A 63456-nucleotide genomic window follows, 5' to 3' on the forward strand; every position below is an offset into this window, starting at 1 on the left:
AAGACGGTGGCGTGGAAGAGGTGAACCTCTCAACCACCCTGGAACGTCTGCAGCGGCAACAAATCAAGGAACTGTGCACTAGCTTCGCCCCATTGTTCTCAGCCACCCCAGGACGGACTGAAAGGGCATACCATTCCATTGACACAGGTAATGCTCACCTAATTAGAACCCCACCCTACCGAGTGTCTCCTCAAGCCCAAGCTGCTATAGAACGGGAGATCCAAAACATGCTACAGATGGGTATAATACGCTCATCTACCAGTGCATGGGCATCTCCAGTGGTTCTGGTACCCAAACCAGATGGCGAAATACGCTTTTGCATGGACTACCGTAAGCTAAATGCGGTAACTCGTCCAGACAACTATCCAATGCCACGCACCGATGAGCTATTGGAGAAGTTGGGACGTGCCCAATTCATCTCTACAATAGACTTAACCAAGGGGTACTGGCAAGTACCACTAGATGAACCTGCCAAGGAAAGGTCAGCATTCATCACCCATGCAGGGGTATATGAATTTAATGTACTTCCTTTCGGGCTGCGAAATGCACCTGCCACCTTCCAGAGGCTGGTAGATGGTCTACTAGCAGGACTGGGCGAATATGCAGTTGCCTACCTCGATGATGTGGCCATTTTTTCTGATTCCTGGCCCGAACACCTAGAACACCTGAAAAAAGTCTTTGAGCTCATCAGGCAGGCAGGACTAACTGTTAAGGCCAAAAAGTGTCAAATAGGCCAAAACAGAGTAACTTACCTGGGACACCAGGTGGGTCGAGGAACCATAAACCCCCTACAGGCCAAAGTGGATGCTATCCATAAGTGGCCTGTCCCAAAGTCCAAGAAACAGGTCCAATCCTTCTTAGGTTGGCCGGGTATTACAGGCGATTTGTACCACACTACAGCCAAATCGCTGCCCCACTGACTGATCTGACAAAAAAAACCCAGCCGAATGCAGTTAAGTGGACTGATAAGTGTCAGAAGGCCTTTACCCAGCTTAAGGCCACGCTCATGTCTGACCCTGTGATAAGGGCCCCGGACTTTGACAAACCATTCCTAGTAACCACCGATGCATCTGAGCGTGGTATAGGAGCAGTTTTAATGCAGGAAGGACCGGATCACAACTTCCACCCTGTCGTGTTTCTCAGCAAGAAACTGTCTGAGAGGGAAAGCCACTGGTCAGTCAGTGAAAAGGAATGCTATGCCATTGTGTACGCCCCGGAAAAGCTACACCCATACGTTTGAGGACGGCGGTTCCAGCTACAAACTGACCATGCTGCGCTAAAGTGGATTCATACTGCCAAGGGGAACAACAAAAAACTTCTTTGATGGAGTTTAGCTCTCCAAGATTTTGATTTTGAAATTCAACACATTTCAGGAGCTTCTAACAAAGTAGCTGATGCACTCTCTCATGAAAGTTTCCCAGAATCCACTGGTTATAAATTTGTCCTTGAAATGTAGAAAGTCTTGTTGTTTACATACGTATTAGTATATGTAAAGGTGCATGTGTTGTATTAATCTGTTTATTCTAAAGTTCTAGGAAGAAATCACCGCCAGTGAGGTTCCCCACTGTCTGCGATTTGGGGGGCGTGTCATAAACAGATAGTTAAGGGTTAATGTCTCTTTTACCTGTAAAGGGTTAACAAACAGGGACCCAAACACCTGACCAGAGGACCAATCAGAAAACAAGATACTTTCAAATCTAGGTGGAGGGAAGCCTTTGTTTGTGGGTTTTGGGTTTTGCTTTGTTCTCTCTAGGCTCTGAGAGTGACCACACATACCTACAGGCTCTCTAATCTTCTGTTCCAATTTTGTAAGTACAAAAGTAGAAAGACAGTTTAGTCTTTTTAATTGTTTTTCTGTATTTGCAGCTGTGTATCTGGCTGGTAGAGTTTTACTGTGTGTTTGGGTGAAAGTATTCTAAATTGTATTTCTGCTGGAGAAAGCTTTCTTTCTATTGTCTATAAGCTGAAAAACCCTGTATATTTACCATCTTGATTACAGAGACCAGTTTTATGTTTTTTCTTTTTATTAAAGTTTCCCTTTTTTTTAGAATCTAATTGATTTTTTTGGTTATCTTTTGTAAAACTCCAGGGAAGGGAGTCTGCACTCACCGGGGAATTAGTGGGGGAAAGATCTGAGAGGAAGAAAGGAGAAGGGGGAATCCCTTTGTTTAGATTCAAGGAGCTTGAATCTCTATATTTCTCCAGGAGCCCAGAGAGGGAACACCTGGAGGGGAGGAGGGGGAAGGGAAATGGTTTATTCCCCTTTGTTGTGAGACTCAAGGAATCTGGGTCTTGGGGGTCCCCAGGGAAGGGTTTGGGGAGACCAGAGTCTATCAGGCGCTCTACCTAAGTCCTGATTGGTGGCAGCCTATCAGATCTAAGCTGGTAATTAAGCTTAGGAAAATTCATGCTAGTACCCATATTTTGGACGCTAAGGTTCAATTTGGGAATTATACTATGACATGGTGCAGGCCCCTGCCCCGTGGACCCAATCGGCCCCCTCACCCTTTCACTGCCAGCTGGCTGCACGATCTGCAGCCGGTTCTGTTCCAGGCCACGCCACGGAAACATCTGTACACGCTCGTGCTCCACACCCTTCACTACTTCACCTTCGTGTCCCGCCCCTATACCAAATGGCGGGACCTCCTGCTACCTCTCGAGGGTGAGAAGCCCCGATGGGCCAGCTTGTATTCTACCCTGGTGCCAAGGCCCGCCGGTGATGTCAGTTGACGGCTCCTTCACGGGGCCGTGAGCACGGGCATGTACTTGGCGCGGTTCACCCCTGTCCCTAACACCTGCCCTTTCTGTGGCGAGAAGGAGACCTTGGCACACATTTATTTGGAGTGCGCCAGGTTGCAGCCCCTCTTCCAGCTCCTCTTAGATATATTATTACATTTTTGGTTGCACTTTTCCCCTCACCTGTTCATTTACGCACTGCCCATCTGAGGCCCCATAAAGTCGTGGGACCTCCTTGTCACCCTCCTCTTGCCCCTGGCCAAACTGGCCATCTACAAAACCAGGGAGAGGAGGTTGGCCAACGGGATTTTCTGCAACTGTGGAGCCTATTTCTGCTCCTCAGTCCGTTCACGCATCCGGGCAGAGTTCCTCTGGGCGGTGTCCGCTGGCTCCCGTGACGCCTTCGAGGAGCAGTGGGCGCTGTCTGGGATTCTCTGCTTGGTGTCCCCATTAGGTTCTCTGTGTTTAGCCCTTTGACTTGTCCTGTTCTTGTTATTTAATTTGTTGTCCCCCGGAATTATTTGGTTATCCAGGGCCTGTGGATCCTCCCTTTAGGCTGTGGGGAGGTCCTTTGGCAGGCTATCAATAAGACCAAACTCCTGTACCCCATTAGTATGGGTCTGTCATACTAGGTACAGGCTATTTTGTGGCTTTGGTATTGGACTAAGATTCAGGAAGTCTGGGCTTGCTTTCTGGCTCCCAGGCTTCCCATGTGAACTTAGGCAAATCACTTAGGCTTTGTCTAGACTAGGAAAATGAGTGCCTCAACTAACATCACTTAAACCCCACTGTAGATACTGGTTAAAACTGCATTAACTGGACAGGTTCAACCCTAGGTTTGTCACTACAGTCCCCAGTGATCAGATAGCCTTGTTCTAAAGTGCATCTACATAAGAACTTATAAGAGCAGCCATACTGGGTCAGACCAAAGGTCCATCTGGCCCAGTAACCTGTCTTCTGACAGTGACCAATGCCAGGTGCCCCAAAGGGAATGAACAGAACAGGGAATGGAACAAAACAAGTAATCATCAAGTGATCCCCTGTCGCCCATTCCCAGCTTCTGGCAAACAGTTTGGGGACACCTGGCAAATAGCCATTGATGGACCTGTGCACTAGGCTTTGGTGGCTATCCAAGTGGGTTAGCTAACATGGCATTAACAACAGTTTTTTTCCTAGTCTATACAAGACTTTAATCGTTCTGTGCCTGTTCCCTACCCTGTCTGTAACATGGGGGTAGTGCTCCTTGCCTATCGTGAAAGGGCAGTGGGAGGCTAGATTAGTTAATGACTATGAGGGGCTGAGCCCTGACTGATGGGGCCACACACAGACCGGCCTAACTAGAAGTCCCATTGAAAAGCATTTGCCACTCATGTCCAACAAACAACGGGCCTGCTGCTTGCAGCTCCCAGTGATGTCAGAACTGGATCTTGGCTCAGGTAACTGTGCTTTAGGCATTATTTGTTCCAATCCATTTCCAAGTCAGGAGTCTCCTGTGAACTGTGGTTTCAGAAAACGAGCATGTACCTGGTGGAACAGGCCAAAGGTGCACCACACAGCATGCTTGGCAGGAGCCATGGCTGTGCTGGAGAGACCTAGGAAACGGTTCCCTTTGCTCCTGGATAGTCAGAGCCGAGTGGGAAGCATTCCAAAGTAAAGGATCACAGGTTGCCATCTGGAATGGCACGTCTTGGCTTGCAGATAGGGTGAAGCAACATCAATCCTCCCATAACTAGACACAGCTGTGGGTGTGGCACTCACTGCCTGGAGCATGGCTGCCATCTCTGAGAGTGTCCTAATGGTGCTTCTGGTTCCTGCTCTTGTACTTGCTGTCCTGGGAGGAAGCACCACTCTAGTGACAGTTTGACAATCCCTGCTTCCAGAGGGGCTGGCTGATTTCCAGAGTAGTGAGGGGAGACATGAAGCCTATCAGTGCTAGGGCACTGGTTCATGTGTGCTTTGGCTGCTCATTACCATCTGTATGTTCCACAGCCTGGCAGTCATAGAATACCAGGCTTAAAAGGGACCTCAGGAGGTCATCTAGTCCAACCTGCTGCTTAAAGTAGGACCAATCCCAGACAGATTTTTGCCCCACATCCCTAAATGGTCCCTCAAGGATTGTAGGTTTGGCAAACCAATACTCAAACCTCTGAGCTACCTGTCCCCCCTAAAGGCAAACCTTTTTGATACCAACACTAATCTTAGTTTCAGGTTTTCTTTAGGAAATCAGATTGCAATTGCGGGTGCTGAGCACTTGGGGAAATCTGTCTCAGCGCTCCCCAGGATGGAGCTGTGCCTCCTTCTCATAGAATCATAGAATATCAGGGTTGGAAGGGACCTCAGGAGGTCATCTAGTCCAACCCTCTGCTCAAAGCAGAACCAACACCAATTAAATCGCCCCAGCCAGGGCTTTGTCAAGCCTGACTTTAAAAATCTCTAAGGAAGGAGATTCCACCACTTCCATAGGAAACCCATTCCAGTGCTTCACCACCCTTCTAGTGAAAAAGTTTTTCCTAATATCCAACCTAAACCTCCCCCACAGCAACTTGAGACCATTACTCCTTGTTCTGTCATCTGCTGCCACTGAGAACAGTCTAGATCCACCCTCTTTGGAACCCCCTTTCAGGTAGTTGAAAGCAGCTATCAAATCCCCCTCATTCTTCTCCTTTGCAGACTAAACAATCCCAGTTCCTTCAGGCTCTCTTCATAAGTCATGTGCTCCAGCAGGACTCTTTCCAATTTTTCCACATCCTTCTTGTAGCGTGGGACGCAAAACTGGACACATTACTCCAGATGAGACCTCACCAATGTCAAATAGAGGGGAATGATCACATCCCTCAATCTGCTGGCAATGCCCCTACTTATACAGCCCAAAATGCCGTTAGCCTTCTTGGCAACAAGGACACACTGTTGACTCATAGCCAGCTTCTCGTCCACTGTAACCCCTAGGTCCTTTTCTGCAGAACTGCTGCCTAGCCACTTGGTCCCTAGTCTATAACAATGCATGGGATTCTTCCGTCCTAAGTGCAGGACTCTGCACTTGTCCCTGTTGAACCTCATCAGGTTTCTTTTGGCTCAATTCTCCAATTTGTCTAAGTCCCTCTGTATCCTATCCCTACCCTCCAGCATATCTACCACTCCTCCCAGTTTAGTGTCATCTGCAAACTTGCTGAGGGTGCAGTCTACGCCATCCTCCAGATCATTAATGAAGATATTGAACAAAACTGGCCCCAGGACCGACCCTTGGGCCACTCCGCTTGAAACCGGCTGCCAACTAGATATGGAGCCATTGATCACTACCCGTTGAGCCCAATGATCTAGCCAGCTTTCTATCCACCTTATAGGCCATTCATCCAGCCCATACTTCTTTAACTTGCCGGCAAGAATACTGTGGGAGACCGTATCAAAAGCTTTGCTAAAGTCAACACATCCACTGCTTTCCCCTCATCCACAGACCCAGTTATCTCCTCATTGAAGGCAATTAGGTTAGTCAGGCATGACTTGCCCTTGGTGAATCCATGCTGACTGTTCCTGATCACTTTCCTCTCCTCTAAGTGCTTCAGAATTGATTCCTTGAGGACCTGCTCCATGATTTTTCCAGGGACCAAAGTGAGGCTGACTGGCATGTAGTTCCCCGGATCCTCCTCCTTTCCTTTTTTAAAGATGAGCACTACATTAGCCTTTTTCCAGTCATCCTGGACCTCCCCCGATCGCCATGAATTTTCAAAGATAATGGCCAATGGCTCTGCAATCACATCCGCCAACTCCTTTAGCACCCTCGGTTGCAGCACATCCGGCCCCATGGACTTGTGCTTATCCAGCTTTTCTAAATAGTCCTGAACCACTTCTTTCTCCACAGAGGGCTGGTCAACTTCTCCCCACGCTGTGCTGCCCAGTGCAGCAGTCTGGGAGCTGACCTTGTTCATGAAGCCAGAGGGAAAAAAAGCATTGAGTACATTAGCTTTTTCCACATCCTCTGTCACTAGGTTGCCTCCCTCATTCAGTAAGGGGCTCACACTTTCCTTGACTTTCTTCTTGTTGCTGACATACCTGAAGAAACCCTTCTTGTTACTTTTAACATCTCTTGCTAGCTGCAACTCCAAGTGTGATTTGGCCTTCCTGATTTCACTCCTGCATGCCTGAGCAATATTTTTATATTCCTCCCTGGTCATTTGTCCAATCTTCCACTTCTTGTAAGCTTCTTTTTTGTTTAAGATCAGCAAGGATTTCACTGTTAAGCCAAGCTGGTCTCCTGCCATATTTACTATTCTTTCTACACATCGGGATGGTTTGTTCCTGCAATCTCAAAAAGGATTCTTTAAAATACAGCCATCTCTCCTGGACTCCTTTCCTCCTCATGTTAATCTCCCAGGGGATCCTGCCCATCAGTTCCCTGAGGGAGTCAAAGTCTGCTTTTCTGAAGTCCAAGGTCCATATTCTGCTGCTCTCCTTTCTTCCTTGTGTCAGGATCCTGAACTTGACCATCTCATGGCCACTGCCTCCCAGGTTCCCATCCATTTTGCTTCCCTTACTAATTCTTCCCTGTTTGTGAGCAGCATGTCAAGAAGAGCTCTGCCCCAGTTGCTTCCTCCAGCACCTGCACAAGGAAATTGTCCCCTACACTTTCCAAAAACTTCCTGGATTGTCTGTGTACCGCTGTATTGCTCTCCCAGCAGATATCAGGGTGATTAAAGTCTCCCGTGAGAACCAGGGCCTGTGCTCCAGTAACTTCTGCTAGTTGCCAGAAGAAAGCCTCGTCCAGCTCATCCCCCTGGTCTGGTGGTCTATAGCAGGCTCCCACCACGACATCACCCTTGTTGCTTACACTTCTAAACTTAATCCAGAGACTCTCAGGTTTTTCTGCAGTTTCGTACTGGAGCTCTGAGCAGTCATACTGCTCTCTTACATACAATGCAACTCCCACACCTTTTCTGCCCTGCGTGTCCTTCCTGAACAGTTTATATCCGTCCATGACTGTACTCCAGTCATGTGATTTATCCCACCAAGTCTCTGTTATTCCAATCACATCATAGTTCCTTGACTGTTCCAGGACTTCCACTTCTCCCTGCTTGTTTCCCAGGCTTCTTGCATTTGTGTTGAGGCACTTAAGATAACTCGCTGATCATCCCCCTTTCTCAGAATGAGACAGGAGTCCTCCCCTGTTGCACTCTCCTATTTGTGCTTCCTCCCGGTATCCCATTTCCCCACTTACCTCAGGGCTTTGGTCTCCTTCCCCTGGTGAACCTAGTTTAAAGCCCTCCTCACTAAGTTAGCCAGCCTGCTTGCGAAGATGCTCTTCCCTCTCTTCGTTAGGTGGAGCCCGTCTCTGCCTAGCACTCCCCCTTCTTGGAACACCATCCCATGGTCGAAGAATCCAAAGGCTTCTCTCCGACACCACCTGCGTAGCCATTCGTTGACTTCCAGGATTCAACGGTCTCTACCCAGGCCTTTTCCTTGCACAGGGAGGATGGACGAGGATGGCTCTAGGACCCATTGGCTTAAAAAAAAAATCAGAGTGGGCAGAGACCAAGCCTGGGAAACATCAGCCAGACTGGTGAAAGCTGAGTGAGAGTGAAAACAGGGGTAATCACAGGACCAGGTGGGCAGCCTTAATTACAGCAGCAACAACAAATCAGCTGTAGATAGCTAAGGGCATGTAAGCTCTTGGTCAAGTCTGACAGTGTCTCATCTGGTGAAATCCTGGTCCCACTGAAGGTAATGGGAGTTCTCTCATTACTCATCAGTTTTAAGACTCAAAAGAACCATTATGATTTTACACTGACCTCCTGCATAGCACAAGGCCAGAGGATTTCATGCAACAATTCCTGCATCAAGCTCATAACTTCTGGTTGAGCTACAACACATCTTTTAGACAGAGAATCCCATCTTGTCTCACTTCCTATGGCTAACAGGTCCAGCTCAGTTGTGTCTAGATCTCCACGCGAGGATGCAATATTGTTCTTCCATTGAGCCACACAGTAAGCCTTGCCCTAACGATTTCCCCAAATACAGTCACAATGTGAACCCCTGGATTTTCCCTATCTGAGGAACCTTCCCATTCACAGGCACACCTTCTCCTTCTATACTAGTCACTGACTGCACGGACTAAAAGTGGAGCCATGCTGAAAGCTGTAAAGCTACTGAGGACGGAATAAAATCCCCTTAATCATTCTGCTGGCAGGCATAATCTGATTTGCTGGTCAGCAGAAAAGGTTTATTTATCTGTTTAGTTTCTCTAGACCAGTGGCTCTCAACCTTTCCAGACTACTGAACCCCTTTCAGGAGTCTGATTTGTCTTGTGTACCCCAAGTTTCACCTCACTTAAAAACGACTTGCTCACAAAATCAGATACAGAAATACAAAAGTGTCACAACACACTGTGACTGAAAAATCACGTTATCATTTTTACTCTATAATTATAAGATAAATCAATTGGAATATAAATATCGTACTTGTATATAGTGCGGTATAAACAAGTCATTGTCTGTATGAAATTGTAGTTTGCACTGACTTCGCTAATGCTTTTTATGTAGCCTGATGTAAAACTAGGCAAATATCTAGATGAGTTGATGTACCTTCTGGAAGACCTTTGCATACCCCCAGGGGGACATGTACCCCAGGTTGAGAACCACTGCTCTAGATGTCCAAGTTGATACACAACAGCAAGCCTGCCATTCGTCTTTCTCCTTAACTACTTTTAGGGAACCGCGGAAGACTATGTTACGGCCTAGCTAGGGTATTTTCGCTTTCTCAGCTACCGGTCACTGTAGGACATGGCACGCCAGTTATAACCCACTCCTAACTGGTTAGGACCAGTTTGCATGGCCCTCGGCCAAAGGGCAAACACCGCCTGTGGAAAGTCCCTGGCCTTTGGCCAAGGGGCGGACACAGCCTGTGGAAAGTCCCTATTTGTTTATGTATGAGTTGTGTTTGTGTCCTGTATATATAGCTGCATGGCCCCGGTCCCGCCCTTGGACTTGGGTTCCCCGCCTCCGTAACAGCAACGCCAGGAGTCCCCCATTGCGGGTGTGTCACTTTACCTTCATTAAAGCCAATAACTCACAGTGTGTATGGGCCTCATTCTTGCAGAGCACCCTGGGTAGGCCCGTAGCCTCCCAAGAACCTTACACTTCTGCTCCAGAAAATGAGTTATTTCTGGATCAGTTACAAACATACATTGAGATGCTTTTAGGATTTCATCAGACTGATGTATAGGTATTTAGTACAAAGAACTTAAAAGATACATTACAGAATGTCAGCATATTTTCTTGCTAATTATGCTTGGCATAAAAGTCATTCCTTCAAGACAATAACAGACCCAGCAAGTCTATACACTTCCTCCTGGCAGGACCAATTTGCTTCTCAGTCAGAATAACCTGAAATGTATGTTACAGTCTGAAATCTCACCCTAAAAGAGAAGTCCCATAGAAAATACTGCACAAAACAAACTCCTGCTGGCCTAGGGAGGCTGGGCTAGATAAGATATAGAAAAGCCCCATCGGATTATTTCTGTGTTCCTCTCTTAAATAGACTGTACCCCAAGGCATCAATCTTGTGGGTGAAAAAGCCCTTGCTAATATCTTGTCTGAATCTCCTCTCTAGAAGTTTAGCTTTATCTCCCTGGGTTTTACTCTCCATCCCGAGCAATAAACAGGTTCTTGCTAAGGTCTCAGCTTCATTTTTTAATGTTAACTTCTCAAAGCTTTTTCTTATGCATGTGCTTAGCTGGAGATAATACTTAAGCTAACTAAAGTCTGGACAGCAGTGAGCGATGGTTGAGGAAAGGATCTAATTGTAGTGCTAGATTGAAATTCTTGTTACACTGCGCAGCAGCCATAAAAGTGGCCAATAAGTAAAAGTGGCCAATAGGGTGCTGGTTTGTATCAAGAGGAGTGCATTACAGAGGGCCAAAGACATGTTATCACTGGGTTGTTCAATTATTCCCATGGGACTGGCCTCAGACAGATAGGTCAAACCACATTTTAGTAGGGAGACTCTCTCATGGCCATCCCTCCTCTCCTCCCATTCACAGTTACACAGACCACCTCCTTTCCCATTCATAATCCCATGGCCTCCCTGGGTCAGCTATAAATAATTGCTTAGCGGGGAAGGTAATACTGAGAAAGCATTTAAGGACATATTTTCAAAAGTGCTCAGCACCCATAATCCATGCCCCATGACTCGTTCTTGACAGAGTCAAACCATCTACTCCCAATAGGCTTTTACAGTAGAATTAAGTTAACCATTGCCTACACAGACATGTTAAACATTATTTCGCCCCTCTTATTCTCTGCCACAAGTGTAAAACAATAATAAAACTCTTCCTGAAAGCAGCATTTCAGAGCAAGCAGTCAACTTCAATTTAATTCAGTCACAAGAAGGCTCATAAAAGACATTGCATACTTTCTCCAGGCATAATTGCTTCCACACTGCAGTCCACCATGATACCAAGGTGGATAAATATATATTCAGGTATGTAACTTTTTTCCTTGTTTAACTTTTAAAACCAATATTCAAACACTGAAATGCTTGGGGAGAAAAACCTGCTTTTAAAATCCATTTGTAATCTGGAATAAAAATACTACAGACCCTGCCTTTATTACAAAAATACACAGCTCTGCTGAGAATGACTTCTTATCCTTTGGAGCAAGTATATATTGGGGAAAACCTTCAAAAGTGCCTAAATCTCATTTTCAAAAGTCACTTAGGAGCCTTTGTCTTACTGAACGTCAATGGGACTTAGGTGCTTTTGAACATTTAACCATTCCCATTAAACAACTGTATGGTCTTGATTCTCCTTTTTCTGCTGGGTAATTAATTTTCAAATGTTCAGTGAATGGGGACCAAATTTGGTCACAATCTACAGCCTGCCCACTTGCTGGATAGCAAGTCTTTCCCCTTAGAAGTTGTCATGGTCTAATTCCCCACTCTGAACCTTAGCGTTCAAAAGATGGGGTACCAGCATGAATTCCTCTAAGCTCAATTACCAGCTTAGTACTTGTAGCGCTGCCACCAACCAGGAATTCCAGTGCCTGGTACACTCTGGTCCCCCCAAAACCTTGCCCGGGGACCCCCAAGACCCAGTCCCTCTGGATCTTAACACAAGGAAAGTAAACCCTTTCCCTCACCGTTGCCTCTCCCAGGCTTCCCCTCCCTGGGTTACCCTGAAAAATCACTGTGATTCAAACTCCTTGAATCTTAAAACAGAGAGGAAAATCCACCTTCCCCCCTCCTTCTCTCTCTCCCTCCCAGACTCTCCCTGAGAGAGAAAGTAATCCCAACACAGAGAGAAATTAACCTCTCTCTCCCCCTTCCCTCCTTTCTCCCCACCAATTCCCTGGTGAATCCAGACCCAGTCCCCTGGGGTCTCACATCAGAAAAAAAAAACAATCAGGTTCTTAAACAAGAAAAGCTTTTAATTAAAGAGAGAAAAACAGTAAAAATTCTCTTTGTAAATTTAAGATGGAATATGTTACAGGGTCTTTCAGCAATAGACACTGGGAATACCCTCCCAGCCTAAGTATACAAGTACAAGGTAAAATCCTTTCAGCAAAATACAAATTTGAACTCCTCCCAGCCAAATACACATTTGCAAATAAAGAAAACAAACATAAGCCTAACTCACCTTATCTACCTAGTACTCACTATTCTGAATTTATAAGAATCTGTATCAGGGAGATTGGAGAGAAACCTGGTTGCACGTCTGATCCCTCTCAGAATCCAGAGAGAACAACCACCAAACACTAACAGCACACACAAAAACTTCCCTCCCTCAAGATTTGAAAGTATCATGTCCCCTGATTGGTCCTCTGGTCAGGTGACAGCCAGGCTCACTGATCTTGTTAACCCTTTACAGGCAAAAGAGATATGAAGTACTTCTGTTCTATTAAACCCTATCGTCTGTTTATGACACACCCCCCAAATTGCTGACAGTGTGAGACCACACTGGCAGTGATTTTTCCCTAGAACTTTAGAATAAACAGATCAATAAACACATGCACCCTTACATATGCCACTAATTATGTAAAACTACAAGATTTTTCACATTGTAAGAACAATTTTTAACCAGTTGATTCTGGGAAACTTTCACGGGAGAGTGCATTAACTCCTTGATCTGTTGCCGCTGCAGACGTTCCCGGGTTGTGGAGAGGTTCACCTCTTCCATGCCACCGTCACTTTTTCCTTCATTGTAGACACCGTCAGGCCACTCAGCATCATCTCCTCCCTGGGCTGTAAATTGACAAACCTGTAAGTCTCTGGAATAAAAGGGCTTGAGAGAATTAACGTGGTACACTCTGGGCTTTAGGGGGGAATTGGGAAATGCTATGAGGTAGTTAACAGCTCCCAGGCGCTCTTGGACCATGAATGGCCCTTCCCATGATGCTTCCATTTTATGGGCCTGTTGCACCTTCAAGACCATAACCTGGTCTCCTACCTTGAAGGAACACTCTCTGGTATGTCTATCATACCAGGCCTTTTGCTCTTTTTGAGCATCCTTTAGGTTTTCTTTAGCAAAGGCTAAAGAGTGTCGGAGGGTGCTTTGTAGGTTGTTTACAAAGTCCAAAATGTTAGTTCCTGGAGAGGGTGTAAACCCCTCCCATTGCTGCTTCACCAACTGTAATGGCCCTTAAACCTCGTGGCCATACACAAGCTCAAATGGTGAAAACCCTAAACTGGGATGTGGTACAGCCCTGTAAGCAAAGAGCAACTGCTGCAACACTAGGTCCCAGTCATTGGAGTGTTCATTCACGAATTTACGTATCATGGCCCCCAAAGTTCCATTAAACCTTTCCACCAGGCCATTGGTTTGATGGTGGTACAGGGTGGCAACCAAGTGATTCACCCCATGAGTTTCCCACAGTTCTTTCATGGTCCTGGCCAGGAAATTAGTCCCTGAATCCGTAAGGATGTCGGAGGGCCAACCTACCCTGGCAAAAATGTCTGTTAGGGCCTGGCACACAGTTTTAGCCCTGGTGTTGCTTAGAGCTACTGCTTCCGGCCATCGGGTAGCAAAGTCCACGGAAGTCAGTAAGTACTGCTTTTATCTGGGGGTCTTTTTTGGGAAAGGACCTAGAATATCCACAGCTACTCGCTGAAATGGGACCTCTATTATGGGGAGTGGTTGGAGAGGGGCCTTGACCTGGTCTTGGGGCTTTCCCACTTTTTGGCACACCTCACAAGACCGGACATACTTGGCAACATCCTTGCCCATCCCCTCCCAGTGGAAGGACTTCCCCAACCTGTCTTTGGTTCTGTTCACCCCAGAATGGCCACTGGGATGATCATGGGCTAAGCTTAAGAGCTTCCCCCGGTACCCAGTTGGAACCACCAACTGCTTTTGTGGATGCTAGTCTTCCCGGTGTCCACCAGAAAGAGTCTCCTTACATAAAAGCCCTTGTTCTATAACAAACCAGGATCAGTTAGAAGATCTGAGAGGTGGTGGGGTGCTCCATGCTGCCGCCCAAGCTTTCTGAAGGCTGTCATTTGCTTCCTGCTCAGTCTGGAACTGTTTCCTGGAGGCTGGAGACACCAGTTCTTCCTTAGACTGTGGACTTGGGCTTGGTCCTTTGGGAAGCAATGTAGGTGATGGGGTTGTTTTCGTGGCTGGTGAACTGCTCTCCGCTGGTGCACCAGGTGGTATTTCAGGCTCTGGCTGAGCCTCTTGGATGTGGTTGTCTGCTGCTTCTGCCAGTTCAGGCTCGCTGGCACCCTCTGGCTTTGGTGTTGAAGATGCGTTAGCAAGCGCTGGCGTCAGTTCTGGCAATGGTTCTGGTGCTGGTTGCGTTTCCAGGTCCGGGTCTGGGACTGGAGGTACTGTGGCTGTTGCAGTCATTGGCAGGGAATCCGGGTCCACCACCTCTGTCTGGGTCTCTGCTAACACAGACGGGGCCCCTGTGGACTGCTCAGGAACAGGGATGGGTCTGGAAGCTTGCCTGGCTTGGCTGCGTGTAACCATTCCCACCCTCTTGGCCCACTTTACCTGGTTGGCCAAGTCTTCCCCCAGTAGCATAGGGATGTGATAATTGTCATAGACTGCAAATGTCCACATTCCAGACAGACCTTTGTACTGGACAGGTAGTTTAGCTGTAGGCAAGTTTACAGCTTGTGCCATGAAGGGGTAAATTGTCACTTGGGCCTTTGGGTTGATGAATTTGGGGTCCACTAAGGATTGGTGGATAGCTGACACTTGTGCCGCCGTGTCTCTCCATGCAATAACCTTCTTTCCGCCCACTCTCAAAGTTTCCCTTCGCTCCGAGGGTATTTGAGAGGCATCTGGGCCTGGGGATCTTTGGAGTGATGGAGATATAATGAACTGCACTCGGTTGGGGTTCTTGGGGCAGTTGGCCTTTATATGTCCCAGTTCATTACACTTGAAGCATTGCTCAGCTGACTGGTCACTGGGCCGAGGTGGGTTACTGGAGATTGGGGAGGTGAGAGAATAGAGAGTTGGCAGCTTTTCTTGGGTTGTAGGTGCGGTCTTGGGTTGCCTTCGGGTATAGGGTTTATTGTAGGTGTGACCCCTGTGATATTCGCTCCCCTTGCTAGTAGCTTTTTTCTTTTCTGCCACCTCCACCCATCTGGCTCCAATCTCCCCCCGCCTCGGTTACAGTTTTGGGCTTCCCATCTAGGATGTACCTTTCTATTTCCTCAGGAACACCCTCTAAGAACTGCTTTGATTGTATTAGGAGGTGCATGTCGTCCAGAGATTTAACATTGGCTCCTGATATCCAGGCATTATAATTCTTTCCAATGTGGCAGGCGTGTCGGGTGAATGACACATCTTGTTTCCACCTTAGGGCTCTGAACCTCCGATGGACATGCTCAGTTTCCCAGAATCAACTGGTTAAAAATTGTTCTTACAATGTGAAAAATCTTGTAGTTTTACATAATTAGTGGCATATGTAAGGGTGCATGTGTTTATTGATCTGATTCTGGCCTTGGCTTGAAAAAGTTTATAATCGTTCATGTGTTCCTTAGGCATTTCAGCCGCCACCTCTGCTAGGGGTCCACTGAGCAGTGGCCTCAGCTCTATCATGTACTGGTCTTCAGAGATGCTGTACCCATGGCAGGTCCTTTCAAAATTTTCTAGGAAGGCCTCAGTGTTATCACTTGCCTTGTAGGTGGGAAATTTCTTGGGATGTGGAACAATAACTGGCGAAGGGTTGCTAGGATCAGCTGTGTTCTTCTGCTTAGCCTGTGTTAATTCCAGTTCATGCTTTCTCTCTCTTTCCCACTCTTTTTCTTTTATCTCCAGCTCTCTCCTGTGGGCAGCCTCTCTTTCTCTTTCTCTCAGCTCCATTTCTTTTTCTCTCAGTTCCATCTCTTTTTGTTTTATTTCTAGTTCTTTTTGTTTCTTTTCCATGTCTCGTTTGTGGTCTGCATCTTTGATTTGTTCCTCTGCCTCCAGTTTTGCCCGTTCCTGTTTCAGGTTGTCCTTGGTAGTCATGGTTTCTGCATTCTTGTGTTGGGGTGCCCCTGATGTTTACTGTCTGAAATGCTGCTTTTCTGTTGCCTTCTTCAGGTTGCTTAGCAATAGAGTCTTTTTTTTTAAACTCCTTCTACCTAGCTATTCCCGACAGAGTTAGAAAGAAAAAAAACCATCCATTTGCAAATGTGTTTTGCTGGTGTATGGTTACTCACAACTGGAGTCCCTTTGTTTAACAAAGATCCTTGTTAAACCCTAATGCCTTTGCCTTCAGAGTACTCAGAAGGGAGAGACCAAAAAAAACCTTGCAACCTTCTAAAACAATCTCCTCTAGCCTGCTTTACACACAGCTAGTAGGGAAAGACAAAGAAAAAATCCTACTGGCTTTTGCTTCTAAACCCAAACCTCAGTCTGCCTGCAGATAGCTAGCAGGGAGAGAAATAAAAACCTCACTGGCTTTTGGATTCTATCTTATCTATCTATCCCACACGCTGCACACCATGTCATGGTATAATTCCCCACTCTGACCCTTAGCGTTCAAAAGATGGGGTACCATCATGAATTCCTCTAAGCTCAATTACCAGCTTAGTACTTGTAGCGCTGCCACCAACCAGGAATTCCAGTGCCTGGTACACTCTGGTCCCCCCAAAACCTTGCCCAGGGACCCCCAAGACCCAGTCCCTCTGGATCTTAACACAAGGAAAGTAAACCCTTTCCCTCACCATTGCCTCTCCCAGGCTTCCCCTCCCTGGGTTACCCTGGAAGATCACTGTGATTCAAACTCCTTGAATCTTAAAACAGAGAGGAAAATCCACCTTCCCCCCTCCTTCTCTCTCCCCCTCCCAGACTCTCCCTGAGAGAGAAAGTAATCCTAACACAGAGAGAAATTAACCTTTCTCTCCCCCTTCCCTCCTTTCTCCCCACCAATTCCCTGGTGAATCCAGACCACATCACACCAGAAAAAAAAACCCAATCAGGTTCTTAAACAAGAAAAGCGTTTAGTTAAAGAAAGAAAAACAGTAAAAATTACCTTTGTATATTTAAGATGGAATATGTTACAGGGTCTTTCAGCTATAGACACTGGGAATACCCTCCCAGCCTAAGTATACAAGTACAAGGTAAAATCCTTTCAGCAAAATACAAATTTGAACTCCTCCCAGCCAAATACACATTTGCAAATAAAGAAAACAAACATAAGCCTAACTCACCTTATCTACCTAGTACTCACTATTCTGAACTTATAAGAATCTGTATCAGGGAGATTGGAGAGAAACCTGGTTGCACGTCTGGTCCCTCTGAGCCCCTAGAGTGAACAACCACCAAACACTAACAGCACACACAAAAACTTCCCTCCCTCAAGATTTGTAAGTATCCTGTCCCCTGATTGGTCCTCTGGTCAGGTGACAGCCAGGCTCACTGATCTTGTTAACCCTTTACAGGCAAAAGAGATATGAAGTACTTCTGTTCTATTAAACCCTACTATCTGTTTATGACAGAAGTATACACTGCATCCATTGTTTCACTGTTGAGGGTTGTAAAGTGAGGCTGCATTTTGGAAGCAAATGAGCTAGTACAAAACATTTTTCATATCATATTGAGATACGACAAGTAAATTAGCAAATACTCATTGGGCTTGGGGGGTGGGGAGATTTGGGCCAGTGTTACATTAGAGACAAATTTCACAACTATTATTCCAGCATGTGGACAAACTCATCATTTGGTCTGTATCTTTAGCAGACTTATGGCCTTTGAGGAATGTTATAAAAGGTTACTCACCTTGTGCAGTAGCTGGGGTTCTTCGAGATGTGTTCCCCTATGGACGCTCCACTTTGGGTACACATGTACCCCCACCTGCCTTTGATCCGAGATTTTTGGTAGCAGTGCCTCTTCAGCCATACACCCTACACATCCTCATGGCCCATACCAAGAATAGAGAGGGCTACATGGGCAAACAGCTCTCACTTCCTTCTCAACAGCCTGCAGCCAGAAATGGAGCATGGAGCAGGCTCGCTTTACTTCCCCATTTGATTTTTTTCCTGGACTTTTCATGTCTGTTTTACATTGATGAAATCAGTTCTTACAGCAGAATGCAGGCAAACCCATTTTTCAGTTTCTCACTTTAAGCTAGTTTATTGAGCCATGGGCTGTTTCCAGGCCCGCTTTATTGTAACTATTCTTGTTGAGGCCTGACCAATAAAGAGGCTGCTCATTCTGAAAGCTGTGTTTTTTAATGCATTGGTTGAAATGCCTTCTCAAAGCTTTGATTCACATTCTCCTTACACTAATAGCATGAAATATTGTGTATTTGTATAATAGCTTATTTGTGAAGTGAAAGCCAGTTTACACAGTTTATTTTGGTTTGGAATAAATTCATGATTGGTAAGATTGAACTAGTGCACACTTTCTGCAGATTAGTGGTGCTGAGTTGTCTAGTAGCTGCACCCAAGACATAGAAAGAGCTGGTTTTGAAACATTTTCCAACTGCAGTGTTCTTTTCCAGACCGTGACAACCTGAAAGCGTGTTTATATATTTACTAGGTGGGATATCTTACAAAAAATGTGTATCCATTGAAGAGTGGACAAGATCATTTGCCATTATTTTTAACTGCAACCAAATGGTAAAGATCTTAGAAACCAGGTTTTCATTATATACTCATGCTTTCAAAAATCTTCATGTAAGCTCAGAAATCAAAATGGTCAGAATCACAAAGTTTAGTATCCACTCGTGAAATATAATAGCAACAATATTCTCATTATTTTGCCTTTAATAAAGTGTTTTTACTACATAATTCCCTGTGCCTGATATTAAAGAAAATCAATAAGAGTTTAGGTTCCTAGACTGCAATGCTGGCACCTTGCACTGCACCCACTCATAACTGCCCTTGATTTTCTTTCTGCAGACTGGTGGCCAGCTCTCCAGCATGGTTGTCTCGGCAAACATGGATATCAGATCAGCAAACTGTTACAAACTATTGAGCTTTTGGTAACCAATGCTGGAAAGGGGAAAATCCAAAACAAGGATTTTCCCTCTCCCTCGAGGCGCCTATGCCCCTTTTCACCCAGGAGCTCTCTCATTCCAGTCTACTCCTCATGTGTCAGGGAATTTTCTTGTCCTCCAACATCCAAACAGCAGCTTCTCAAACACTCTCTCTTCTCAATAGAAGCCACATTCTTTCCCACTCCCCTGCTGGCTAAGCAGCACTCAGGGGTGCTAAGTGATGGCTGGCAGTGGCATGTAGTGATCAAATTTCAAGCCTGTAGCTCAAAAGGGCATATGATTCATCAATCTAGTAAGATTAAAGGCCTTTTGATGACCCCTGTTCAAAAGGTCGTCTGTCTTTGGCATTCTGTGCAGAGTGGCAAATATGGTAGAGGGTCCCAAATTTCAACATTCTAGCTCAATGGGACTTCAGCTGTGACAATCAGTCACCTTGCCACAGAAAGCTGTATTTGATTGGTGAGATCAGTTTTGATATTATATGCCTCTTTAGATCATTGTTGTGACTTTTCACTCCATATTCTTTATGAAAATATGCTTATGATGTGAATGTGACATAACTGAGATACACTTTATGCCAGCTGGCTCATGTGATATCTCATTGGAAAGGTTATGATTTACTGAATGGGATTATCCAATTTGTATGCCTGTATCGTTTCTGTATCTGAAGTTAGGAATATTGACTATGTATCTGTATTTCAACTATGCTACTTTGGGTGACACCCACTGCTAACACTTCAGGTACAACAATGGAAAAGCCAGATAGGGTGGATGGCCCATCAGCGAGGACAATGGACTGTGAAAAGCTTGGCCTCCCTGTGGACATTCCACACTGCCCGACTCATAAATGCTGTGATCCTACAGAGTCAGGATCCTATCAGGTCTTGTCACCTGATACTAAAACATACCTGGAACTTGTAACTTTCCACTGTCAGGGAAGTGGGGGGGCAAGTTTGAGAAGCTAAGGATTCCTGCCTTAGATAAATCCTATTTAAGGGTGGGGAGGAAGGCAAACAGAGCTCCTCCTCTCCATGGCCTGTCTGCCCAAGAAGAAAGACTGCAAAAGGGAAGGCAAGTGGGGAAGTCCAGACTGACACAGGGGTCGTCTGAAAAGGAATAGAACTGGAACTCTGAACCACAGAAACTTTGCAACCTGTCTGAAACACTATCGAGGGTGAGAAATACTGTTTGTAACCAATTTGTTTTGTGAAACCAGCTTAGTTTGCCTGTTTGATTTCATTTGCTTGGTAATCTGCTTTGTTCTGTTTGTTACCTCTTTTACCACTTAAAATCTGCCTTTCATAGTTAATAAAATTTGTTTTATTATTGAACCCAGTTCAATAATGTGTAATTTCCAACTGGGGGGAGGTGCAAGAACTGTGCACCTCTCTCTACATTGAGGGAGGGGGGAAATTTCATAATATATCTTTGGGTCTGCACTCCAAGGGAGGTGGACATCTGAGTGCTAGAGCAAGTCCCTGAAGCTGAGTATTCCCAGAGGTGATCTGCAGCTGGGAGTGGCCCTGCCTGCGTGTGTGTTATAGGAGGTGTCAAGGTTTTTTCCCTCACTTTGAACTTTAGAGTAGAAATGTGGGGGACTTGCATGGACCCTTCTAAGCTTAATTCCTAGCTTAGATCTGGTAATGCTGCCACCAGCCAGAATATAGTGTCTGGCACACTTTCTGTTCCCCCAGAACCTTCCCTGGGGAACACAAATCCAAACCCCTTGGGTCTTAAAACAAGGAGAAATTAACCATCCCCCTCCTTCCCCCCCCCCAAGACTTTCCCCTCCCTGGGTTGCCTTGAGAGGCTTCACACCAATCCAAACTCCCTGGATCTTAAAACAAGGAGGAATTAACCATCCCCCCTCCTTTCCTCCCACCAATCTCTGGTGAGTTCAGACTCAATTCCTTGGATTTTAAAACAATGAAAAATCAATCAGGTTCTTAAAAAGAAAGCTTTTAATTAAAGAAAGAAAAGGTAAAAAATTATCTCTGTAAAATTAGGATGGAAAATGCTTTACAGGGTACTCAGATTCATATAGACTAGAGGGACCCCCCCTCCTTAGCCTTAGATTTAAAGTTACAGCAAACAGAGGTGAAAATCCTTCCAGCAAAAAGAAAGCAAAAAGAAAACAAACATAAGACTAATCCGCCTTGCCTGGCTATTACTTACAATTTTGAAACATGAAAGACTGATTCAGAAAGACTGGGAAAGCCTGGGTGAACGTCTGGTCCCTCTTAGCCCCAAGAGCGAACAACGAACAACACAAAAAGCACAAACAAAGACTTCCCTCCACCAAGATTTGAAAGTATCTTGTCCTCCTATTGGTCCTCTGGTCAGGTGTCAGCCAGGCTACTGAGCTTCTTAACCCTTTACAGGTAAAAGAGACATTAACCCTTAACCATCTGTTTATGACATGCCTCCCAAATCTCAGACAGTGTGGAACCACACTGATGGTGATTTCTTCCTAGAACTTTAGAATAAACAGATTAATACAACACATGCACCTTTACATATACTACTAATTATGTAAACTACAAGACTTTTCACATTTTAAGGACAATTTTTAACCAGTTGATTCTGGGAAACTTTCACGGGAGAGTGTATCAGCTACTTTGTTAGAAGCTCCTGAAATGTGTTGAATTTCAAAATCAAAATCTTGGAGAGCTAAACTTCATCGAAGCAGTTTTTTGTTGTTTCCCTTGGCAGTATGAAGCCACTTTGGCGCAGCATGGTCGGTTTGTAGCTGGAAACGCCGTCCCCAAATGAATGGGCGTAGCTTTTCCAGGGCAGACACAATGGCGTAACATTCTTTTTCACTGATTGACCAGTGGCTTTCCCTTTCAGACAGTTTCTTGCTGAGAAACACGACAGGATGGAAGTTTTGATCTGGTCCTTCCTGCATTAAAACTGCTCCTACACCACGCTCAGATGTATCTGTGGTTACTAGGAATGGTTTGTCAAAGTCTGGGGCCTTTAGCACAGGATTAGACATGAGTGTCGCCTTAAGCTGGGTAAAGGCCTTTTGACACTCATCAGTTCACTTAACTGCATTTGGCTGGGTCTTTTTGGTCAGGTCTGTTAGTGGGGCAGCGATTTGGCTGTAGTGTGGTACAAATCGCTTGTAATACCCGGCCAAGCCTAAGAAGGATTGCACCTGTTACTTTGACTTTGGGACAGGCCACTTTTGGATAGCATCCACCTTGGCCTGTAGGGGGTTTATTGTTCCTTGACCCACCTGGTGTCCAAGGTAAGTCACTCTGTTTTGGCCTGTTTGACACTTTTTAGCCTTAACAGTTAGTCCTGCCTGCCTGATGCGCTCAAAGACTTTTTCCAGGTGCCAGGTGTTCTGCCCATGAATCCGAAAAAATGGCCACATCATCGAGGTAGGCAACTGCATATTCTCCCAGTCCTGCTAGGAGACCACCCATAAGTCTTTGGAAGGTGGCGGGTGCATTTCGCAGCCCGAAAGGAAGCACATTAAATTCATACACCCCTGCATCGGTGATGAAGGCTTACCTTTCTTTGGTGGGTTCATCTAGAGGTACTTGCCAGTACCCTTCGGTTAAGTCTATTGTAGAGATGAACTGGGCACGTTCCAATTTCTCCAATAGCTCATCGGTGTGTGGCACTGGATAGTTGTCGGGACGAGTTACAGCATTTAGCTTACGGTAGTCCACGCAAAAGCGTGTTTCCCCGTCTGGTTTGGGTACTAGAACCACTGGAGATGCCCATGCACTGGTAGAGGGGCGGATTATACCCATCTGTAGCATGTTTTGGATCTCCTGTTCTATAGCAGCTTGGGCATGAGGAGACACCCGGTAGGGTAGAGTTCTAATTGGATAAGCATTACCTGTGTCAATGGAGTGGTATGCCCGTTCAGTTCGTCCTGGGGTGGCTGAGAACAATGGGGCGAAGCTAGTGCACAGCTTTTGATCTGTTGCATCTGCACACATTCCAAGGTTGTGGAGAGGGTCACCTCTTCCATGCCACCATCACTTTTTCCTTCATAATAGACACCTTCAGGCCATTCAGCGTCATCCTCTCCCTGGGCTGTAAACTGACAAACCTTTAAGTCTCTGGAATAAAAGGGCTTGAGAGAATGAACATAGTACACTTTAGGCTTTAGGGCTGAGGTGGGCAATGCTATGAGATAGTTATGTATCAGATGGGTAGCCGTGTTATTCTGGATCTGTAAAAGCAGCAAAGAATCCTGTGGCACCTTATAGACTAATAGATGTTTTGGAGCATGAGCTTTCATGGGTGAATACCCACTTCCTCAGATGCATGTAATGGAAATTTCCAGGGGCAGGTATATATATGCAAGCAAGCTAGAGATAATGAGGTTAGTTCAATCAGGGAGGATGAGGCCCTTTTCTAGAAGTTGAGGTGTGAAAACCAAGGGAGGAGAAACTGGTTTTGTAGTTGGCAAGCCATTCACAGTCTTTATTTTATTCTGAGCTGATGGTGTCAAATTTGCAGATGAACTGAAGCTCAGCAGTTTCTCTTTGAAGTCTGGTCCTGAAGTTTTTTTGCTGCAGGATGGCCACCTTAAGGTCTGCTATAGTGTGGCCAGGGAGATTAAAGTGTTCTCCTACAGGTTTTTGTATATTGCCATTCCTAATATCTGATTTGTGTCCATTTATCCTTTTCCATAGCGAATGTCCAGTTTGGCCAATGTACATAGCAGAGGGGCATTGCTGGCATATGATGGCGTATATTACATTGGTGGACATGCAGGTGAACGAGCCGGTGATGGTGTGGCTGACCTGGTTAGGTCCAGTGGTGGTGTTGCTGGTGTAGATATGTGGGCAGAGTTGGCATCGAGGTTTATTGCATGGATTGGCTCCTGAGCTAGAGTTACTATGGTGCGGTGTGCAGTTACTGGTGAGAATATGTTTCAGGTTGGCAGGTTGTCTGTGGGCAAGGACTGGCCTGCCACCCAAGGCCTGTGAAAGTGTGGGATCATTGTCCAGAATGGGTTGTAGATCCCTGATGATGCGTTTGAGAGGTTTTAGCTGGGGACTATATGTGATGGCCAGTGGAGTCCTGTCGGTTTCTTTCTTGGTTATGAGATAGTTCTTGGTTATGAGATCGTTAACAGCTCCCAGGTGCTCTTGGACCGTGAATGGCCCTTACCAGGACGTTTCCATCTTATGGGCCTGTGGCGCCTTCAAGACCATAACCTGGTCTCCTACTTTGAAGGAACTCTCTGTGGTATGTTTATCATACCAGGCCTTTTGCTCTTTCTGAGCATCCTTTAGGTTTTCTTTAGCAAGGGCTAAAGAGTGCCGGAGGGTGTTTTGTAGGTTGCTTACAGTCTAGAATGTTAGTTCCTGGAGAAGGCGTAAACCACTCCCATTGCTGCTTCACCAACTGTAATGGCTCTTTAACCTCGTGGCCATACACAAGTTCGAAGGGTGAAAACCCTAAACTGGGATGTGGTACAGCCCTGTAGGCAAAAAGCAACTGCTGCAACACTAGGTCCCAATCATTTGAGTGTTCATTTATAAATTTACGTATCATGGCCCCCAAAGTTCCATTAAACCTCTGCACCAGGCCATTGGTTTGATGCTGGTAAGAGGTGGCAACCAAGTGATTCACTGCATGAGCTTCCCACAGATTTTTCATGGTCCTGGCCAGGAAATTAGTTCCTGAATCCATAAGGATGTCGGAGGGCCAACCTACCCTGGCAAAAATGTCTGTTAGGGCCTGGCACACAGTTTTAGCCCTGGTGTTGCCTAGAGCTACTGCTTCCAGCCATCGGGTAGCAAAGTCCACGAAAGTCAGTATGTACTGCTTTTCTCTGGGGGTCTATTTTAGGAAAAGACCTAGAATATCCACAGCTACTCACTGAAATGGGACCTCAATTATGGGGAGTGGCTGGAGAGGGGTTTTGACCTGGTCTTGGGGATTTCCCACTTGTTGGCACACCTCACAAGACTGGACATAATTAGCAACATCCTTGCCCATCCCCTCCTAGTGGAAGGACTTCCCCAACCTGTCTTTGGTTCTGTTCACCCCAGAATGGCCACTGGGATGATCATGGGCTAAGCTTAAGAGCTTTCCCCGGTACTTAGTTGGAACTACCAACTGTTTTTGAGGATGCCAGTCTTCCTAGTGTCCACCAGAAAGAGCCTCCTTGTATAAAAGTCCTTGTTTTACAACAAACTGGGATCGGTTAGAAGAGCTGAGAGGCGTTGGGGTGCTCCGTGCCACCGCCCAAGCTTTCTGAAGGCTGTCATCTGCTTCCTGCTCAGTCTGGAATTGTTCCCTTGAGGCTGGAGACACCAATTCCTCCTTAGACTGTGGACTTGGTCCCTCTGGAAGCGATGTAGGTGATGGGGTTGTTTTCATTGATGGTGAACCGCTCTCCGCGATATTTCAGGCTCTGGCTGAGCCTCGTGGGTAGGGTTGTCTGCTGCTTCAGCCAGTTCAGGCCCACTGGTGCCCTCTGGCATTGGGGTTGGAGATGGGTTTGCAAGCACTGGCATCAGTGCTGGCAACAGTTCTGGTGCTGGTTGCTTTTCCAGTTCCGGTTCTGGGACTGGATGCACTATGGCTGTTGCAGTCATTGGCAGGGGATCCGGGTCCACCATCTCTGTCTGGGTCTCTGGTAACACAGATGAGGCCCTTGTCGGCTCAGGAACAGGGATGGGTCTGGAAGCTTGCCTGGGTTGGCTGCATGTAACCATTCCCACCCTCTTGGCCCGCTTCACCTGGTTGGCCAAGTCTTCCTGCAGTAGCATGGGGATGTGATAATTGTCACAGACTGCGAAAGTCTACATTCCTGACTAGCCCTTGTACTGGACAGGCAGTTCAGCTGTAGGCAAGTTTACAGATTTTGACATGAATGGGTAAATTGTCACTTGGGCCTCTGGGTTGATGAATTTGGGGTCCACTAAGTATTGGTGGATAGCTGACACTTGTGCCCCCATGGCTCTCCATGCGATAACCTTCTTTCCACCCACTCTCAAGGTTTCCCTTCGCTCTGAGGGTATTTGAGAGGCATCTGTGCCTAGGGATCATTGGTGTGACTGTGGTGTAATGAACTGTACTCGGTTGGGGTTCTTGGGGCAATTGGCCTTTATATGTCCCTGTTCATTACATTTAAAACATCGCCCAGCTGACTGGTCACTGGGCCGAGGTGGGTTGCTGGAGACTGGTGAAGTGGGACAATAGGGTGTCTGGGGCTTTCCTTGGGTTGTAGATGAGGTCTTGGGTTGCCCTCGGTGATAAGGTTTATTTTCAGTTTGCCCCCTGTGATATTCGCTCCCCTTGCTAGTAGCTTTTCTCTTTTCTGCCACTTCCATCCATCTGGCTCCAATCTCCCCCGCCTCGGTTACAGTTTTGGGCTTCCCATCTAGGATGTGCCTTTCTATTTCCTCAGGAACACCCTCTAAGAACTGTTCCATTTGCATTAGGAGGGACAGCTCTTCCAGAGTTAACATTTGCTCCTGCTATCCAGGCATTCCAATTCTTTCCAATGTGGTAGGCATGTCGGGTAAATGACACATCTGGTTTCCACCTTAGGGCCCTGAACCGCTGACGGGCATGCTCAGGTGTTAGCCCCATTCTGATTCTGGCCTTGGTTTGAAAAAGTTCATAATCGTTCATGTGTTCCTTAGGCATTTCAGCTGCCACCTTTGCTAAGGGTCCTCTGAGCTGTGGCCTCAGCTCTATCATGTACTGGTTTGTAGGCAGGACTGGCGCTTCCATTGAGGCTAACTAGGCAATCGCCTAGGGCGCCAGGATTTTTGGGGGTGGCATTTTGCCGGGAGGGGCGGCAGGTGGCTCTGGTGGACCTGCCGCAGTCGTGCCTGCGGAGGGTCCGTTGGTCCACGGCTCCAGTGGAGCTGCTGCAGGCATGCCTGCGGACGGTCCGCTGGTCCTGCGCGGCTCTGGTGGACCTCCCGCAGGCACGGCTTCGGCAGCTCCACTGGAGCTGCATACCAACGGACCTTCCACAGAAATGGCTGTGGCAGGTCCACTGGAGCCACGGGAGCGGCGCGCGGGGCGGTGAAATGGTCGTGCGCCTAGGGCGCAAAAAACTCTAGTGCCGGTCCTGTTTGTAGGGATGCTGTACCCATGGCAGGTCCTTTCAAAATTTTCTAAGAAGGCCTCAGTATCATCACCTGCCTTGTACGTGGGGAATTTCCTGGCATGGGAAACAGTACCTGGAGAAGGGTTGTTAGGCTTGGCTGGTCCATCCTGCTTAGCCTGTGCTAAGTCCAGTTTATGCTTTCTCTCTCTTTCCCTCTCTTCCATCTCTTTTTGTTTCATCTCTCCTGTGGGCAGCCTCCTTGGCTTTTTCTGCTGCGTCCAGCCTAGCGATTTCCTGTTTAACTGCTTTCTTGGCACTCATTTTTCTGCTTTCTTGTGCTGGCCACACTACCTCTGCAGCTTACTGACTGCAATGCTTCAGCTCAGGCTGCTTGGTTAACAGAGATTTTCTAACTAGCTGTACCCAAGAGGTAGAAAGAAAAAAAAGACAATTTAACTTGTAAATGCCTTTTGCTGGCTGTCTGCTGGCTCACAGCTTGAAGCCTCCTCTTAACAAAGACCCTTGTTAAAAACTTAACACCTCTGCCCTCAGGCTGCTTTCCAAGCAGCTAGAAAGGAGAGAAAAAAAATCCTACTGGCTTTTTGTTCCTAAGAATCCCACCACTGCCACCATGTCAAGGTTTTTTCCCCCACTTTGAACTTTAGAGTAGAAATGTGGGGGACCTGAATGGACCCTTCTAAGGTTAATTCCTAGCTTAGATCTGGTAATGCTGCCACCAGCCAGAATATAGTGTCTGGCACACTTTCTGTTCCCCCAAAACCTTCCCTGAGGAACACAAATCCAAACCCCTTGGGTCTTAAAACAAGGAGAAATTAACCATCTCCCTCCTTTCCCACCCCCCAGACCTCCACATTGAGGGAGGGGGGAAATTTCATAATATAGCTTTGGGTCTGCACTCCAAGGGAGGTGGACATCTGAGTACTAGAGCAAGTTCCTGAAGCTGAGTCTTCCCAGAGGTAATCTGCAGCTGGGTGTGGCCCTGCCTGTGTGCATGTTATAGGAGGTTTTAAGAGCCTGGCTCAGCAAGACAGGTTAAAGGGGGCCCAGGCTGGCAGAACAGGTAGACTCAGTGGTTTCTCAGCACATCAGGTGGATTCCCAAGGGGTCCAACCCATCAGAGTGGCGTAGTCAGGCAGAATAGTGTGCACTGCTTATTGCCCTGAAACACTGGTGGTGAGTTTCAGTGAGTTTTAAGTGTGGTGACTAGAGAACAGACAAAAGTGGTTATTGGTTTGTTATTTTCTGTTTGCTTATTTCGGGCAAGAGAATTAGGGACAGAAAAGTATGAAAATGAGTGAAAGTGAAGCTACCAAGAAGTTGGAGCTCTACAGCTTGCAGGTAGAGGAAAATGAAAAAAAATATATCGGAGACAGCTGGAACGGAAGCAGATGGAAATTGATGAGCAGAAAGCAGCTCATGAGAGAGCCATGGAACTGAGACAGCTAGAGGCTGACAAAGAAATGGAAGCCCAGAAGCAAGCCATGGAACTGAGAGACAAAGAAATGAAGCATGAACTGGTTGTAATGGAGTGGAGGAGACAGAACCCCACACCAGAACTCCACTTCTCCAAAAATCCACAAGTGGGAGCCATTGTGTCCACCATATAATTAATCTGGTGACATTGCTGAATATTTCATCACCTTTGAGAGACTGTGTATGCTCCATGAGATTCCTGATAATCAAAAGATGACCACTTTGGTGCAAAACTGACTGGGAGAGCTCCAGACATACTCAATAAGATGCCTATGGATGATACTTCCAATTACAGTAAATTTAAGGATTTGGTTTTCAAACAGTTTCAGATTACACCTGAAGTTTATTGAGTAAAATTTAGAAGTCTTAAGAGAGGGTCTGGATTAAGTAATGTGGTTATGTGAACCAAATAAGAGATTTATTGGATAAGTGGGTGAGAGGAAAGGTATTTCAAGCTTTGAAGGAATGTGTGATTTGATTGCTCAGGAACAGTTCCTGAATATGTCTAGTGATGTTGTAAAACAGTGTTTATAGGATAAGGTGAAAACAGTCAATGAACCTGAAATTTTTGCAGATCAATCTGAGCAATCCCAAACACAGAGTAGGAATAAATCACAGGCAGAGGGGTTTAAGTTTGGTGAGACACAAAGTCCCTGTTTACCCCTGTGCAGAAGGAGAGTGGATGAGAGGCTGGACACTCACTCCCCAAGTTCACTCCTCCAGCCCTTGTCCCAAATCTTCTGCAAAACCAGAACAGCCCAGAAGGTGCTATCATTGTAATTCCACTGAGCAGCTGAGGAATAAATGCCCTGTGCTGAGTGGGAACAGGCAGCAGGCAATTCATGGAAATGCTGCTACCCAGAGTACAGAGACATCTTAGGAAATTGCCACCTACCACGCAGGATTTGTAAAGGTTGCCACTGCACAGCCAGGCAGTAAGCACATGAAGGCTGTCAGAGTAAATGACAAGGAGCTCCCTGCATGAAGAGATACTGGTGCAGAAATCTCTGTAGTCAGGAGAGACCTGGTTCAGGAAGAAGACATACAGCCAGGGCAGATGGCAGAACTTCTGTTAAAAGGAGGTCACAAAATCTTTGTGCCTTTGGCTAAAATGCACAGAGAAACTGAGGATTTGCAAACTGACCTAACTGTGGCTGCACTTTCTCATAACCCAACACAAATTCTTGTGGGTAGCCACTTTTTCAGTGTGACTAGGGCTATACAGGGGTCTGTCAGCAGCGAGGAGAAATCTTGTGCTGGAACCCTAGTAGGAAGGATCAAAGCTACAGAAACTGCTGAGTAAATGAGTCTCTTTAATTCCTCTGTTGCTCTGCAAATCAAATTGCCACGAGGAGTGGGGATGGGTAGAACCAGCTCCAGTCCAGTGGCTGTTCCCTCAGGGGAGGGGAATGTTTTGCCTGACGGTAAGGAGACTGTCCAGGTGGCTGGCTACCAGGAAGTTGCAGTTAAGCAAGAGACGGATCCTGCTCTAGGATGCATAGGGAAATGTGTCCTGGATGAAGCCTTAGAGAGGGAAGATGGTATCCGAGAAACTGCTGTGGGGGGTGAGGATTCCATGGGCTCTGTACCTGGAGGCCAGCCCAATTCAAAGACGAAGGAGCAGGGCTGGCTTTAGGCTAATTCCACCAATTTCCCCGAATTGGGCCCCACGGCCAGTGAGAATCTCTTCCCTGGCTAGAGGCGCTTTTTTAATTTTTACTCATCTGGTGGCGCTCTGGGTCTTCCGCAGCACTTCGGCGGTAGGTCCTTCGTTTGTTCTGGGTCTTTGGCGGCACTTTGGCAGCTGGTCCTTCAGTGCCGCCGATGATCTGGAGCAAGTGAAGGACCCACCGCCAAAGTTCTGCCGAAGACTCGGAGCACCGCCCGGTGAGTACAAGCCCCAAGTGTTTTTTTTACGTGTTTTTTTTTTTGTCTTCCCTGCCGGGTCCCCATCAAAACTGTTCGAATTGGGCCCCGCACTTCCTAAAGCTGGTCCTGCGAAGGAGGGCACACAGCTTGCCAGTGAAGTGTCTGTCATGGCTGGTAGCTGTGAGCTCACAGCTGGAGAGGGGACAGATTACCCTCCAGGGAGTGCAGGGGTGTGTGTCCTGGCAGGGGGCCCAGAGAAAGAGGCTAAGAGGGAATGCGGGGGGGAGTACAGGAATGTCTTCTCACTCATTGCAGGGAAGAGTTTGCCCAGGAGAAATCTGCTGAATCTGCATCTGTAATCCCAGGAACTTCACCTGTTGCTCAGGTTTTAAGGGGGAACTGTGTATTTGACCTCTCTGAGGGGAGCAGCCATACAGCAGACTAATGGCAACAGCGAGAGAGGTGACAGAGGGTTCCCCAATCCAGGCCCCACTTTTGCAAAATGTGTTTCTTGCAGTACTTGTGAAAACTAACTCTGTCTCTTTAAGGCAGTGAGGAAGAGGGGGAGGTTTCTTCCAAGCATTTTGGTGTCTCTGAACATGCTAATGATCCACCTGATGAAGGGACAGAGACAGACACTTCCCGGGCAGGTAAACCCCTCCCCACAGCTAAGCACCAGACAGTGAGTGATGGGGGTGAACAACACAAAGGAATCTCAAAGGAGCAGGTTCTTCGCATGGGCTTAACCCTGGGGAGGAAATGCAACTCCACAGGGAGTGGGCCATTAACATACAAGGTCTCCTTACACCTTTTCCTTGCCAAAACCCCCAAAACATACCCAAAATAAGACCCTTCACTGAGGTGATGAGAAATGTAATAAATGCTGAACAAACTGATCTGTTTAGACAGAAGGCGTGGTATGATAATCATACTTGGAAGCGCCTCTCTGTCATGAATGTGCTGGTAACTTTATGTCTCTTACTACACACACAGTGGGTTAAGACACAGAATTTGATACTGGTGATAAATACTTTAAAAAATGTGTAAGATGCATGATTTTGGGAAAATTCTTTGGTACAGACTAGGAGTGGTAACAAGAAAGTCCTATCAGAATATGCTTCTCAGCTAGTACCTGTAGACAGGCTTAGAGCTTGGCACACTGGAAAAAGCATAGCTGATCTAGACTGCTGTGTGGAAGGGGAAACTGAGGCACACTGCCTCATGGCATTGGTGGCTAAATACCAAGACACCTACACTTTAAAAGATACTGACATCTGCATTATGTACACAATACACACCAAAATATTTTCTGGTAACCTGGGAACAGAAACCCAGCACTTTGCAAAAACACCTACAAATGACATTACAGCAAGTCCCTGAAGCTGAGTCTTCCCAGAGCTGATCTGCAGCTGGGTGTGGCCCTGCCTGAGTGTGTGTGTTAGAGGAGGCTTTAAGAGCCTGGCTCAGCAAGACAGGTTAAAGGGGGCCAATGCTGGCACAACAGGTAGACTTAGCAGCATCTCAGACATCAGGTGGCTTCCCAAGGGGTCCAACCTGTCACAGCTGTCATGATGAAGAGATAGATGAGTGTACATTTAGGGCAAATCACAGCATGGGGATGTTTTGCAGGAGCTCTCAGTTGAGGCATAAGTCTGATTTCCTCCCTTCAGCTATACACAGTGCTCCCCTGCGTGGTGTCTTCTTATCTTTAAAGTTCTACACTATTGCAAAGAGACCTAGTAGGATGGTCTCTAGGGCCTTCTTTCTGAAATCTTAATCACTAATTTCATGCGAAAAGCCAAAAAACAAGCAATGTGTCTCCTGTCCAAATATCGGTAGCAACCAGAAAGACTTACATGTTCTGACCGCTTCACTAAAGCCCTCCTGCTGTAACTGAGATTACCCTCCCTTCCTGAGGGCAGCCATACTCCACCCACTGTAGGGGAACCAGCAATAATGTGAAGTGATGCCAATCTGTCTGTCGAACGCAGAACTAAAGAATCTGAATGAGACAGGCCATCTGGTAATGGGAAGTAGAGACTACAAATCACATGATCCCATGAGCTGCACTATGCAGTAGCCTGATACAAACTTCAAATCTGCATTTGCAAGGTCTTTCAAACATGTTTTACAGAAGTCAGTCTTAAAATCAGAATGTGTTTTCTATGAATAATTGTTTTCGTAATTGTCTGTAAGCAACACATACGTCCAAGGGCTTCCCAGCTCCTGTGCTTCTTAAATTTTAGATACTCTTTTTATTTGTTTATTTGTTCCATTTGCCTTTAAATTCTCCACTAGGGGAGGTGGCTTTTTAGTTCTATAGGATGCACTTCCTCTGATGCGGTTCCCTTTGATGTCAACGATGTGTGGCAACAGAGGAGGTTTACGTATTATCAATGTTGTCCCTTCAGGAGTATAGGCTCGCAGCTGTAGTTTGTCTTCCAAGTGAGCAGTTATTGCAACCCAACCTGTGCAGATACCAGAACAGAATCCAGTTAGTTACAACCTCTTTCAAACAAAATGAGACTCAACTGTATCAAATTTTTAAAATGGAAAGGGACACTCATTTAAATAAGACAAAGGGTCAGATTTTCACACAGATTCAACACCCAACAGATGCCATTTAGACGAAAAATGGAAGCTGCTGGGTGCCAAGCACTTTTGAAAATCTAACCCCAAAGTAGAAAACAATTGTTCATAATGACATACAAGGCAGCAGGCATTTTGGTCGACTCTGTGTCACCTTTCCTAGTCACAAGACCTTTGCAAGTCACATGATGCACCCATTATTAAATTACATCCAAGAACAAGTGTGCACAGCAGGAGCGGCTACCCTGCACGTGGAGGAGGAAATACAGAATTACCAGCAGAGGACAGCTTTATGTCAGCCACTGCCTCAAGGGTGCCAATTCCTTCCAGCGTAATTTCCTGAGGAATAAGCGGTGGGAATTCCTTCATTCGCTCTTCACCCCCCATGGGAACCTAACAATAAATTACAAGAGAAAGGAGTTAAAAGCTGACCAGAAAGGCAACTTTAAACTTCTCAAGCTACAGACTAAGTTATAAAGTGAAATGCTGCAACTTAACTCTTTCTATTCTACCTGACTCAAACCCTGGACACATTTAATGAGTAACTGCTCTCACATAACTTTTCTATTAAAAATGGCATTTGGACAGTTAAGGGACAGTTTGTCCAGAAACAAACGTTAAGGTGATAAAGATTTCATTTAGATATCAAACTAAGGTGCCTTAGAGATGCAAAGAAGTAGATATTGCAGTATCAGAGATTGTCCTATTTGGGTAAATGTCAGGATTCAGTTCCACGCAAATTCAATGAAATAGCAGAAGTTACTAATCTCTGAAACATTTATTTTTGTAAACGGTGCAATAATTCATAAAGTGAATTCAGCACGAGCAGTGAGTTGTACTGATGCTTTGCAAATGAAGATCAATACCAGAAGAGAGAGCTTTAAACTGCTTCAGATAGTGGAAAATGTACCACATAGCTAGGGGATCCTTAATATTTACTACAGAGAATGTGTTTCAGTTTTCGTGGTATTGCCAAGGAAACAAGTTAAAACACATCAAGATATGCACATATATATATATACACACACACACAGGGGCCCTGCTTATAGGAAGACAAAAAGATGCATTTTAAAAACATGACAGCAAACCCATTTAAAATCCTAGTGTTGAAAGGGCAAGTATTAACACGTTAGCTGGTTGAGGCAAACCAGGTTGGAGCGGAGAAGGGGGCAACATAGACTTTTAACTTAATCAGCTAATATATGTTAAAGTATACACAGCTTGTCTACACTAGACTTCTGAATGTTTTACCTAGCACATTAACCAATGTGCTAACTCCACATCTTTCCAGATAAAGCCTAAATCATGAGAATATTACTTTTTTAAAAAACAAATATTTCCAAACCATGCATCAGAATGAATTTCAGTCAAATTACACTATCAATCTCAAATTACACTATCAAACTGCATGCTTAAAGTATAAGATATAGAAAATAAAATGTAAATATATTAAAAGACATACAGGTCTTGCTACAGAAGTGCTATGGAACTAGGTGTCAATCTGAAATCTTAGAAACAAAGCTACAAATAATGTCCATCCCAAGGACAATTCCATATAATATTTTTTGCTGATCTCTCCCCTTTCTAGTTTCAGAAGTCCCAAATGATGGGATTTACATCACTTCCAGGTATTTCTATTTCTTAATTCCACCTTGTTGCTCCTATCTGTAGTTCTTGACCTCTCCGCCTTTTATATTTCTCTCCCTTTGTGTTTTGCCAATTTATATCTTTCCATAGCAGACAGTCAGTTTTTGTTGTTTGTCTCTGAACTCCTGCCTGAGTAGCTCCAATTTGTCAATGTCTTCCTGGCATCCGTGGGCCTAGCTTAGAACACAGTATTCCAGATTTTGCCTCATCAGCGCTGCAGAAAGAGGGGCTTTCTCCCTGAGCCAGAATATGATGCCTTCGCAAACATAAGCCTAAACCCCACCAGCCATTTTTAACTTTAATGAAGACTGCTCAGTAGTCGTTTGTGTGCTTACTTACAAGACTGTCTAATGTACTAATATGGTCCCTTGTACACAAGCAAAGCAGGGAATTCAACCCAGGTCTTCCAAAGCCCCAGGCTAAAGTCGTAATCTCTGCCCATGCCATGTTCCTCTGTCTATGCACAGAGGGCGCTCCCTCTTGCTGAGTTAGTTTAATTTTAAAGAGGAAAAATGTATGTTGTGACTGGCAATAAGATTTTCATTCTCATATCTGTTTCCCATAGCCAGGGGAGGAATAATGCATATATTCTTTTATTTGGTTTTCCCAGAAAGGGGAAGAATCACTGACAAGACAATGCATAATGAGTTCTAGCAAGGACTTAACACATACCAGAGCACCATATAGAAGGTGTTCTCTTACCTTCAGTAATGTTTTGCCAGCATGCTTCTGATAGATGCTATCTGCTTTCTCCAGGGTAGTAACATGGACTGGCAAAAGGTTAGAAGCCACAACAGAAAACCAGGAGGATTTTGCTCCCTAAAATTAATGAGGGGTGATTGTTAAAAAAACTGAATGCTGTAAAGATACTTAAAAGTTACTGTCCAGCCTTCCCCCCACCTTCTGTTTAAAAGTACTTCTGTTACATGATTCTCTCTCATCTAGATAGGCAGGGTCTTAGTCTTTGAAATGCATCTGTACTGTTTCTTGATAAACAATGACTTCTCTGCATATAATGTAGCTGAGTTTTCAATACAAAAATACAACAGCTGAGCCACCTCAAAGTTTCTAGTCCTAAAGCAAGCCCAGAACCTTCCTGATTCTAGAGCTTCTGCATCACAGCACAATACTTAGGTGCTACTATAATACAAATACAATGCACTCACATTTATCCTTATGGCCTGGATAACTGTGTGTTCAGATAAATGGAAGTGCTATTAACTAACAGGCGGCCACATGGGGGACACACTATGAATTTTCAGAGAAAAGGAATTTGGATAATTGGAATGGCACTTAAACAAACAAACAAAAAATACCCCAAAACAATCTGTTCTACACTCAGGTCATTCAAATAAAATGATAGTCATATGTTACAGAATGTGTATCTTTACCAAAGGCTGGGCAAACTATGTCCCGCAAGCTCCCGCTGGGAAGCGGGATCAGGGGCTGCACCACAGGGTTCCCATAAACCGTGGCATGGCCCCGCTCCGGGGTACAGGCTTGGGGGCCACACCTCATGGCTCTCGGAAGCAGCCGCATGGCCCCGCTCTGAGGGTTGGGGGCTGCTACATGCATAGGAGTTGGAGAAGAGACATGCCACTGCTTCCAGTGGTAAGCCTGAGGTAAGTACCTGCACCCAAGACTCTCCCCACGCCCCAACCCTCTGACAGCTCTCCAACCCCCCCGCCCCGATCCCAGCACAGAGCACCCTCCTGCACCCCAAACCTCTCATCCCCAGCCCCACCCCAGAGCCTACATCCCTCAGAATCACAGAATATTAGGGTTGGAAGAAACCTCAGGAGGCCATCTAGCCCAATCCCCTGCTCAAAGCAGGACCAACCCCAACTAAACCAGTGGCTCTCAAATTGTTTTACTGGTGTTTTTACATAGCAACCCTCTGAGTGTGACCTCCTCCCCATAAATTAAAAACTTTTAAAAATATATTTAGCACCATTATAAATGCTGAAGGCAAAGCGGGGTTTGGGGTGGAGGTTGACACCTCGCGATCCCCTGAGAGGTCCTGACCCCCAGTTTGAGAACCCCTGAATTAAATCATCCCAGCCAAGGCTTTGTCAAGTCAGGCATTAAAAACCTTGTTACTATTCTTTCAGTACTTTGGGACAGTTTGTTCCGGTGCTCTCAATAAGGCTTCTTTAAAATACAGCCAGCGATCCTGGACTCACTGCCCCCTCATATTAGCTTCCCGCACCCCTGCCCCAGCCCTGATCCCTCTCCCACCCTCTGAACCCCTTGGTCCCAGCCCAGAGCACTCTCCTACACCCCAAACTCCCCAGCCCCACCCCAGAGCCTGCACTCCCAACCAGAGCCCTCACCCCCTCCCACACCCCAACCCCAATTTTGTGAGCATGCATTGCCTGCCATGCAATTTCTATTCCCCTCAGGCTAAAAAGTTTGCCCACCCCATATTTCTACATTAGCTTAGTTCACAATACTGAAAATACTGCCAGCGTGAACAAAACTGGCAGGCTTATTTCTGGATGGCGTGACAGACTTCTCCTGTTCAGCTGATCCTCTCAGACCATTTCCCAGTTCCTGTAGTAAAATATCCCTCTTGTTTACCAGACTCTGCTTTGCAGTACCTAGAATTCTACAAACCACATTTAAGAATGAAAATTACTATAATGAATTGCACATCCAAACTGCAGTGGGAAAACAGGATTACATCAAATCCAAACCAAGGAATCTAGTCTCCTGCTGATGCATGGATACAACTCCCCCCACAAGCCCATGGCTACACTTTTGCCAGGACAGATATGTTGATCAAGGGCATGAAGATTTGTGATTGACATAGCTGTGCTGGCAAAAGCCCCTAGTGCAGATGCAATTGTATCAGCAAAACTGTGATTTTACCAACATAGTTTATTTCACTCGGGGTGTGGATGGTGGGGCCTAGAATAAGCTATACCAGCAAAAGTTTAATTTTGCCTGTATATGCTGCACCCACACTAGGAGCGCTTGCTAGGCTAGTATACTGGTATAGTTATACAGGCAAAGTGCTCTAGTGTAGATCTAGCTTAAGGCTGTTGAGGAGGGGTTGGCTGAGGTTGATCTATTTATGGGCAGTCTTTGGTGGGTTTTTTATTTTTTATTTATGTGCTAGGCATGCAGAGCACTGGACGGGCATCGACAGCTGCATTTTAGAAATGGAATAAATAAAATTTCCATTAATAATGCAAGTGCATAAAGGGGAGAACAGACTCCAGACACATACACCCCTGTGCTCTGCCCTTTACTATTAGATATTTCTTTAAACCTGGAGGAAATACAAATCAAATGTATTTCTACAATAACTTTTGAAAAATCTCACTCTTTGCCCCTGTTCTAATAGCCTTTCTTTTCAAAATGAAGCAAAGCATCATTAAGGGGAATTAGCACGAGTACTTAACATGACTGAACCACCACCTAACAGAAATAACTTTAAGGGAAATCATCCCAATACAAATCACACGTGCATATGAAGGAGGTTTTGTCCAGAACTGCTGAGAGTAAAAAGGATTAGCGAAGAACAGTATTTTTCCAGTTTATTTTTTCTACTTTGTTCGTTGGATAGTGTTTGGTGTCATCATTTTTCCTTTTTCCCTTGACTAAACAATTCTTATAAATCTTGAGGGAAAAGCAGAAATGCCCGTAATCAATTTCCCTTCCTATGCAGCTCTTTCATGTAACCACTAGATACTGCCCCTTTAAAGCTGATTCATTTTGGCTACACTCTAGCACTGTTAGCCAACTTGCAAGGATTTGTACCCTTGTTCTTTTAGTGACCCCTCAATCTCAAAGCAATTCTCTGGTTTCATTTAGAACAAAGCTCAGGACCTCTTTGTAACATTCTGTAGGATGCTCCTTTACAGTACAAAAATCTTCACTTTGGGCTACCATATGACACAGCCTTTTTCAAAAGCATTTTTTACTTTACACAACAAGGTTTGTGTTTCATTAGTGGAAATCTTAAGAGCAACAGCTACCAAATAAATGGTGAAGAAAGCTATACAAACAGCCTGATGGTGAAGGTGTTTGTAACTTGTTATAACACCACAAAGCGCAAACAAGATCTTATTCACAGAACATTACAAATCCACTCTCCCTTACCTGCAAATAGTCTATGCGTCCCAAAGCACCTAGAAACAAAACCATTCCAGGCTTAAGTACAAAGGTCCGTGGAACAATGGCATGTGTCGGCAAGACAAGCTTTACTTCTTTCTCTGTTAGAAGATTTAAAACCTGCAAAGCAAAGTGTATAACCATAACTCATTTTGGAAGCTTTTACAAAAACGATTAAACCAATGCTCTTGCTTTATGGGGAAAAAGGAAGATGACCAAATACACGTGAATGGAGAACATCTGTCTCAAATGATCTCACACAGAAATTACAGACAAGTAGGACTGCAAATTCAGTTCAGCCATGGCAAGAAAGTGCTCAACCTTTTTAACAATTCACACATACAGACTTTAAGTAGCTTGTAACATGGACACGCCAAACTAACAATATGAGTCTTAAGGCTTTACAGTCTGAACACCTCAAGCCAATTTGTCTTTGCAGTGTTCACAGAATCAGTTTACTGCTATTTTGTGTTACATCAGAATACTAGGGTTGGAAGGGACCTCAGGAGGTCATCTAGTCCAAACCTCTGCTCAAAGCAGAACCAACACCAATTAAATCACCCCAGCCAGGGCTTTGTCAAGCCAGGCCTTAAAAACCTCTAAGGATGGAGTTTCCACCACCTCCCTAGGTAACCCATTCCAGTGCTTCACCACTCTCCTAAGTGAAATAGTGTTTCCTAATATCCAGCCTAGACCTCCCCCACTGCAACTTGAGACCATTGCTTCTTGTTCTATCATCTGCTACCACTGAGAACAGTCTAGCTCCATCCTCTTTGGAACCCCCTTTCAGGTAGTTGAAGGCTGCTATCAAATCCCCCCTCATTCTTTTCTTCTGCAAACTAAATAACCCCAGTTCTCTCAGCCTCTCCTCATAAATCATGTGCCCTAGCCTCCTAATCATTTTCGTTGCCCTCGCTTGGACTCTCTCCAATTTGTCCACATCCCTTTTGTAGTAGGGGGTACCAAAACTGGATGCAATACTCCAGGTGTGGCCTCACCAGTGTTGAATAGAGGGACATAATCACTTCCCTCGATCTGCTGGCAATGCTCCTACTAATACAGCCCAATATGCCGTTGGCCTTCTTGGCAAAAAGGGCACATTGCTGACTCATATCCAGTTTCTCATCCACTGTAATCCCCAGGTCCTTTTCTGCAGAACTGCTGCTTAGCCATCGAAGATTGCAGATGGTTCCTGCTGTGTTTCTACATAAATACTATTTATTTGTGGAACAACCTAAAATGAGATTGAGATCCCCAGAGTAAAAACATGTTGCAACTGTGCTGAACTCCCACTGTCTCTGTTCAGGAATTACTATTACCACTTTTATTATGAAGCCACTAATAAAAATCAGCCGTTTATTTCCTGCTCTACCACAGCAGATTTTGTTAACCTTAATGTGCCAGCAGTTCAAGGTATATTAAACAGAATTTTGGATCAATATTTCTTACAGTTAGCGTTATGGCAATTCTGAGTTTAAGGAGGATATTTCAGGTATTAGCAAGCTTTCTGTAATAAAACTGTAAATCATTTCAAAATTGACTACAGTTTCAGAGATCTCTTGTCCCCACCTCCACCACTGAAAAATACTTTGAGAATAAATTCTCTGGAAATGTAACTGAGAGATTAGCTCCTCAGCATAGGTTTATGTGCAACAGAGTTCCCACCTAAAATGCAGGAACTACTGTGTCTGATGTGTCACTAAAGTGCCCCAGGCACAGCGAGAGACTCCAGCTTAAAAAATAAACTTTTGCCTGAAATGTTTTTCCTACTATTGTTATAAGTAATGCCTATGGTGACTATAACTGAAAGGTACTTTCCAGCATACTTTGTACATTTAATGGGACTATGTCTGCAGTCAGTTTCACTTCCCCCAAACCCCACACAGTCAGCTTCCCCTGTATATACACAGGAACAGTAGAGAGAAAAAAATGTTAAAAAGAGGAAAAAGTGACTGGAAAAGCACAAAACATGTCAGTGGGATCCAGGCCCAGGTGCAGTACCCAACATTTTTAACTTTAAAGCACTAACTAGATTCCAAATAGACAGCATCCCTTTCTCACACACTTGGAATTTTCAGCACAAACAGAGCCAAACTCTTCCAACCATGTGCCTAAGTCATGCCACAGCCTCGCTAACATTCAAATGTGTACTACAGTTTGGCAACATGGTTACAACATGATTTGGTCTTGACTGCATTAAAAGACAGAACCGTTTTGTAATTGTGTCAGCAACTACTATAGTGTGACTGGGTCTCTACACACTCTTTCTGTAGTGTAGATGGAGTCAACTTTAGTCTGAAAATCTTGGCAACTTTTGCACTAATTCTGAAACAGTAGGAGCCTTGCAAACTGCAAGCTCAGCAGATAATATTCCGGAGTATTAGGTAATCCTTAGTGCTAAATTTGACAGCTATCAAAAACTCTTTCTTTCAGTTTCTAGAAGTTTAGTTTTTTCTTGCTCCCTTATAAAGCCGAACATCTTTAGCAATTCATAGACTGAACTAGCCCAATGGCAAATATATCTATGTCATCTAACCCTCACAAAAATGTACAGAAAGCAAAGACTGAAAATTCCTGCTCCCCACCTCAAAATTGGTGCCCAGACAACCCCTCTTCCTCTCCAGCCAAAACGAATAGCGTGACAAGTGGAAATTCAATCCGAACTTTGGCATGTCTCATGCCTGCCCCACTTCACAGGCACACCAAGCTTAATCAAAATTAGAACTATCTATAGGAAGTTACTTAGCACGAGTAAGTCCATTCACTTTCTATGCTCATTCAATTCCTGGCAGCCAGGGGCCACTGTGCTCCCAGAACTGAGAGCTGGGAGATTCTTCTCAGCTCCCAATGTTCCTGCTGCTGGCACTCTGGCAGTAATGAGGAGGCGCAATCAGCATGACTGGATGCAGAGAGGTGAGGAGCTAGGCCTGGCGGTTGGTTTGGCTAGAGACACAATGGTCTGTAACTACTAAAGCACACTTCTCTTGGAACCTGGCATATAATAACCTAGGATTTCTGAGTCTCCATGTTCCTCTGCTGCCAGCAAATAGTTGCGAGACCCACTGGCAAAACATGTCTCATTCCCTGCTCTTGTAAATGGTCCACATAGCAGTAGTAGGTTGTCATCATCTATCGATTACTCCTTTAGCTCAAGTCACAGAGGTCTGTGCTGTACAGTAACTACTCACTTCAGTGGTGACAGGTTTCAGAATGGTAGCCGTGTTAGTCTGTACCAGCAAAAAGAACGAGGAGTCCTTGTGGCACCTTAGAGACTAATAAATGTATTTGGGCATAAGGTGCTGTGGGCTAAAATCCACTTCATCGGATGCCACAAGTACTCCTCGTTCTTCTTCCTCAAAGTCGTCCCGGTTTACGTTGTTACACTGCTGATCAATTAGGGAACATGCTTGTTTAGAGTTGCGCAATGCTCCTGTATAATGTTTCTTTGGCAGCCGCCTGCTTTGTCCACTGCTTGCAGAAAGAGCAGCCCGTTGGAGCTAGCTGGCGGGGGCTTGGAACTAGGGTGGACCAGCAGCCCCCCATCAGCTCTCTGCTTCCCTAAGTTCCTGTGTAGCAGCCACCCAGCAGGCTATCAATTGCTGGCAGTTCAGCTCTCCCTCCCTCCACTGCCATGTGCTGCTCCTGCCCTCTGCCTTGGAGCTGCTCCTAGGAGCCTCCTGCTTGCTGTCCGGGGGAGAGGGGGCAAGAGGGGGGCTAATATCAGGGTGTCTCCCTCCCCCCTGCTCCTGCCCCCCGCTTACCCTATCTCCATAGAGCTGGGGAGGAGGGGGAAACTTGACAGGGCTCAGGATGGAGAGAGCTTGCAGGCAGCAGCTGCTGTCTCAACTTCCTGATCTGAAAAGGCAGTGTACTCAGAGTGGGGTCAGTGTACTTAAAGGTGCAATTGCATCTCTCTCTCGCTCACATACAGGGTGTGTGTCTCTGTCTGCCATGCTGTCTCTCCTCCCTCCATTCATGCTGTATATAGTGTGAGGCTTCATTAACAACGTGTTAAACCTTGAGGGCTCAGGTTAGTACCAGTTCATCATTTAGCAGTAAGGCATTCCCTGGGAAATATCCCTCCCTCTTTCACCTCAACCAAGGTTCACAATCATCATTTCTGTGTACAGCATATTAAATTGTTTAAAACTTATACTGTGTATACATATATAAAAAAATACAGTCTTTTGTCTGGTGAAAAAAATTTCCCTGGAACCTAACCTCCCTCCCCCACATTTACATTAATTCTTATGGAGAAATTGGATTAGCTTAACATCGTTTCGCTTAAAGTCACATTTTTTAGCAACATAACTACAACATTAAGAGAGGAGTTACTGTAGCTCTAAAGGTCTGAACCCTGCTAATGAACCACATGGGAGCCAATAGGGTTCCACATGACAGACATTTTCCCCCCAGGTTGATATTAAAAACCTAGGAAATTACATACAAGAACTATATTAAAAGAATGTTAAGGTTGCTAAGTCAAGTAATCAAAAAATAGGAAATGTCGGAATTTAGATTGCTCATGTAACCTTAATTTGACTCCCTTACGCCTATGCATTGTGATGGAATATTTAATCACACGATCACTTACTAGTTTTTCCATGACCCCTGACTCATTTAGTGCACAGGATAGATTGTGTTTAGGGATGATCACCACTATGTAATGAAGGAAGCCGTTGTCTGCAGGACCCCTGCCTCATTTGCTGCAGATGTTGGAAGGTGCACGAGGCAATGGATTGCAGAAAGAGTAAGGATGGTGTCATAGCTTTGGCAGCTGAACAGTCCCCTGGAGAACTGATCCATCTCGGGCACATAGGTCCTATGAGATACTGGGCAAGTCACTTAATCCAAACTTTTCACAGGAGGTCACTAAAACTGTACGTTCACGTTCCGGGTGTCCAACTTGAGAGTACTGGTGTCTGATTTGCAGACATGCTGAATAGTTGCAATTGTTCTCCAAACATATAAAGTGCTACAAAACACTAAGTTCTCTGAAAAGTCAGGTCATAGACTTTTCAAAGTGAGCATCCCACTTAGTGTGTATTTTTCATGTTAATGTCTCTGTCTCTCAGTTCTCCCTTCTGTAAACTTAGAATAATGCCCCCCCTTACATCACAGGGGCATTGTGAGATTCATTTATGTTTGTTGATGTAGTCAGATACTGTAGGAGCAAGATGAAAAGGCCCATGAGGTAATTAATAATCCTGTCTTCAGAGCAGGATTGGAATAGTGTGCAGTAAATAAGGCACATTGTTCATCGAAGGTTGTTCATCGAAAGTAAAATTAAAATTGAAAAGCTGCTCATTCATTGAGCACTGTCAAATTTACATGCTGAATAAGGCGGGGTCCTGTGGATAAAAATCGTGTGTGATCATGTAATTAAAGACCAGTTTACAATGCATGTGCACAAGGGACTGGATTAAGTTTACATGTGCAATCTTAAATGTGGCATTTCCAAACTTTTGCATGCTTGATTCTGCAACCTTAACACTTTTTCAGTGTAGTATTTTGTGTGCCATTATTAACTACCTTCCTGAGGAATGAGTCATGATCGAGTCCCCACTGTGCTAGATGCAGTACAATTAATCATTTGTGTCTTTAAAACTTGCTCATATCAAACATTGTTTCAAGTGAATCCAAACCACACACCTTAGCTAGGTGCTTCTACTCAATTAGAAGATATTAAGGCCAGAAAGAAGCATTGTAACTATTTATTCTGATCTCCTGTATAAAACAGATCATAGAATTTCACTTGGTAATTCTGGCATCAAACCCATAACTTGTGATTGAGCTAGATGTACATACTAAACTGAACAGCAGTGAAATTGACATTTACAATAAATCTACATTAGGCTTCAGAATCTTTACCCTGTTGAGGTGGCTGAGGCACGACACACCTAACCACATTATTACAGTCCTGGAGCCTGTCTCAAGTTGAGAGTAATAATACATCTCAACAAGGCAATAATTTTGAAGTCTGACTGAGGATGCTACTGAGATGAATGGGGCAGCTCACACCTCTGTTTTCTGGATCGGTCAGTCTAACATTATTTGAAAGTCTATCCTCACAATTAGGCCTTGTGTCTACACAGAAGCTGAACTACTTTAATTATAGTGGTATAGTTAAAGCAGTACCGGCTGCCTAGTGTGGCTGTAGTTATCTTGGTATAAAGGTGCTTAGACCTGTAAAACTTATTCCCCTATATGTTGGGGAGTAAGCTATAACAGTATAAGGCTCTTTTCTATTGATATAGCTGTGTCTACACTAGGGTTTGCACTGGTTTAGCTATTTTGGTTAAAAAAAAACCAAAAAAAACAAGTATCATCCCTCTAATCAAAAGAGTTATACTGGTACAAGATCTAGGGGTAGACCAGCCTTAGAAAGTCAAAGTACGACAACTTTTTTTTTTTTTTTTAAGTTTAACTTCAATTCTGTAGAACACAGTTATATACATAGACAGATCATAACTCCATATAACTGCAGGATTTCTACAGAGCATATTTCCAGTGGCTCTACTAATTTTAAAGCCAAAATTTTCAAAGCCATCTAGGGTATATGAACTTCTTATTCCCATGAATTTATCATTCAAACCCTTTAAGCAGCTTTGAAAGTCTCAGTCCTAGGTATTTTTATACTAAAAATCGTATCTGTTTAAACATTAAAATCTATTTAAAAATTGATCTAGTTAAATAACCCCTAAGGTAGATGCACTTAAATGGGATTAGCTCTATTTTGTAAATTACCAATGCAAAGCAAATTTATTTACGCAATGGTTAACATTAGAGGGTTGCATTGGTTTAACTAGATGGATTTTAAATCTGTGTAGTTAAACTAATATATTTTTTTTTAGAACAGACAAGCCTTTAGTCTCTTGTGATCTGATTCTCACTCAAAACCAGAGCTAAAGGTATAATCCTATATCCTGCCACCAGATCCCGTTTTCAATACTCTGACCCATTCATTCCTCCTACAGAAATGTACTACTACAGAGAGACACATTCAGGGCTCATCTACAAAAAACTGGTCTGTAAACAGTTCGCTTACAAATAGTGCTTAGTCCAATCTACACTGGTAAATACCTATGTTGTAAGATGATTATGGCACTACTTGCTACAGCAAAACCAACCAGTGAGATAAATTTTCCTATATAAAACAGGCCTTATTACTAGAAGTAGGAGAATTATTTTGGGAAAATAGACATTTATCCTCAACAATACAGTTTTTGAGGCTCTAAAACAATTTGCAAATTCAGAATGAATCTGATTAATAGTTTTGGCTGAAAAAAGAAAAAATATCAAAAAAGTTAAAAAATTTCATTTTGACCATTTCAAAATGAGTGAAAAAAAGAGTGAAACCCCCTGAAAATGGCTGAATTGAAAAACTAGAAAAAATTTGTTTCAAGTTGACCAAAACACTTCAGTCAATTAGAAACAAATTTATTTCAAGTTTTGAATGATTTTGAATAAAACGGGATTCAAAATGGCTTCCCCTCCCCCAACAAATTTTGGTTCACCTTTGAACAAAAAATAAAAATAAAGTAAAATAAAATCCATTATCTGCTCAGCTCTGTTCATTACACAATATTCTGATACACTGGGTGGCACTATATAATGACTTGAATGTGAGTCTTTTATTTCATAAGGATATCAAAAATCTCTATTCCTGCACTTACAGTTAACTAAGACAGTACTCCCTCTCCCAAATATCGATCTTCTCAAATGCAGACAGACAGACAGACAGAGCACCTACACAATTTTCTTTTACAATCCCTGGCGTGTCAAAAAACCAGCGAGCATCTTTCAGTTCATTGTATGTAAATTCCACTCTCTCTTTAGGCTTGTTGGATGAAAAGACAGGCTCCTCTTCCATGCTAAAAGAGAGCTCATCAGGATCAAACTCAATTACAGCTTTTGACTTCTGTTGTTGAAACGTTCTTCCAACTCTTCCTACATTAAAAAGGAGAAGTATTCTTAATAATTTATGTTACTTTACATTTTTCTTCAACTGGAAATTTTTCCCTCTTACACACTTAAAAATAAATAAAATACGTATGATAAATATAAATGTGATTGAGGCATACAAATTTAAATGCTCAAAAGTCAGGATGTTAAAAAATGACTTACGTTTCTCTATTTTAATTTTCCTTCTTGTCCAACAAAAACCAAGAAATCCAGTGCTCTTAGCAGTCCCCCATATCATGGACCTGCTATAATGTGCTATTATTGTATTACAGTAACCCTAAGGACCCCAATCGTGTTCCCATTGTTCTAGGCATTGTACAAAACACTTTGTAAATTAGATTGTCTTTTTTTGATATTTAAGATCTTGATCTTTCAAACACTTATGCATGTACTTAACTCTATTTGTGTGAGTATTGACTTGGATGGAACTGAGTGTATAAATGTAAAAGCATGTGCATCTTTGCAGGATAAGGTCCTTGGTTTGGGGCAATTACAGTCTTACAAACTGCACAGAGCTATAAGCTCTGCAAAAGCAGAGATTTCAATACAGAATCTGCTTCTGTATTGAGATCTCTCTATGGAGAAGTCTTCTTACAGTGTAAGCTTTTGATGTAGCTATAATATTAACTAACGCAAGTCCATGTTCTACTCACCTTACTTACAGAAGCCATCTCACTGTGAGCCTTTTCAAATGTTAGCCCAGTTTTGGAACATGGGTGGAGATCTTGCGTACACTACAAATTGTAACAGTTTTACAACTGGGTTCCGCAACTGTGGCGTAATTAGCCCCCAATATGGTAATTTAAGGCTGAAAAACGTTAATTATCCTCTTTAGCTTTCTTTTTTATAACTGGTTTCAGAGTAGCAGCCGTGTTAGTCTGTAACCGCAAAAAGAACAGGAGTACTCGTGGCACCTTAGAGACTAACAATTTTATTTCAGCATAACATTTCGTGGGTTACAGCTCACTTCTTCGGATGCATAGAATGGACAAGACAGACAGAAGATATTTATACATACAGAGAACATGAAAAGGTGGAAGTACCCATACCAACTGTAAGAGTCCAATCAATAGAGATGAGCTATCATCAGCAGGAGAAAAAAAAACCCTTTGAAGTGATAATTGGGATGACCCATAGAAGGTGTGAGGAGAACTTAACATAGGGAAACAGACTCAATTAAAGTAATGACCCAACCATTCCTAGTCTCTGTTTAAACCTAAGTTAACTGTGTCTAATTTGCATATTAATTCGAGTTCAGCAGTCTCTCTTTGGAGTCTATTTTTGAATTTTTTTTGTTGCAAAATTGCCACCTTCAAGTTAAGTTCTCCTCACACCTTCTATGGGTCATCTTGATTATCACTTCAAAGGTTTTTTTTTCTCCTGCTGATGATAGCTCATCTCAATTGATTGGACTCTTACTGTTGGTATGCCTACTTCCACCTTTTCATGTTCTCTGTATGTATAAATATCTTCTGTCTGTGTGTTCCATTCTATGCATCTGAAGAAGTGGACTATAGCCCATGAAAGCTTATGCTGAAATAAATCTGTTAGTCTCTAAGGTGCCACAAGTACTCCTGTTCTTTCTTATAACTTTTAGTTCAGACTTACAATCAAGAAAGCCCACATATATATAGTATACATCCATTTAAACATAACTGTTTCTTTTATGTTTTCTAAGTCTTTGCTCTAGATAAAGCGTTAATAATACGTGTTTTAATTAGGGTGTGACACAGGGCCAGAAAGGGTTACAGAACTAGCAGGGTAATTGACCCAGATTAAACCTTTAGAGATAAATTAGTAGATAATAGTTGTGTTTTTGTATGTGTTTACAAATATATTGTTAGAGGCTGACAATGTAAGTAAATGGTTCCTACCACTGTATTCTGTTAATTCAGAGATCAAAAGACGATGTTAACATTTAGATGAACTGTGAATGTAGTAATATCACTGTCTTAATTTCTCTTTGAAGTATGTAGTAAACTACTTGTAATTGGCAGGAGATGGGTAGCTGCTTTACATTAATTCATGTAGCTAATTACTGATTATGCTTAAGAAATAGGTTTGTTCAAAGCCGCTATTGTTCACCCAAGGACTGCACACTGTCAAGAGGCTGCCAAAGAACTATAAAAAGAACTCTTGAGCCCTGACCCTAGTATCTCAGATCTGCTTAAGCTTGTCAGGGGAAGTTTGAGTCCCAAGACTGAGGTCTCCAGTCCCATCTGGATATCCCTGATACTGGACACTGGACTGTAACCTATGGACTAATTCTGAAAAAGAACTCTTTGCTACTTTAAAGCTCACCATCTCTACTATGAAACTGACCTAAGAATTTTATTCAAGTCTGTGTGTAAAATGATCTTTTAACCAATATCCACTCTCTGTCCTTTAATAAATCTTAGTTTAGTTAATAAGAACTGGTGGTAAGCATGTATTTGGGTAAGATTTGAAATTTCACTGACTTGGTGGGTGATGTATCTGATCCTTTGGGATTGGAATAACTTTTTATAGGACAAAGAAGATTTTCAGTAATCTTCTTAATATTTGAACTGGCTGTCTGGGTGGGTTGCTTTAAGGGAGCTATGTCTTGGCTTCTGGATAACCAGTTAGGTATCACAGAAGCTGTTTTGTTGCTGGCTTGGTGAATCTAAGTATTAGAAATAACTACCAGTTTGGGGCGGGGGGGTGGGGTCATTGCCCTGATTGAGCAATCTCAGCATGGCCCCACTGGAACCCCGGTCACACATGGATATGCCTGAACGAAAACTCCAGATCTGAACATTTCTGCACTTGTTGGAAATCTAAAACCTAACTCAGTAGCTGGGCCCATCTCCAGCTATATTAAAGTGTCTTTGGATGACATTCTCTTTGAAGGTAATTGTAGTCTTTTGGCCCATTTCTACAAGATACACTATCAGTTTGCATATTATCAATGAATAGCCAATACAATTAAATATATTAGCCTTTTTTATTTTGGAAAAGGAGAAAGAGTTGCGATGCAATCCTGGAAATCCATTAAGCCACCTACATCAGAAGGACAAGGACTGAATTGATGCATTGGTGTGGTGTCCGGGAGAAACTTATGTATATATACACCTCTTATTGGGTAGAATGAAAGTAGGTGATATAAAAAAAAATCCGAAGTTATGACTTTTAGAAAGTCAGAGTTCTGGCATATTAGATTTTCACATATTCCAAAGACAGAAGGTACCATTGTGATCATTGTGGTCATCTAGTCTGGCCTCCTATATAATACAGACCAAAGAACTTCTCCTAAATAATTTCAAGAGCAGATCTTTTAGAAAAACGTCCAATCTTGATTTAAAATTTGCCAGTGATGGAGAATCCACCATGACCCTTGGTAAATTGTTCCAATGGGTAATTACTTTCATTGTCAAAAAAATTATGCCTTATTTCCAGTCTGAATTTGTCTAGCTTCAACCTCCAGCCATTGCATCGTGTTACACCTTTCTTTGCTAGATTAAAGAGCCCATTATTAAATGCGTGTTCCTCATGTAGGTACTTATAGACTGTAATCAAGTCGCTCCTTAACCTGCTTTTTGTTAAGATAGCTTTTTGTTAATAAGATCAAGAATAAGGGTTTACTGAAGATTATTAATATATATTTGAAGAATTCTTATTCTGATATGCTGTTGCACTATCATGTACGCTAGGAACCCAAATTAGAATGTATCATAAATGTATGTTGGCTAGCAATGTTTACCAATTAAGAGTTCACTTTAGACACTGACTTACCATACAGTAAAGCTTAACTGAGTCTTTTGCATAATGCAGTATTTGCATCTGAGAACAAATGGTGATACTCTTCCTCACGTAATACTCACCTATTAAATAACCTTGCTTTTTAAGGCATTTAAGATACTTTTGTTCATCATCACTAAGTTGTTCTTCAGTTTTTTCTGCTTCTGCTTTTAGCCTCTCCTGTCTCCTGAACAGTCTGTCAGATGTAGGGTTAATAATTGGAAATTTCAGGAGGTTTAAAGTTGTGCCTGAAAAACAAATTCCAACACTATCCAGGTCTGTAACTGTGCAAACTGAACACAGTATATATAAAAGCAATTAAATGTTAAGGTTCAAACAATGAAAAAAGCCACATACAGAAGAAAGATAGACAGCTGCAGAGGTACAAGAGCCAGCAAACAGAGCTGTAAACAGGGGAGTTTCAGTGACGGTTTACAGGGGGAGTTTGTGGGGGAGACTTGGAGACCTAGGCAGAGGAACTGACAGGCTAGTGAAGGGAATGGGTGGTGTTCTGGTGCCTGTTGGGGGTTTGTTTTGGTTTGTGTTTCCTGGATTAACAGGTTTTAGGTGGGAAGGCTATGACTGATACAGAGGAAGCAGTGAAAGACACAATGAGGATGACTGGATGTGGAAGCTGAGGCATGTACACGATCCTGGAGGGGGTACCTGAAAAGAGTTTCGTTTGCATGAAGTGTCACCTGATAGAGCTGATGGAAGAAAAGATCCAAGGACTGGAGATGCAGGTGGAAACTCTGGTGGAATGTAGAAGGGGGTCCGAGCAGATGACGGAGCAAAGACATGAGGAGGATGAAGGGAAAAGCTCAGACTTGTAGATGGAAGCAGGATCAAAGAACTCTGAGGGGAGACTGCTGGGTGAGGAAAGTAGACAGTGGAAGCATGTGACTAAGAGAACCAGGCAGAGGAAAAGATGCGCCAGTGAAGGAGAAATAGAACTCAGAAACAGGTTTGCAGAGTTGGAAAATGAAGAAGGGGCACAGCCGGTGGTCGCTGAAGGTGAGAGGGCAAGGAAGAAGAGAAGAGCAACTAGTCCTATAGGAAGAGGCAATGGAGACAACACCAAATATGAGCCCCAGGAGGATACGGGATGGGTTGCGGAGGATTGCAAGGGACAACAGAAATCGAGAGGACTTGCAGCCAGAGGGAACAGGGGATAGACCAGAGAATCGCACTATCACCAGGAAAAGGCAGGTCTACGTGATTGGGGACTCCTCACTGAGAAGAACAGACAGGCCTGTAACTAGAGCTGATCCGGAGAACAGAAGGGTGTGCTGTCTGCCAGGTGCTAAGATACAGGATGTGGACCTGAGGCTGAAAAGGATCCTAACGGGAGCGGGAAAGAATCTGCTGATTGTCCTTCATGTGGGAACAAATGATACAGCTAGATTCTCGCTGGAATGTATCAAGGGAGACTATGCCAGACTGGGGAAGACGCTTAAGGAAATCGAGGCTCAGGTGATCTTCAGTGGGATTCTGCCTGTTCCTAGAGAAGCGCAACAGAGGGGTGACACGATTACGGCGATCAACAGATGGCTCAGGTGCTATAAGGTGGGCTTTGGAATATATGGCCACTGGGAAGCACTCATGGACAGAGGACTGTTCTCTCGGGATGGACTTCACCTGAGTTAGGAGAGAAATAGGCTTCTAGGATGGAGGCTGGCACAACTGATTAAGAGAGCTTTAAACTAGGAATTTGGGGGAGATGGTTGGGAGACGTCCAGGTAATCTCCACGCCAAAATTTAAGATTGAGAGGGAAGAAAACAAAGTAAGAGAGGATACAGCCGTGGGCAGGAGAATGGACATAAAGAGGCAGGGTAGTGTAGATACCAGTCTAATAGGTGATACTGGTGGTAGAATGTCTGTGTCTAATTGGGTAAAGAATGTCAGTGAAGCCAAATGGCAAAAATTAAGATGTCTGTACACTAATGCGAGGAGCCTAGGGAACAAAATGGAATAACTAGAGCTACTGGTGCAGGAAGTGAAACAGGATATTATAGGGATAACAGAAACTTGGTGGAATACTAGTCATGACTGGAGTACAGGTATTGAAGGCTATGTGCTATTTAGGAAAGACAGAAATAAAGGCAAAGGTGGTGGACTAGCATTGTATATCAATGATGAGGTTACCTGTAAAGAAATAAGAAGTGATGGAATGGATAAGACAGAGTCTGTCTGGGCAAAAATCACATTGGGAAAGAAAACTACTAGAACCTCCCGTGAGATAATGCTTGGGGTGTGCTACAGACCGCCGGGATCTGATCTGGATATGGATAGAGAATTCTTTAATGTTTTAAATGGGAATTGTGTGATCATGGAAGACTAACTTCCCAGATATAGACTGGAAGACAAGTGCTAATAATAATAATACTAGGGCTCAGATTTTTCTGGATGTGATAGCTGATGGATTTCTTCACCAAGCAGCTGAAGAACCAACAAGAGGGGATGCCATTTTAGATTTGGTTTTGGTGAGTAGTGAGGACCTCATAGAAGAAATGGTTGTAGAGGACAACCTTGGTTCGAGTGATCATGAGCTACTTCAGTTCAAACTAGATGGAAGGATAAACAAAAATAGATCTGTGACTAGGGTTTTTGATTTCAAAAGGGCTAACTTTAAAGAATTAAGGAAATTAGTTAGGAAAGTGGATTGGACTGAAGAACTTGTGGATCTAAAGATGGAGGAGGCCTGGAATTACTTCAACTCAAAGTTGCAGAAACTATCAGAAGCCTGCATCCCAAGAAAGGGGAAAAAAATCACAGGCAGGAGTTGTAGACCAAGCTGGATGAGCAAGCATCTCAGAGAGGTGATTAAGAAAAAGTAGAAAGCCTACAAGGAGTGGAAGATGGGAAGGATTAGGAAGGAAAGCTACCTTATTGAGGTCAGAACATGTAGGGATAAAGTGAGAAAGGCCAAAAGCCATGTAGAGTTAGACCTTGCAAAGGGAATTAAAACCAATAGTAAAAGGTTCTATAGCCATATAAATAAGAAGAAAACAAAGAAAGAAGAAGTGGGACTGCTAAACACTGAGGATGGAATGGAGATTAAGGATAATTTAGGCATGGCCCAATATCTAAACCAGGAGTAGGCAACCTATGGCAGATGTGCCGAAGACGGCAAGCGAGCTTATTTTCAGTTGCACTCACACTGCCCAGGTCCTGGCCACCGGTCCAGGGGGCTCTGCATTTTAATTTAATTTTAAATGGAGCTTCTTAAACATTTAAAAACCCTTATTTACTTTATATACAACAATAGTTTAATTATACATTATAGACTTATAGAAAGAGACCTTCTAAAAATGTTAAAATGTATTACCGGCACGTGAAACTTTAAATTAGAATGAATAAATGAAGACTCGGCACACCACTTCTGAAAGGTTGACGACCTCTGATCTATACAAAGCCAAACTCGAACCGCTTACTGGGACTAAATCAGAGGGCCCAGATAATCTTCATCCAAGAATATTAAAGGAACTGGCACATGAAATTGCAAGCCCGTGAGCAACAATTTTTAACGAATCAGTAAACTCAGGGGTTGTACCGTATGACTGGAGAATTGCTAACATAGTTCCTATTTTTAAGAAAGGGAAAAAATGTGATCCAAGTAACTATAGGCCTGTTAGTTTGACATCTGCAGTATGTAAGGTCTTGGAAAAATTTTTGAAGGAGAAAGTAGTTAAGGACATTGAGGTCAATGGTAATTGGGACAAAATACAACATGGTTTTACAAAAGGTAGATCGTGCCAAACCAATCCAATCTCCTTCTTTGAGAAGGTAATAGAGTTTTTAGACAAAGGAAATGCAGTGGATCTAATTTACCTCGATTTCAGTAAGGCATCTGATACAGTTCCACGTGGGGAATTATTAGCTAAATTGGAAAAGACAGGGATCAATATGAAAATGAAAGGTGGATAAGGAACTGGTTAATAGGGAGACTACAACGGGTCATACTGAAAGGTGAACTGTCAGGCTGGAAGGAGGTTACTAGTGGAGTTCCTCAGGGATCCGTTTTGGGACCAATCTTATTTAATCTTTTTATTACTGACCTTGGCATAAAAAGTGGGAATGTGCTAATAAAGTTTGCGGATGACACAAAGCTGGGAGGTATTGCGAACACGGAGAAGGACCGGGGATATCATACAGGAAGATCTGGATGACCTTGTAAACTGGAGTAACAGTAAGAGGATAAAATTTAATAGTGAAAAGTGCAAGGTCATGCATTTAGGGATTAATAACAAGAATTTTAGTTATAAATTGAGGACACATCAGGTGGAAGTAACAGAGGAGGAGAAGGACCTCGGAGTATTGGTTGATACCAGGATGACTATGAGCCGCCAATGTGATATGGCCGTTAAAAAAGCTTATGCCGTTTTAGGATGCATCAGGCGAGGTATTTCCAGCAAAGATAAGGAGGTGTTAGTACCATTATACAAGGCACTGGTGAGACCTCATCTGGAATATTGTGTGCAGTTCTGGTCTCTCATGTTTAAGAAGGATGAATTCGAACTGGAACAGGTACAGAGAAGGGCTACTAGGATGATCCGAGGAATGGAAAACTTATCTTATGAAAGGAGACTCAAAGAGCTTGGGTTGTTTAGCCTAACCAAAAAAAGGTTGAGAGGGGATATGATTGCTCTTTATAAATATATCAGAGGGATAAATATTAGGGAGGGAGAGGAATTATTTAAGCTTAGTACCAATGTGGACACAAGAACAAGTGGATATAAACTGGACACTAGGAAGTTTAGACTTGAAATTAGACCAAGGTTTCTATTAGAGGAGTGAAGTTCTGGAACAGTCTTTAAAGGGAAGTAGTGGGGGCAAAAGACATATCTGGCTTCAAGACTAAGCTTGATAAGTTTATGGAGGGGATGATATGATGGAATAGCCTAATTTTGGTAATTAATTTGGCAAATGATCTTTGATTATCAGCAGGTAAGTATGCCCAGTGGTCTGTGATGGGATGGGATCTGAGTTACTACAGAGAATTCTTTCCTGAGTGCTGGCTTGTGACTCTTGTCCACATGCTCAGAGTTTAACTGATTGCCATATTTGGGGTCGGGAAGGAATATTCCTCCAGGGCAGATTGGCAGAGGCCCTGGAGGTTTTTCACCTTCCTCTGCAGCATGGGGCATGGGTCCCTTGCTGGAGGATTCTCTGCAGCTTGAGGTCTTCAAACCACGATTTGAGGACTTCAATAACTCAGACATAGGTTAGGGGTTTGTTACAGGAGTGGGTAGGTGAGATTCTGTGGCCTGCATTGTGCAGGAGGTCAGACTAGATGATCATAATGGTCCCTTCTGACCTTAAAGTCTACGTGTCTAAGTTCACTAGCCCATTCCAGCTACTTTGCTTCACTCGCAAACTAGATGCAAAGCTAACTTAACTGGCCAGTTAAACCAGGTCTAACAGCTGCTTTGCATCACCAGAGAGGCACAATTGGTTGTTTTTTATTTTGGGGGAATGTAATCAAAGCAGTTTTGTTAAAAAAAAAGAAAAGAAAAAAAAGAAATGTGAATGGTTGCAGGCAGAAGAAGGGCATTTGAGGGGGAATAAGAGTGAGGGGCTTGGGGCTGCAGCAAGCAGGGGGATAAATGGGGATGGGTGATAGAAGAATTGAGGGAGATTGGGGGGGGCTCAGGAGAGGGACAATGTGAAGGGGACATGAGAATGAGTGGCAGAGGGATGGGGAAGAATAGAGGGAGAGGTTTGGCCCTGCTTTGAGCAGGGGGTTGGATTAGATGACCTCCTAAGGTCTCTTCCAGCCCTGATATTCTATGATTCTATGGGAGTTGGTACCCTGAGCCCCTCTCGCTACTCCTATCTGTGTGCACCAGGATCTGGGGGCTCAGCCCATCTATGGTGGTCTGACCCCTCTCCTTGCCTCCCCACATGAACCAGGTTCTGGAGACCTCTTACCTTTCTGGGGGCGTTTAGCCCCTTTCTCTTGCCCCTCTGCCCTGCCATGTGAGCCAGGATCTGTGGAAGTCCCCCTGCCCCTCTGGGTGGAGAGCTTTAAAAAGGCATGCTGAGTGCATGCACCAAGAACACACTGAGGAGACAAAGGTGAGGACCTGAGAACTGGCATGCCTGTGCCATCTGCTGGCTTGATGGGATGGGGATGGGAGGAGGAGCTGGAAACGTTGAGGGTGGGCACTGAATGTTGCAGGGAATGCCGTGGCAGGGGGCAGAGAAGGAGAGAGACACACGAGTCTTCCCTCATATGCTAATAATTACTATAACTAGCATGTCATAAAACTGTCAGGGTTTTGGGACATAGAACATGGATGAGATTTCTCTGGCTGGACCCGTTAGCTGCTACACACTGCTGATGTTTCAAAGCACAACCATTATCCCCACTCCATTGCAACAAAATGTACAGGAGTGGGAAGGCGCACTGAGGAATCACATGGCAACTGAGTGCCCTAGTGGAAAGACCACTGGACTGAGACTATTACTAGCTCTGTCACTGGCTGTCTGGGTGATCTTCGGAAAGTCATTTCACTTCTGTGCCTCAGTTTATCATCTGTGAAATGGGAATATGGAAAGTTCTTTGAGATCTATTGATGAAACCACTAGATAACAGCTAAGTCTTTTGATTATTAGCCACAGTAGCATATTAACTTGAGAACTACAACCGCCCAAATGACCACTGCCTCCTACCAACAAACATTTCTGTTTAAAAACTAGGAAATTCACTGACAAAAATCTTCGTTAACACAGAATTAAGTTTATCTGGCGATAGCTTGTGTCCCTCCAGAATGCTCAGTTCAGCAAAACTCAAAAGTCTGATAATCAGGAAATACAGAGTTAAAGTAAAACCCCACACAATCTTAACTCTGCCCCAACACACCAGTAACACAAATACTGGCACTCTGCCTTTCCTGTACTGGACAGGTGCTATCTGCACTTACCCTATGCTCAAACATGAGCCTACTCCCTTGACAGAATATCACACTTGTGAAATTTAACAACTGCTTCATACCCTTTTACAATCCCTTGACACTTGCACACAGGATATTTCCCAAACCTGGACTTTCCCCAACCCATCATTAAATCCACACACAGCTGCTCTTATATACCATCTCACCACTGACAATGCCCGTGTAAAGAAGCTACCATGCCCTGCTACAACCTACACAATGCTGTACTGAATGGATGCAGTCTGGAACCTGCATCTCTTTCTTTTGAAAACACACATGGAAGTACTCAGCCACAAATCTCCTCATATCACAATCATAGCTCTTCCAAGCTATCCCAGCTCATTCCTCCCCCATTAAATACAGCTACACCTAATGATTAGAGTGTATGCAGATGATTTCCAATGGCTATTGCCAGCTTCTCAGGGCTGAGCTAAGGTTGTGTTTCCTGGTTTTCAGAAGTGTTGAGTTTTGTTGAACTTGAAGTTCTGAAAGGCCTGAGCTACCACCAGACAACCGTAACTCTATGTTAACAAAGGTTTGTGCCATTTAATATGTCTGTATTTAATAAGCCTGTATCATAATACAAATGCACAAGGAGACTGAATTAAGGGAAAGCTTAACTTTGGAGTGCTTGATTTTTCAACCTTAAAAGTTCTTTCACCAACTTTTTAACAACACCCAGGAGATCACAGTCAGGAATAGGCCCTTATATAAAAACCTAAGACATGCTCCTTGCCCCGAAAAGCTTAGTCCAAACAGATACTGATAAAAGTCCCCATCCATGCCCCTCTCACCTGGCCAGGGCGAGATTGTTGCTCTGCTGATCACCTCCGAGGCTTTGGACTTGCAATAGTCAGACTGCAGCAGGGTATTGAACAGTGTGGATTTGCCAGAGTTGGTAGCTCCTACAAGATACACATCGCCATTGCACTTCCAGGAGCGCTGCAATTTGGAGATCAGCTCCTCCACTCCATAGCCTGTCTTAGCACTGATCAGGTGCACATCCACCAAGTTCTGGCTCCCAGTCCTGGCAACCTGGCCCCCAGTGCCCTGGGCTGCAGGGAGGATGCCCACATGGGCACAGCTCCTCAGCAGCTGTTTTCGGAAGCGCTTCAGATAGTCTGGAGAGTCCCCAGGCAACAGGTCCACCTTGTTGCCCACCACCAGGATGTTGGATCCTGCACCCACCAACTGAGGCAGGTCCTGTAGCACCGAGTCGGGCAGGTCCAGCATGTCCACCATGTATAGCACCAGGGGGCGGCGTCCGTGGCGTGGGGGGCTGCGCAGGGCAGCACTCACCAGATTGCGGTATTGCTCCCGGGACACTTGCATGTGCAGCGCCTGCTGGTGATGGACCAGGAGCCAGCAGCGCTGACACACCACCCCTTGCAGGGCCCGGTGTGCCTCTGACCTCCCCAGGGTCTCCTGCACCCCCAATCTTTCTGAGCTCCCCAAGGCCCCCTGCACCCCCAATCCTTCCGAGCCTCTCAGGGTCCCCTGTGCCCCCATCTTCCCCAAGGCCGCCTGCACCCCCAATCCTTCTGAGCCCCCCAAGGCCCCCTGCACCCCCAATCCTTCCGAGCCTCCCAGGGCCCCCTGTGCCCCCGTCTTCCCCAAGGCCGCCTGCACCCTCAATCCTTCTGAGCCCCCCAAGGCCCCCTGCACCACCAATCTTTCTGAGCTCCCCAAGGCCCCCTGCACCCCCAATCCTTCTGAGCCCCCCAAGGCCCCCTGCACCCCCAATCCTTCCGAGCCCCCCAAGGCCCCCTGCACCCCCAATCCTTCCGAGCCCCCCAAGGCCCCCTGTGTCCCCGTCTTCCCCAAGGCCGCCTGCACCCCCAATCCTTCTGAGCTCCCCAAGGCCCCCTGCACCCCCAATCCTTCCGAGTCTCCCAGGGCCCCCTGTGCCCCCGTCTTCCCCAAGGCCGCTTGCACCCCCAATCCTTCTGAGCCCCCCAAGGCCCCCTGCACCCCCAATCCTTCCGAGCCCCCCAAGGCCCCCTGCACCCCCAATCCTTCCGAGCCCCCCAAGGCCCCCTGCACCCCCAATCCTTCCGAGCCCCCCAAGGCCCCCTGTGCCCCCATCTTCCCCAAGGCCGCCTGCACCCCCAATCCTTCTGAGCCCCCCAAGGCCCCCTGCACCCCCAATCCTTCCGAGCCTCCCAGGGCCCCCTGTGTCCCCGTCTTCCCCAAGGCCGCCTGCACCCCCAATCCTTCTGAGCTCCCCAAGGCCCCCTGCCCCTCCGAGCCCCCCGGCTGCCCCCCCATGAGGCTGCGGTACTTCTCGCTGGGCAGGTAGCCGGGCACGGCGGGGTCCCGGCAGTGCAGCTCCGCCCCGCAGCCCGAGCAGCTCACCCCGCTGGGCGGCACCGACGGGTCCGGCCGCCCAGTCACCCGGTGCTGCCGCTTCTCCCGCGGCCTCCTCTCCGGGCGGCCCGGGGCGGCGGGCGGCTCCCTGGCCGGCGCCGGGCCCGGCTCGGCCACGTACTCGGGGAAGACGAACTGCTCCTCCTCGCCGCCCGGCCCCTGGGCCGCAGGGCGCTGCGGGGCGGCGGGCGGCTCCCGCCGGGGCCGGGTGGAGAGGCCGCCCCGGCTCCCCGGCCGCAGGGCAGCGGGCAGGAGCCGGCCGGGGCCCGGGGGCTGCCGGAGCAGCGGGGCCCGAGGCAGGGCCCGCAGCAGCGCGCGGCTCAGTCGGTGCATGGGAGAAGCGAGGCAGCGGCTCCGCTCCCCTGGCCTCGGCCACGCGGAGAGCCGGGCCTGGGACAGCGCCTCCTGCCGGGCGGGACTGGGCACCCGAGCCAGGCCTGCCGGAGCCAGCGGGCCGGGGAGTCCAGGGGCTGTCTAGCAACGCCTCCCCGCATGCCCAGGGGCCGGGGCAGCCCCAGCCATACCCCACAGGGAGCCAGGCAGTGCCAGTGTCGCCGGCGCCTGGCTCCCTGCGCGACCCTGGGCACGTGGCTTGGTCTCTCTTCTGCTCCCCCAGCTGCAAATTGGGGCATGTAAGGCCCAGGCCTGCCGCTCTGTGGGGTGCTGACCAGGGCCAGGCTTTAGGATCTGCGGGTCCGATTTGAAAGAGCTGCCACCAAAGCCAGCGACCGCGATTGAGCTGGTGGCAATTCAGCGGCAGCTCAATTGGTTGCTGCTGTTTCTGGCGGCATTTTGGCGGAGGGTGCGGGACCCTCTTAGGCGCAGCCGCGGGGCCCAATTCCTGGGAATCGCCGTAAAGCCGGCCCTGGTGCTGACTGGGCCAGACCACAGCTGGGGCAGTAGGAAAGCACTAGGAATCATTGTCATTTATTCATGTAGGATTATTTTTGCAGCCTCAGTAATAAAAATAATGTACAGTTGTCTCTATTCTTTACTGGACCTAAACAGAATAGAAACAGAAATAAGATCCTTTACACATTCTTGTCTTTGTTCTTGTTTCTTTTGCTTTTTTGGTTGTTTAATTAAAAAAAAACTTGCTGGCTACTCAGTTTGCTGTGAGGAGTGATATTAACAAACATGCAAATATTACTTTTAACAGCAGGCTTACTCAGCCCCGGAAAATTAAGTCCTGGATGGGGAGGTCGGTACAGAGGCAGTGGGGGCCAAAGGCGATGGGGCACTAGGGGAGGCAGCAGGGGCCAGGGTTGATGGGCAGGTGAGCTTGGGGCCAGAGCCCATCACTGTGCAGCCAGGGAATGGAGCCCAAATCCCTTTGGCTGGAGCCTGCTCCCTGCCATCCCAGGGCTGAAGCCCAGCCCCACCACCCCAGGGAGAGTGGGGAACTCGCACCTGCTGCCCACTCCTCCAGCTTTTGTGTCTCCAGAAGGGGGCAAGGCCCAACCACTGCTGGCAGTCCCCGGGAGAGGGTCTGCTGCTTTGTGCCCCTCCCAATCACTGCTCAGGCGGTTGTGGCCACAAGAAAAGCCCCTGGTTGCTTCATGTAGCCATGATGGCCGCATTTGAGAAATGCCGGTAGACAGCAGTGCTTCTGAAACTCCCTTTTAATAACTGAGAAACACGTAAACACTTGCTTCTGCATTTCAACGTGTGGTGGTCAGTAGAAGCTGGTGTGGGACTAATCACAGTGTTTTAACCCAAGTGACAATAGTGCAAACCTTCTCCTCCCCCCCCCGCCCCAATCATCTTAAAATCATGCTTTCAATCATAAGCACTATGCAAGAAGGAGAAGGATTGGCTAAAGTGTGGCTCTAAACCTGCAATGAGCATGCCTGGTTCTGGAGCTCATTGTAAAATGGCTCAGTCAGGGTCTGAGTTGGTAACTCACTCAATTGTAACAAAATACAAACTCCTCAGCAAGAAGTTGAGTAAGGGCCCTCCTTGAATGACTGAAGAGTCTTGGAGCCTGAATCTGCAGTGCCCTGTGCAAAAGGCCCAATGTGTGGGTTACCATATTTCAGATTCCCCAGAAGAGAACACTGCATGTGTGTTGGGGTACAGGATGGAAAACTTGGGGAGGAGGAGCTGGGGGAGGTACATGCAGTGGGGGCTGGGGTGAAAGTAAAATTGAGCTCTTACTGGTATGGGGCCAGCTCTGGCCTGCCCGGAAGGGGCAGGGCTGGGGTCAGCATCCCCACCCAGCCCATCTGCGCTGCCTATCCCATGTCACCTGGGTCTCCAGCAATGATTTAAAGGGCCTGAGGCAGTAGCAGCAGCTGAGGCAGCTTTTAAATTGCAGCCCCGGGCCAGCTACTTCTTTTGTCCCCCCCCATCAGCGGCCAGTGGGGCAAAAGGGGCAATGACATTAAAGCGCTGCTGTGGCAGGGTCCTTAAAGTGCTGCCTTGGTAGCGCTTTAAAGTCAGCAGTACGGGCCAGTACTGGTGGCAGGGGCGGCTCTAGGCATTTTGCTGCCCCAAGCACGGCAGGCAGGCAGGCAGGCTGCCTTCGGCAGCCTGCCTGCCTGCGGGGGGACCTCCGAAGCAGCGGGACCAGCAGACCCTCCGCAGGTATACCTGCGGGAGGTCCACGGGACCAGCGGACCCTCCGGAGGCAAGCCACCGAAGGCAGCCTGCCTGCCTGCGGGGGGACCAAGGCAGCCTGCCTGCCGCCCTCGCGGTGCCAGCAGAGCGCCCCCCTGCAGCTTGCCGCCCCAAGCAAGCGCTTGGTGTGATGGGGCCTGGAGCCACCCCTGCCTGGCGGCTACTTTTTACCAGTACACCATACCGTCTTACTTTCCCCCCTGAATGGGGGTAATCACTGGAGCTGGGGGACAGTGTCACTCCCTGTTACGGTGGCAGTGGAGCTGGCACAAGCTCAGGATGCAGTGATGTCCGTCAGGCAGCCCCTCCCTGCAGGACTCCTTCCCCAGAGCTGGGGGCAGGGATCCAGCAGCTGTGGCTGCAGGGAATAGACCAATCAGCTGTGGATTCAGGGCAGAAATCCACTGGAAGTGGATCAATCAGGGATCTTTCTGAGGTACAGCATACGCTCTGCAAGAATTCAAGACATTGCCTGTTACTTGAAAAATCCACCAGGACAGAAGACGGAGGCTCAAAAAAGAGGCTCTGTCCAGGAAAACAAGATGAGTACCCCACAAACCACTGACCTGGTACTGCCAGCCTCAAGGATTCAAAAGTCAGATTGATTTTAAAATCATGAGATGTTACTAGCTCTTGGATTGGGTTTAATTGCCTTCTGCCGGCTCAGCCTCCCAGGGTGATGCTTTCAAGCTTTTCTGCACCGTCACCACCAGGTCTGGAAACATTTTTTAAAGTACAGGAACTCCTCACTTAAAGTCATCCCAGTTAATGTTGTTTCAGTGTTAAGTTGCTGATCAGTTTGGGAACACGCTCATTGAAAGTTGTGCAAAGCTCCCTTCTAATGTCGTTTGGCAGCGGCCTGTTTTGTCCACTGCTTGCAGGAAGAGC

At 45.5% G+C, this 63456-nt stretch overlaps 1 protein-coding gene across 1 annotated transcript; it reads right to left on the minus strand.

Annotated features, from left to right (window-relative positions):
• Positions 1-32583: 32583 nt before the first annotated feature.
• NOA1 (nitric oxide associated 1) lies at positions 32584-60282 on the minus strand. Its single transcript, XM_050945471.1, has 8 exons — positions 59805-60282; positions 58377-58967; positions 50730-50894; positions 46676-46872; positions 38911-39042; positions 35506-35622; positions 33432-33549; positions 32584-33035 (listed from the first exon to the last, which is right to left on the minus strand). The coding sequence occupies exons 1-8, from the start codon at positions 60280-60282 to the stop codon at positions 32803-32805; spliced, it is 2031 nt and encodes a 676-aa protein (XP_050801428.1). The 3' UTR covers positions 32584-32802.
• Positions 60283-63456: the final 3174 nt, after the last annotated feature.

Source organism: Gopherus flavomarginatus, chromosome 3 (genome assembly GCF_025201925.1).
Source record: "Gopherus flavomarginatus isolate rGopFla2 chromosome 3, rGopFla2.mat.asm, whole genome shotgun sequence".
In the NCBI taxonomy this organism is placed as follows: Eukaryota; Metazoa; Chordata; order Testudines; family Testudinidae; genus Gopherus; species Gopherus flavomarginatus.

Excerpts from the sequence above, each read along its gene's own strand:
- NOA1 (XM_050945471.1), bottom strand. The coding sequence starts at position 60,282 with ATGCACCGACTGAGCCGCGCGCTGCTGCGGGCCCTGCCTCGGGCCCCG. Across the intron at positions 39,043-46,675 it reads GGATTGTAAAAGAAAATTGT|GTTTTAAATCTTCTAACAGA; the intron begins GTAGGTGCTCTG and ends TTTGCTTTGCAG. Across the intron at positions 33,550-35,505 it reads CTGGCAAAACATTACTGAAG|GTTCCCATGGGGGGTGAAGA; the intron begins GTAAGAGAACAC and ends ATTTATTGTTAG.